The sequence below is a fragment of the Anser cygnoides genome, chromosome 6 (genome assembly GCF_040182565.1).
Source record: "Anser cygnoides isolate HZ-2024a breed goose chromosome 6, Taihu_goose_T2T_genome, whole genome shotgun sequence".
In the NCBI taxonomy this organism is placed as follows: domain Eukaryota; kingdom Metazoa; phylum Chordata; class Aves; order Anseriformes; family Anatidae; genus Anser; species Anser cygnoides.
The window spans coordinates 31,613,214-31,685,302 of NC_089878.1; the positions used below are offsets into that span (position 1 = coordinate 31,613,214).

The window sequence follows — 72,089 nt, forward strand, 5'->3', positions numbered from 1 at the left end:
AGCTGAACTCGTGATGGTGACAGAGATATGTCATGACCTAGGCCCTCATTCCTTTTCATATGAAAGAGCTTGAATAGCCCAAGGCCAACAGAGGAGTGCTGAAGGCAGTGTGTAATGAAGACACCCTGCTCCCCAGTAAATCTGTCATTGGTATAAATGTGAGTGGTGTAAAACAGACACACATGAGCCAAGGTGCTCTAGAGAGAAGGAAAAAAAAAAAGAAAAAAAAAAAGAAGAAGAAGCAAAACGAAAGAACAAATCAATGAATAAAATCCTGCTGCAGTCACATGTGAAAACTTTCTGGATATTCAGACCTGCATTGTCATGCAAATTAAGTTTGAAGGATAGTTTCTTGTTTGTGTCATGCCTGTCTTTTCCCAGCAGAGTGTATCCTACCCACCAGGAGATCTTAAACCAAAATAGGGACAGGTATTTTGCAGATAAGAAAGCAGCAGGTGTTATATGTGCTTTTGCCCTTGGAAAGCCACATCCTGTATGGATGTGCTCAGAGGAGGTGCCAAGAGCCCTGTGTCTGCCCTGGCATTGAAGGGTGACATTCAGAGTGCCTGCTCCCTTTGTGCACTTGGGGAGGAGACCAGAGACTGGGCTGTGAAGATAACCTTTTCACCATGCAGGAATCTTCAGACTGCTCATATCACAACAAGTGATGCTGAGAGATGCAATGAAAAAGGGACTCTCTTTGTAAATCACTCCTCTCTGTATTTCGATGGTACACAGCTTGTACTTTCAGGCTCCACCACAAAAGAGCAGGAACTCCAAGTTTGACCTTTCCTAGGCACTGACCTTATCCCAGGCAATGACTAAAAGCAGTCATATATATACATAAATCTTTAGTTTATTTTGCTAGAGACAAGACTTATGATTGAACTGTGACCGCTTTGGTCAATTATTAGAGACATGAAACAGCTAAAACTGATAAGCAGAGGTCTCAAAACACGTTAAACTGGATACAAATAGATGACCCATTACAGAAGAGATACTTAGTCAATGCTAAGAAATGTAAGCATAACGCTGTATTGGGCATCAGAAAAGCCACTTGCACAAACAGTGTTCAAGTTTGCGAAAGAGATTATATTGTGAGTCATGACTTCTTCACCATGCGCATTTCCTGGTATCTAATAAGGGAGGTTGGCAGCTTGTCATTGCTTAGCTATTAGGGAAAAACAAGCATCAGACAAAAAGTATTAAAAAATAAACCTTGCTGGAGGTTCATCAAAGGAACCTCTGTCTTAAAAAGGTCACTGAGGTAATTTCAGGCCTTCAGTCATCCCAGTCCATCACGGTTCCTTAGCAAAGGTGTCAAGCTTCCTCCTTTATTTAGAAAGTCTCTTCATACCTTATTGCCTTTGGGCTTCTACTTTGCAAACTCTTTCTGTTGTCTGTCCCCAAAGCAAGCTAGCTTCCACTTTAAATGGGTGGGGACACTGCCATTTTGAGTTACTCTCTTTCCTCTTTCATTAATTGCTTCTGGAAGTCTTGGCCTAAGTGACTAGCCTGCATCTGTGGCAAAACTCGGAGTCCCACGAGTCCTATCCAAATGCCTGCCCTATAAAATCATCCTTCCTCTATGAAGGTCAGCAAATCCCTTTCCTGTGCTCCAGAAATGATGGGGTATTCCATTAGCCTTTGTGCTGCCCAGCAACCCAGGTCCATCAGAAAAAGAAGGGGAAAAAAAAAAAAAAAAGAAAAAAAAAAAAGATAATTCTGAATCTAGTTCAGACATGAAGATGCAGTGCCTGCATCAGCCATATCAGCGACTCAGTCAGCTCACTCATGAATGTTATCTGACTTCCCTGTTAAGGCACCGTTCACTCTCCAGCCTGCATACATTCATCCATTTATGATTTTTCCCATCTTTGGGAAACATCCAGGTTTCCCTTGCAGAGCAAAGGGAAAGCACAGCCCAGAGGCAAAAGAGAAATGACGTACCTCACTCTACACCCTTTCCAGGATGCAAAGACCTCAAAGGCCTCTAGCTGCTGGAAACATGCAGAGGGAATTACACCTCTTGTCACCTTGGGTCAGGGAACAGCAAGCATGTGATTCTTCCAGAGATTACTGGAAATTGCGCCCAGTGGTGTTGAACACAAGGAAAGAGCACAAATCTCTGAGCCCGGAGTTGTGGCATTAAAGCTGAGGGATTTGATGTGTGAAGAAAGGAACAGTCATCCACAAACATATCCCAGACAATGCAAATCCGATATCTTAAGTGTCCCTAACCCAGGGCAGGAAAAAAGAAGCATTTCTCTTTTTAGTATAAAAAGCAGAGCTCTCTGTCACTCAGAGGAACTAACCCATTTCCAGTATATGAGGATCTGGCTTGATTTTGAGTATATGATCCAGACTCCTGGATTGAAGTCTGTTGTACTGTATCATTCCTGTCTCACAGGGAGCATCCAGAAACTATTAGAGCTATATGACAGAGGGGAGCAACACAAGGGCAGAGGAAAAGCAGAGCAGGTGTGGGCAGGTGAACTGGATCACAGGAGAAGTAAGAGCCCCCAGGGCTTTGGATGGAGAATCACAATTCGTGCAATATTTATTTGGATTCATCAGATTCCTGCAGGGTAGATGATGGAGAGTTTGGCAGGAAAAATAAATAAATAAATACAAAAGTCTTTCTTGAAGGGCTATATGAGCTATATCACCTCTTTAAATATCCAGATATATATCCAGTATCAAACATATCTCTTGGATGATGACAACTGTTGACCCAGCTCTGGAGCAAATGGCAAAGTCTCTCAGGTTCCTTTGGAGTCAGAGTATGACAGTGGACTCGTTTCTCTATAGGTGTGAAACACATGGCAGTCTTATGCTCCTGCTGGACTTTTCCACTGCCTAACTTTGCCCTCACCCTTTGCTTCCTTTCCATCTCAGCTATATAAGTGGGAGATGTTTCAAAACACAAGACAGGTCGATGTCTTGTGTGTACCTCAGATTTTCTTCCCAAAAAAGCTCAGATGAAATAAACCCACCTCCCAAGAATGAAGTTCTAAGAAGGCAAAAAAGGCCAAACATTTCTTAGACATCTTTGATGGGTCTCTCTATGGGGAGACTAAAAAAATGCTAATGGTAGATAATCTTCTGATCTGTACACCTGGATCTTCTTACTAATCAAAAGTGCTACATCACACCTTTAAAAACTTGAAGAACCTGGCTAGATATGTGCATACGTAAATATAAGTGATAAGTATACCAATTTTATCTATGTCTTTTTTTCATTTTCAGTAAATGCCTCTGCAATTCGTTGCAGGTGGCATGCAGTATCTCAGACATGTCCCTTGTCCCTGGGCAGAAATAGCACATGCAGCCTGAGGCTGGAAAGGCAGGCTGTCTGATTCAGTGCATGTCAGCCTCTAAGGATAAATCTAGACCTAAGGGACTTGCAAGCATTCCAAGAAAAGGTTTATCAAAGGGTTGGGATTTTAAGTTATTTGCCCCATTTCCAGACTGTCAGTCTCACCAATGAGATGTCCCTTCTCTCCCAGGGCTCAGGAGCATAATTATTACAAAAGCTCAAATTATCGTGTGTCAATAAAGCCATGATGATGAACCACATGAGCACTGCTAGGATCAGAGAAATTAGGTCTGGAATGGACCTCAGGAGGTCACTACAGCCAACATTCTTCAGTCTGTGGTCCATGGTCTGGTAGGCATCAGGCAGTAGCCCAGATACTTTGCAACAACTTAATTTGCCAGTATATGCACTCATTTCCACATGTGGGAGCAAGCAAGGAAATGGAGGGGGGGACGGGGAGGCAGGGGGGGTGGATAATGACGACAGTAACACAGTTTGGTTTGCAGTAGGCTGGAAATACAATCTATTGTAGAAACACTGTACTAGATTAACTGTGGTTCCTCCTAGATCAGAAAGGTGAAGTCATCCTTGGAAGAATTGGGAGAGGGTAAGCAGGGGCTGAGGAACACCAGTTGAGTCCGATCCCCTGTCCTAAGGCAGGATTCAGCTCTATTAAAGCATTTCTGCCAAGTACTTTTCTAACGTCTTCTTAAAAATCTCTAATAACACAGATTCCACCCCTTCCTGAGGCAATGTATTCCAGTATTTAACTATTGCAACCCTGAAAAGTGTTTCCTAATGTCTAATCTGACTTCTTCTCAGTGCAATTTAATCCCACTACTTCTTGTAGAATCCACTGGAGACCCAGAAGGCAATTTCTTCCCTTTCTTAGCTCCAGGCAGGACAGCATAAAACATGTTAGAATATACCTCACTAAAAGTGTACAGTATGCAGTGTAGAGAAGCTCAGACTGCTTAGCCCAGGGAAAGCTGTACTGATGCTGGGAACTCAAAAAACATGCTCCTTTTCATCAGCAAAGAGAATATACTAGGTTCACAATAACGAGGGGTAAACTGCAAGTCCAAAGGCATCCTTGTCTTATCCACAACAATCTTCCTTGGGGGGGGGGGGGGGGGGGGGGGGAGGGAAGAAAGAAAAAAAAAAAAGAAAAAAACCAACTTGTTCCCAAACCAGTCCTTATTAAAACAAACAAACAAAAACAGAAAACAAGGTGTCCGCAGGAGGATCCCACTGTCTCTAGAGTTCTCTTATTCCTCTTTTGCTGTGCCAAGGAATCGGAAGGACCAATTAAAAAAAAAAAAAAGTGTTAAGAAAGGAATCTTTGTGAGCAGCTGTTAAATGAAGGTTTAGGGCTTTTATTTATTTATTTTTCTATGGGGGAACATTGATGGGAAGAGAGAACAACAAAGAATTGCTTTTGGAGTAGCCCAAAAGCTCCCTGCTGACAGGTCAGTCCCACCCTCCCCTCCCTAGCACACAAGGACCCTTTTCAAAGAGAATCACCTGGCCCATAAATCCCAATTTATGGTAATTTAAGAAAACAAATGACCAACTCCAGCCTTTGAGAGTGTTTAGGAATGGCAGGATTAAGCAGGGAGATTAAAACTGAAAGGCCTCTCCTTGCCACTCTACTTGCAGGTGGGATTTCCTCCAGTCCTCTCAGTTTTGCAGTTTCACTATCCCGAGCTTTTAAGAGGTTAAATTGGAACAGCTCAGGCATTTGAAAACACTATGTAGGCTGGGGGAAGGGCAAGAGGAAATTAAGTGACTTCTTTCTTTTCACCTTCCTTTCTCCAGTTATCTGTAGCTAGCCCTCAGAGCACCTATATTTAGACTAGGCTATATAAAGAGGCACAGATGCACACTTAACCCAGGAACATTTCCCATTTTCTATAAAATTGACTCATTTTTAGTTTCTGTGCTTCTTTCTTCAGTGATCTGGGATCTGGCCAAGGACAAAAAAAAAAGAAAAAAAAAAAGGGCTTTTTAGGGCCACTTACTGAATAGAGATCTTGCCTGAGACTTAATTACAAATGTGGTGTTCCAATTTAGATAGACAATGATGCTGGATTCAGAAGGGAGATGGTTCAGAAGTCAGGGCCAAACACTTCGGCTTTCTGTGGCAGAGGAACAGAAAGTATGGGGACATTACATCCCCTTCAGCCCAAACAGACTGAGATGCAGCAGTCCTGGGCCAGCATGTCTCCTGCTAAAAAGCATATTCTCCTTTTCATATATAGGGGAAAGTTTCACTGGAGGGCAAGCTGGATTATTTTACCCCTACACTTCTTTATGGGAGGCCATATTTATTTTTTTTCATGGGGTCCAAAACCCTCTCCTTCTTTCCAGTTTTCGTTTGTTTCTGGCCCCGTTTATCTTCATGTGTTTTGGTATGAAGCATTTTTGTTTCAACTTAAATAGCTCTTTCCCCTTTCTGGCATCTTACTCTCTCCAACCTCAGCGTAGTCATGGAAAGTTAAGCCATTCTTTCCTGACCCCTGTTTTCCTAGAAAAAGCAAGCAGAGTTCCCTGTTTTCTCTTATGAAACAGGGTCTTTATGCCCTTTTTCTTCTAGGGCCCAACTATTTTATTCCTATGCTAACCTCATGTTTAATGTGTACAGAAACAGGCTGCAGGTGTGGTCATAAAACAGAAGCTCTGGCTACAGGTACCCCCTCAAGGCCATAGCACCCAGGCTGAGATTTGGTGGGTGGATGACTTGGCAGAGAGTCCTGTGGGGTAAAAGCTCAGAAGGGGCTTCTCCTGGCTATGCCTGACGTGTTTTATATGGGTCTACACCAAAGAACAGCACCCTAAGATTGTCAACATGCACCCTTTCAGGCTTATCTCCACACCTCTTCCGAGCCTCCATGATGTAGGCAGGGAGTTCGTGTCTCACCTCTTCATGTTAACAGCAAGATGGCTCCCCCAGCAAGGAAACCATAGGTCTGGGTGCTTCTGAGTGCTTCTGTGACTAGGGCAGTGAAGGAAAAGGGTGGACTTCTCTGAGCTGAGAAACATAGAAAGTGGTGATGATGCATTGTGGTGTTTTCACACTGATGAGTAGCTAAGCTCCACCACACTGCACTCACTCCCCCTCCTCAGAGGAACAGGAAGAGAAAATATGGTGAAAAAAGGCTCATGTGTTGAGATAAGGACAGGGAGGTCACTCACTAGTTAACACCAGCATAGGGAGATTAAAGTAATTTATTGCCTATTAAAAACAGAGTGGAGCAGTGAGAACTAAAAGCAAACTAAAAACACCTTCCCCCCCACTTCTAACTCTTTCCCCAGAGCAGCACAGGGGAGCGGGGAATGGGGGCTGTGGTCAGTCCCTAATGTTTTGTCTCTGCTGCTCCTTCATCCTCTCTCTCTGCCCCAGCTCCATGTGGGGTCCCTCCCACAGGATGCCGTCCTTCCTGAACTGATCCTGGCCTTCCCACAGGCAGCAGCTCTTCAAGAACTGCTCCCACACGGCTCCATACCACAGGGTCCATCCCTCAGGAGCAAACTGCTCCAGCACAGGTCCCCCACGGGCGGCAGCTCCCCCCAGACCCCCTGCTCCTGCGTGGGCTCCTCTCCACGGGCTGCAGCTCCGGCCCGGGGCCTGCTCCTGCGGGGGCTCTCCATGGGCCGCAGCCTCCTCCAGGCCACATCCACCTGCTCCACCGGGGGCTCCTCCACGGGCTGCAGCGTGGAGATCTGCTCCGTGTGGGACCCATGGGCTGCAGGGGGACAGCCTGCTCCACCAGGGGCCTCTCCACAGGCCGCAGGGGGAACTGCTGCTGCGTGCCTGGAGCACCTCCTGCCCTCCTGCTGCACTCACCTTGGTGCCTGCAGGGCTCCTTCTCATTCCTCTCTCCCAACTGCTGTTGCGCAGTAGTTTTTTTTTCCCCTTTCTTAAATCTGTTCTGACAGAGGCACAACCAACTTCACTTACTGGGTCAGCTCTGGCCAGCGGAAGGTCCTTTTTGGAGCCAGCTGGAGCTGGCTCTGATCTGACACGGGGCAGCTGCTGGGTTCTGCTCACAGAGGCCACCCCTGCAGCCCTCCTGCTACCAAAACCTTGCCACGTAAACCCAATACAGCAGGATGGAAAGTGCAGTCCAGCCAAGGCTGAGCTTGGCCATAGGAGCAACCTGACATCATTTCCATTGCGTTCTCATCATCATTTCCAAATACAATTCTCTTTTTCTTGGGGGAGAGGAAGCATTAGATGCATACTACTTTCATTTAACACCTGAAATTTCTCTGTTTTTCTGAAACTGGAGAGATGAGGGGAAAGGTGTTTGCTTGCTTGCACATTTTATTACACTCTTTTCTTTATTTTCTTTATTAATTTTTCTTCTCCTTTCTTTCTTTCTTCCCCCAAAAGACGATTTCATTTTTCCTGAGGGAAATATCTCTTTCCCTACCCACTTCACTTCCTAAGCAGCTCTGTTTGACCTGTGTTTTCTGAGGCACTGGTAGGGATTTCAGATGCCCAACTTAGCCTGCCTCAATTGAGTTTCTTTTCCAGAAGACAAATATACAGCATTTCTTGAAAACGGGTTCCTGTGTTCTCTATCTCAAGATGTCCCATATTAATTCTTCCATAATAGAATGAGCCAAAAACTCCAGTAACTTCAGAGAATGTTGGTCATTATCTTTGCATAGTGAAGACAGCAATCTGAGGTTTGAAACAAACAAAAAAGTCATTCTTTTTTAAGGAGAAAAAAAGAAAAGAAAAAAAAAAAGAAAGAAAGAAAGAAAGAAATTGTGAGAGATGCCAGCATATTTATTCCTAAACAAAACTTCTCTAGCACAACCCTGGGCTTCCCAACAAGCAGTTTTGCGAGTGAACTTTATAGTATGACATCAGTGAACAGATGGCAGGCAAAGCTGTTGGCAGGGTGATGAGAAAGCTGGCCATTTATAATGGAAAATGTCCTGATAAAAAGGAATGCGCTTATTTTATTCCACGGTAATGTTTATAAAATTCCTTTCCTGAGGCTTCTTCGAGGATCTTTTCATCATTATTGTATTATTATTAATAATAAAGCATATAAAGGGAAAAATGCACATAGCAAATGACATTTTAAGTGCCCCAGAAAGGTTTTCAGCACGGGTAGGGTTGATTACATTGTGATGATTTGTTACAAGCATTACAGTTACAATCCACAATGGTGTGGACATTTCTCCCAACAGGGTTAATTGTATAATAATACTCAATAACTGGCAGGCCTTCACCTTTCAAGGGAGGACATTAGAGTGTGAAAGCATGCACTGATGTTGCCAAAGTTCTGTACCTTGAGAATCTCTGAATGCTGATGTGCCTCAAATCTTTCAAAGGCAGACTTTCAGCTGGATGCAGTTCAGGGTGGGTCCATTATGTAAGTGGTAGGGAACAAAACTGTTGTTTTGTTTGATTGTTTGTTTTTTAAATGGTGCTGTTGAGGAGTAGTTTGGAAAGACAAATCCAGGTGTTGCAAGAACTGTTTGCTAATCTAACTAAAATTCATCCTAATAATATTTTCTGGAAAATTCCAGGGATGAGGCAGGACAAAAAAACAAGCAGGAAGAGATTCCTCTAATGGCTAAGCACTGGACATTTTGCACTAGAACAGAACAGGAGGAAGCACAAGGATAAGTTGCCTTTTCCACCAGAGAGGGCTCAAACCCTCATCTCCCTGCAGTGAAGGCAATATCCCAGCAGGATTCATCAGGCCAGACATCCCTCAGGGAGCTGGGTGCACCACAAGTCATCCCTGAACCAGGCAGTGCCAGCATTTCTCAGCTTGGTCCTAATCAGACACGTCCTTGAGCAAATGGAAGACATTAACCGTAGACGCCAGGAGGTATGATGTCTATGGTTTTGTTAACCATAGACATCAGGAGGTATGACATCTATGGTTATGGGAAAACATACTCTTCTGGGCCCAGGCACTGCAGCAGAATCACCAGCAGCTATCTCCTATCTCCCAGAGGAGATATCCTCCTGGAAGCTATCTCCTAGACATGGGGTTCTTCAGTCTGGGTTACCCTATCTTGGGTGGGACTCCTCAACCCACTGCATTGCGAAGTCACAGCGTGGAGAAGGAAGACCTTTACTCCCACTCCTCCTTTTTCCCCCTGTTTCCCTTAATTCTGTGAGCTTAAAACCAACTATGCCTTGATGAATGTAAAACTTTTTACAAAATAATTTGACTTTGATAGGGCAGGATGAAGACGTGTGGTTTGGATTAGTCCCAGAACTTTCCCTTCATACAGAGCCCCACTGAACCAAGACAGAAAAAAAAAGTGACGAGACTTAAGATAGTTTAAAAGCAAATAAAGCAGAGGAACAATTCATAATAACTGAAAGATTATTATCAGATAGTCCTTATCAGCCCTTATCTCCTAGCTGTTTACAAAAGCAGCTTATATCAGCATTGCCATTGTACAGACATTAAAACTGAGGTTGAGGGAGGTGAAAGAATTGACCTATGTTTGCCTAGCCAGACAGTGATAGAGCTAGGAAGAAATGCTAACTGTTCAGTCTTTACCTGATGCACTTTATCCATCACAATGAAAATGTGAAAAAATGGAATTTGTCCCAGCACAGAAGGCAGAAGGCAAAATGTTTTATATCTTTCAGAATAAAAACACCTGGGTAGCCAGACTGCCTTTCCAATCTATTTAGCAATAAAGGACAGAGGGGGCAGCTTTGATCCCATGGTATCCACTCACGACCAACAGGCAGTGACCTCCTGGTGTGTTACAGCAACATAGCTAAACAAACAGCTTGCTGTTCCAGCACCCCTCTGGGCAGATTCCTTGGTGGGGACAATCTATTTCCAGCATTTCCATATCCGGATCTGGAAGTCATTACATCCACCTATTCCTACGCTGAGCCACCATGAGTATATCTGAAGTCTCTATCTCATCCTGAACATCATGCCAGAGACCAGCTGTGCTGGAGAGAACTTGTTTTCTCATACAGTCCAAGACTAAAACTTCTTAGACACAGAAGACTGGTTAGTCTGGGTTAACCTTGACTGGATGCTGAATTCACAATAAACTCCAGGGCCATGCCTGAAATCCAGCATACCATCTTGCATTACTTCCTGTTTCCTCATTTTCTTGGTTCTGGGTGTCCTTAATTTACCTGAAGATACATTAAGAATGTATCTCTTATCTTTTGGGCAAAATCTCAACTTAGAAGGCCATGGGAGCTGTAAACTATACCTCAGCAAATTGCCTTAAGCTCTCCAGCTCACTGTGGTTTGATAGCCTGCCTAGTGGACCATTCTTAGCTCTTAAATTAATTTGCAAAATATACTTTTTGTTTTCTTTTTTATTTTTATTTTTTAAGTTTCCTTCCATCTGCAGCATATTCTGTTCCATCTTCCCTGTATAGCTCTGTTGCCCTGGAACAATAATTGTAACAACAACAATAAAAACTAACAGCAACAACAGTGTGTTTAATTTCAGGCTCCACTGTGGTCACTTCCCTGCTGAACATAGTAGGGAGACACGGACACAGGCACTGGGTTCCGTCTCTCTCCTACCGAGGATCCAATATCCTGTCCTCAGCTCATACATTTCAGATCTGCCACTGCTTCTGCCAAGAAAGCTTCATTTTACAGGAGGAGAATGAGAAAAAATAAGAAAGGAAGAAGATGAGAAAGAAGATTTTTAAAGGGCAGCCAAGATAATTCCTTCTGGATGTTTTGATCTTTTTAAATAACTTTTTTCTTGAAAAAAAACTATATTCTGGTGGCCCTCTGCAGGAGAGTGCCTACTGGAACAAAATCCCATCACCACGGGAAGGAAGAAGGTGCAAGATAATATTATTCTTTTTTGACTCTAAGGACAAAAGAATTGTTGGATGAGAAAATGCTGCTAGGAACAAGAGATTAATCCTTTTCCAGGTTTATTGCAATGTTATTGTTTTCCCTCAGATACAGGCAGATGTATAGGAGATGACTTCCCACAACAAAAACAGGTTCTGGTGAGACGAATCACAGCTGGATCCAGAACCAACCACTGAAAAACACTGTCCCAGAAATTTCCTGATGCTTTTATCCCCATTGCTGGGAGTCATGTTGTCAATTCAGAGCACTGCAGGGACTTTGCCTCTGTCCTCCACTTGCTCAGATCCACCTCCAAAGATCCCACGTCCATGCCTAAAACCTTCTTTGTGCATTGTCCAGATCCAGTTAGTGGCTCTTTAGCAGCACAGTCATCTTCTCCTGCCTCCTTTTGCTGAGATGGGTGTGAAGCTTTAGTGCTCAGTAAACAAAGTTTACACCATAAATATATGGAAGGCCGACCAAGGCCACATCTGTCCTTTAGCTCACTGACGTGTTTCTAGCCTGTGCCCTCCTTGCTTGTATTCACGTTAGGGTGCTACTCTGGTATGCAAAGAGGTAGCTTTGAGGTACATCATCCTGAGATCCAAATGAAAGTCATAAAGTGTCTTTAACACCAGGACTTCACTGAATAATTCCAGGTTTACAACAGAGCTAATACAAGAATTGTGCCATTTTATTCATTTCTGTTTCCTGAATTTGACAGTGCTTTCAGTTCGTGTTCCCTAGTTTGTATCCTACTAAAACTTCAGACTTCTAAGCTCTGTGTTTCTGTATAGTTGTGTTATTTTCTCCACTCTGGTGGGGACATTTCTGTAAAGGTCTGAGTTGGCTCATTACCATTTTCCTAGTTCTGTTTTGTTTCCAAAGTATATGGTTTTATGCTGCATTTTGGATTTTGCAAAATTCAAAAAAAAAAAACCCAAAAACCTCCTCTTTCATGTTTGGTGGTTCTCTAGAATAGAGGTAGGCCTTATACCCATTTTTCCACCTGAAGTGATTACACTGAGATTTTAGGTCCTACGGCTGGCCTGGATTTGACCTCCATTGCAATGACAACCTACAAGCAGGATGGAATGAAATACCAGTTACAAAACACCCTGGTTTTTTAACTTTGCTGAACAAGGAAAGTAAAGTTCTGTTTAATAAAGGGTGCAGCTGGAATTCTGCAGCAGTCTCCATATCCAAAGACTCTCAGCCCTGGTTACCAAATGGTTATGTTTAAAAGATCCCTATTGTTATTGATCAAATATCTTGATCATTTTGAGACTGCGTTATTTATTGGCAGAAGATTTAAGAATGTTAAAAATCAGGAAATTAATTTCAAAAGTCCATCTTTATTGAAGCAGCAGCTAAAGAACTTGTATTCTGAACAGCAGCTCCTGAGACTGAAAAAGAAGCAGAACTGTCATTTTGATCACGTTACTGTGACAGCTGAGCCAGTAACCAGAAATTCAGAAATTAGTGTAAAATGATGCCACTCAACTATGAAATTCAACTGTTCTGCTGTTGACATTTTCTTGCCATTTTGATCTGAAAAGAAACAAAATGCCTTTAGTCATTTAGACTGTACTTCAAACAGTCCTATTTTCATTTCAGTGGTGTTGATGCATGTACTTGTAATATTCTCCATGCATGTTTCTTGTCAATAACATTAAGAGGAAAAAAAAAACCCTATTTATAGATTTCCCCTATTAAAAAACATTGCACAAAAAATGAGTTGTTTGGTTAGAATGATAATACAAATGGCTCCACTCTCCAGCTAAGTTTCAGCCCCTAAAATTTAGAAGCCTAACTCTATGAAGTTACACCTAGGAATTATATTATCACCTAACAATAATATCTTGCTTTGTGCTTCTTAGCATACAGCCAACCCTGGCTGGCAATGTCTGGCATACCCTTATTTAAGCAGAGCATAGGAACAGCTCAGAGATGCTTAAGTCCCCAAGATTCAGGCCAGATGAAAGGTTCTGATATGAGACTGTTCTAGCCTTAGGAACCCACATAACACAGACATTGTCTGAGTTTGGAAAGCATTCGCATACCTTGCATAGTAGATTAACTTCTTGTCTCTTTCAACAGTAATCTCCATACTATTGTGTAATTCTTAGGCTAGGTGAGCAGGCTGTACACCAGAACTTTATATGGACAGTTTTTGACCACTGGCCCAGACTGAGTTTGTTATTTGTAGATGTGCATTCAGAAGCCTATCAACAAGATTTAGCATGAGATCTGATGCTCTGCCTTATTGGAGCATACAGTGGATCACCCATCAAATCAAACAAAAAGTAATTTTTTTTTTTTTGCAGTTTGTGGAGTGTAGAAAAACTATTATCATTTTCCTAACAGCAGTTATCTCCTTCTGCGTTGAAAAACACAAGGGTTCAATGTGAGAGTGGAAAATTTCTTAGTGCAAATAAAAGCATGATCTGTCACATCTCACTTCCCATAATTTTCCTTCAACTGCTTCTCCTTAGAACTAATTTGTTTTCCCAAGCTCCAGTAGTAAGATGACTTCATTAGACTTGCATTTAGGCCTTGCATGATTCACCAAGGTGTTCTTCATATGTCCACATCAAAGCCACACTGAAGAAGAGAGAGATCCCTGCTTCTCCAGGAAGTACGTTTTTGCCCTCTTCCACCAAATTAGTGCTAGCAGAAAGGTAAAGGGGAAGGCACTAACGTACTTGGCCATGCTGTTCTGTGATACATGAGTGTTTCTAAACCCTTCTTAGAGGGTTTTCCTCCTTAATTACAGCACAGCTCATGCCAGCACTAGAAAGCTCATGTGGATGAAATGAAGACAGGACCCTTTTCAATCCTAACATACCAATTTTGCTAGCACAGCCAATCCAGACAGCATTTTATGTAGTCTATGAGTTCTTAGTAGGTTTTAGAAGATCAGACCCCAAAAGGCAAATCCACCACTAAAGAGAGAGCCCCAGCTGGCAGTGAAATGCAGCAAAGTCCTGAGGCTCATGAATCCTCCCAGCAGGGTTCTTCATCCCAGCTGGATGCTCTAGATCCTGCCTCTCTATCCCACTGTTCCTTTTCTACCTTCTGGGTTCTATCTATAATAATAGCTTCAAGCAACACAGTCTTCATTTGCAAGGGGGATTCTTCTTTCCATTTCTTCTTCTATAATTGCATAATTCCCAATTTTATACTAGATTCTACAACAAGTGTGGTAACGCCTTTATTGAAGCCCACCAGGTCTCAGATCCCTGTCACTTCCAAACAATTATTTTCATCCCCACATATGCCTTTCTAGGCTATTAGCATAACAGAGCAGAGATTGGCAATTCGGGAACCCCAAAAGAAAGGCTTGCAAAGGAATAGCAAGTGTAAGACCTGGACTTCACATCATTTCCTATTATCAGTTCATAAGGTAAAGCTTGGCCAAAATCCAGTCTTTTCCCCTTTAAATGAATAGGAATAAAATGGGTAGTCTGTTCCATTGTTCTTGCTAATACTTCAAGTGTTCCTCCATCCCTCAAACAGCTTTGATGTCATCTAGCTCCACTTGAAGGGGAAAGAATGCGTGATTGGGAATAATTAACAAGCTAAAAATGACTTTGTCAGAACATTTGTGTTATTGAATTACTTGCAGCTACCAGTTTTAAAGAGCTAAGGCAGTGGTTGGGTACAAATAGAGCCCTTTAAAGGGAAAAAAATATATATACTCTTTTGGTAACACAAATTTGCACTTAAGAGGTGCAGGTTAATCTCCTCATTCTGCCTTAAAATTCTCATATAACCTCTGGCACATCACTTAGTCCACCTACACTTCAGCCCCTCACAAATGATCCCCAGCTCCACCCCCAGCCTCATGACTTGTCTCATTATAGCATAAGCAAATATTAACATTACAACAGAGCCATCTCTTATCCTGCATTCCTACCTCACCCAGCATAAAAGAGTCCTGGATTTTGTCAATGCCTCTGGGAACTACTTTAATAGAAATAATATTCAAGTCAGAAATCTCTCTTCTCCCCCCCCCCCCCCCTTATGTAGAGCATTGTTATTTTGAGGAGATGCAATAATAAAACTGCCAGCCTTTATAACAAGGACTGTGAGCAATCAATGCAGAAAAAAAAAAAGTCAGCCAACATATGGCTCTTTCTTCTGCCACTACAAAGCAGAAATAAAGACATTTCTGTTGTCCCTCTACAAGTGATTTAGTAACTCAGATAGCTTAGTCTCCTGTTTCATAGGGAAAATCAGCACATGTTATATAGAAGACTGCTTTAAAACTATCCTTTGGTACCAAATAACAGAAGAGAAAAAGTTCTGGCCTTAATAAATTGCATTTCATGCCTGGATTTCGAAGCATTTGAGCTATCTCACCCCTGCAACTAAGATAGCTGTTCCATCAGCTGTGCCAGGATCAAGCCTGAGGCTCTTGTAGATTTAACCTCTTCAAGCCACAGTGAAGAACTGAAGATTAGATTTAAATACCCAGTTTACCCTCAGCTCTACATTAGATTTATGCTCCACAGAATTAACCTAGCTATTCTGTACCTGAGCAGCTTTACAGAGGATAGCCATGTATAAGGTCAGGCATAACCTATGTGAATTTAGGCTTGATAGCAAAAGAATAGATGCTGAGAGAGGAAAAAAATAAAAAAAATCCTAGCTTATTACCCAGCCCTTTGTCTAGTAGCACTAGGCTCTAGGGCCCCCATTTTCTTTTCAGCCCCTAAAAGCTCCCTACTCCCTACCTCATCCCTTTTAAATCAAAGCTGGACCTGGCAACATCTGTAGGTCATTAATGTTATCTTCAGTGTCTGTGGCTCATTGCTCTTATATAAACCCTCAGCTTAGGCTGGCTTGCAGCTTATAGGATGCTTTACTAAGGAAAAAGATTGGGAGCACTTGGGGGAGGGGGGAATGAAGAAATGGAAGCCCCTCACTTGGGGAAAAGGTAGGAAAAATATTTTTCATTTCTGTAGAGCTGTTGCTAGTGGTCTGCTGTAGCAAAATGGTGGCTCTGTGTGAGAACAGAAGAAAAAGAAATGCCTCCTGTAGGCAAATTTTGTCTCTTATTTGCTGTGCTGCTGCTTTAGTGTCTATGCTGTATGAATCTGAAGGGGGTCACAGAAATATCAGGTTATTAATAAGATGCTGCTAACTTATTAGTGAGAATACTGTTTCAGACTAGTTCTTGTTTCTTCTCTAACCTGTTTTATCTTAAAGAGATTTCTTTTTTTGTATTGATCCACCCTCTGCTGGTTGTGCATCCCTCTGCTTTGAGTTGAGGGGCAGTGTGCAGAGCACACAAAGTAGAGGTGCTGTAAAAGTTAAAGCCCATGAGGTGGTGATGAAGAAACTTCTGGGTGCAGTGGGTGAGGAAGGTTAAGCTGCCTCTGACAACTATTGTAGACCAGCCTGGTATGCAGGAAAGCTTCCTCACTGTGTTGAGCTCTCCAAAGGAAATAGCAGGTTTTCTGAACTGAGAGGCACCCAAAGCAAGGCATCATGACTCAGCACCCTCACTTCTGTGTCCCTGTAGAGAACTTTAGATTCTGAACACAGCTCATGCTACAAAATGAGCTTCCTCTAAGACTGTTAAATCCTGCAGGGAAAACACTTGTGTTATGGTCACCTGTGTTGTATTTATTCTGATGAAAAAATGAAGGAATGTAATGCCTTCCTAAGAAGTTAATCCATTGCCTGTGACCCTGTGGTCTGCTTCAGAAGCTATGGTTAAAAGCTCTGCCTTTAACCACATCCTCTGTGTGATGTGTGTTTAGTTTGTGCTGCTCTTTGTTTCTTTCTGTTCTGATTGTGGAGAGAATAAAAGGTGAGAGGGGAAGCATTGGGAAGTGTGGCTAAGGAAGGGAAAACACAATATCTCAGCCAGACCACCCGGTTGTCACCAACTTGGAAGGTGTCGTAATGTAAATATAAGATACTGTCACTGTGCAGGCTAAAAAGGCATTGGAAAGTCAACTGGGTGTAGGGAGAAAACAATCCTGATGGTTAAGTGTTAGATGGGATCTGAAAACTTTGAAGGCCAGACATTGTAGCAGAATATATAAACATGAATTTCTAAATAACATCTGACAAGTGCTGATGTCCCAGTTTGAACCCTTAATGCTAGCTGAGGAAGCAGCACAAGATGTTTGCTATGCACCCCCTGACCAGCATACATGCACCCCCCTCCTGCTGCCTGTGTATGGTTGTTCTCTTTACTTCAGTTTAGATTTCTTCTTTGAACTTTAGTTCTCATTATTTTTGGACTTGTCACTTTGTTTGGAAAGATTTATTTCCACTGTTCCTTCTGTTCTTTCCTTGCCTCTTCTCCTCTGGATGCTTTTTTGGCAAAGACCATTGCTATTTTTTATGACTTTGTGTACTGTTTCAAAACAGTAAAATGTTTTTGAAGCAAGATGATCCTGTGTTGCTACGTTCATGCAGTAGCTCCTCCACCTCTGCTCCTTTTTAAAGGGTTTGTGCTATAATACCTCTGTTTTTCAGTGGTCATTAAGAAAACAAGTGACTCTGACTAGTAGAACTAAAAAAACTACTCTTCTGCATGGATACCTTGATGTTATTGAGCTATCTGACTTTCCTCCATGAGGGCAAGCCAGGTATCTTTCAGATCACATGAAGGCTTTCAGATGCAAGTAAAATGGACTAGTTCTGATACTTCTGTCACAATGTTGAAACTGGCTGAAATTCCCAATGGAGGGGGAGACAGCTGGATTGCTGAATTGTCATTTCCTTTGGATGCTAGGCCTAAGACCAAAATGTTTGTCCCTGTGTATTTTGGATCATGTACCATGTCCTAGTGACAACTGAACTGATTTTATTTGCAAGTTGGATGCTGATCTAAATCTAATTTTAGTAGTGTAAATCATGCAAGTTTATAAATATATGCACAAATAGATCTGATTGGCTGAAATGGTTTTCCTTTAATGTTCTGGGGTGAGGCTCCCCTATGTATGGTCAGCAGGGGAAGAGCTGGCAGAGATGCACTGTTGTTTAAATTTAAAAGCCTCTACAAGCAGCTTTGAAAGCTCTTTGCTTTATTCAATACGGTAAATGATAGCTATAGATCTTGGATATCCAGGGTACTTGAAGAAACTGTCCATGGGTACTTGACCAGTATAGCCTGAGTGTTCTATATTGGGTGGTGCACAAAGCCCATGCAGTTCTATGCTATGTTTATATTAGCAATTAACAACAACAAAAAAAAATCTGCTTTCTAAACACTTGTGCTTCTCAAATATTTGTTTTCCCCAATTAATTTCTAAAAAGCCTTTCTCACTTTCCTGACGATGTTTTTTTTTTTTTTGTTTTTTTTTTTTTTGGTGGAACTCTTTGAGGCACTGAGGTAGTAACACAATTTTTGGCCATAGTAAGGGTTTAAACACCTTTCCAGATAAGGAAGGTGAGACTCAAGATTACTGAAATTGGGAGAAGTTATGGGATGTGCTTTTCCATGCCAGAGAAGCTTTGAGAAGTTCCACTATGTTTTATGTTAGGGACATTGTGTCTGCCAGGAGTACACACTTATACTAAATACAAGAGATCTGTGCCTGGTGAACCCTCTGCTGACTTTGAGCCTCAGTTTTCCCACCATAAGAAGAGCAAGACCTTAATCTGTATTACAATGCCCTTTATTGACACCAGTTCTTCATAGCTCATCTAGTGCTTTAAGCACTTTGCAGGTAGTGTTCTTCCTGTTGACTTGCACATTTATAAGGTTTAAAAGGAACTTTGGTGCTCCATCCCTGGTATCCAAAATACGTCTGCTAAATGTCCTCCATGGAGTCCAAATCCAGATCAAAGGACTATGAAGTGGTGGTGACTTTCAGTTTGGCAATAAACACCCTTGTCAATAGATCTAGGTACAGCCTGACCAGTGGACTGGCAGCATACTGGAAATACACAGCTACAGCTTTCCAGAGATGTAGAAATGAAGGATGAATGTGACTCTTAGGGGAGGATTTAAACAGTATTGTCCAGGAGAGCAAATCCCTCATCTGGACCTGTAGTGGATGTCAGTAAAAGACAGCTGAATGTTAAATTTAGAACCAGGAAAGACCTTAGGTCATCACATGTAGTTCTCTGCTGAGAGCATTATTCATGTCTGGGAATTTCCAGCTCTTCCAAATGTAACTGCTTCTTGCATCTTTTTTTCTTCTGCTAGATAAGTTTACAAGGGCCTTATTCATCTGTTATTTTAAAGTAACTTTTTCACATTTTCCACCTGACACACTCCTAGGTGCTGGTTTATCCCTATACTTTTCTCTGAGCAAGTGTTTCACTTTGGCTGAAATACTTCCTTTCTGCTCGTGATGAATGGCTTCAGTCTAGCACTAAGTAAGCTTAACTTCACTTTTAGTAAGCTGTCTCCTGCACCTGCTTCATCATTCTTGAACAGGGCTAGCCATAATTAGGCTAGGTGTAACAAGTATACAGGTTAAGAAGGGGAGAGTGTAGACAATTCAGGAAAAAATGGTGGATTCATCTGCTTTGTGTGGAAGGGGATATCCCAAAATCAGAGCAACTCTGACAACATTTGTAGTGCTGTTGCAATTTGAACCAGACCCACATCTGCAAAAATATTTTCTGCAGCAGCCACTAGAGGGGTAATAAAGATTTTTTTTTTTAAATCCAGTCATTGGTAGAATGAATGGATATTGTCAAAAGAATCCCTTATATCCTGTATTAAAAATAAGCATGTCTCACTTCAGCTTCTGCAAGACACAAATGCTCCAATCATTTCCCTTTCCTTTTTGGAGCTCAGAGCAGACTTTTGAGGGCAACAAAAGCCCAAATTCTAGTGAGACCTGTGGAATGCAGCTCACAGTGGGTTTTATACAGAGGGTCTTCAGGCAGCCAGGAATTTCCTCTGAAAAGTGAAAAACTCTTCTCTGAAGAAATAAAATAAGGTGAAGGTGGAGGTGTTGGGGTTTGGAGTGGGCTGTGTTAATGGTCTATAGGGACAAAAGCTGTGAAAGGAGAGGAATTGCTGTCCATTACTGCTGTTAAGGAATTCTCCTGTTACTACTTAGCTGTGGAGTTTGCAGTTCAGTCAGGTCAAATCTAAGGGAATGGTTCTACTCCTTGCACCAGAAAGGACTACCTCTGACTTTGGGGAAATTTGGTGGGGCTCAGACTGAATGCTGTGACTGCCTGTGCTGGAAGGTGAGCAACTTCAGACAAGGCAGAGGCACCATTTGCTGTGGCATGCTCAAAGGATTCTAATGTGCCATGGAGGGCTATAGAGGAATGTGTCTGGCTTGACCAACAATGAGCATCTTCACTGTATGACCTAAAGCTTTGGGGCCTAACCCCCCTGCAGGAATTCCCATTTCAAGAACTTCAGAGATCAGGTTCATGGTGTTGTCCAAGGCTTCTGCTCCAGAGGAGTACCTCTGGTCTTGAAGGAATGCCTTGACTTGTATCTAGTTTTTATGATCAGAGGTAACTTACCATACAAATTGTCCTGAGCAGTTTGGCTTTCTCCTTTCTATGTATCCCAAAAGGGAGGAAGGGGAAAATTGAGATGGCTCTGTTTGGAACCCAACATCATCAGTCCCAGGTCTTCTAACTGGTATGCACTTCCTGTGAATTTGCAGCATGGAAGTTGGCATGTTAAAGTACTTAATATGAGCCCTAATTACACCAATATAGTAGGATAGTGGGCAATTTGTAAAATGTGTTTTTCAAGGCTGCTATGCATCAAGGATGCTTTGGAGAGACAAAAGAAGGTTCCCTGGGAAAACACCTCTTCTTGAGCATCAACCTGCGGGTTACTCTGTACTGCATTTTGGGCTCTGTAGATGTTTCCCCATGTTATCTTCAGTTGCATGTTTGCCTTCCTGCCCAGCCAGTGTTCAGGCTAGCATCTGCCACTCATCTAGGTACTGCTTTAGATGCCCTGTGTTAGCTCTAATTGGCTGCAGGGTGAAGGGAATCCTGTCCACTGACTTATGTTTGGTGGAACTTGTTTCAATTCTGTTTGATTTTGCTTAGCTCTATTAAAGCTGATCCCAGAGGGCCCTGTCCATTGCATCAGCTTGCTGCTTGCTTGCTCTCTGCTTCCACGCTTTTGCTTGCTTGCAGGCAGTCACCCAAGAGCAAAGTCAAATAAACTAGGCTACCAGAAGGCCAGCCAGAGGCTGTTCTTGCAAAAGAAGCTTCACCCATCTTACCCAGAAAAGGGTGGGGAAAAAGACAAATTCTCCATTAAACTGCTGGCAACAGGGCACCATGAATACTCCCAACTCCCTTATGAAAACAAACTAAAAATCATTTGTGGTGGGTGGGGAGACCTGTTATAGATGTAAAGGTTTTGTTTCTAGTTTCAATCTAGATGTCAGCGTCCAGTGTTTCAGGGCTATGTAGCAGCCAAAGCAGGAGGTTTTTTTGTTTGTTTTTAAAGGTAACAGAAAAGCAGCAAAATGAAGCTTCCATGAATTAAGGAAAGCCAGATGTAAAAATGTCCTGCTCAAGCGTGGTTCAATGTTTTTAACGAATTCTCACAACCTTCATATAATGATCACAAATTGTCTTAATTGTATTTCTCTAATGTGAAGGAGCCTACTCCTCTTCTGGTCTGTGTAGGTATTAACAGGAGAATAGATGGAGCAAAGAAGAGACTGTCTACCTGCCATCTAGTGCCATAGTGGTCCCCAGCAGCCTGTGCAGGAACTCCCTGCTCAGCTGTCTTGCAAATCAGAAGCATGCAGAATGCGTCTGTGAAGCAAGGGGATCAGAGCACGTTTATTGTATGCTGAACTGCCTGAAAACATTAGCTGCCAAACACTGGCAAATCTTCTATTGAGTCTGTGGTTTTTTTGAAGTTTACAACTTGACCACATTTATATAGGTTTTTGTTTTTATGTTGACGGTGCAAGTGCCATCTTTGAGAGTAGGGCAATTGTTCTGTCAAATTTTACATTCCTATTCTAAGCAAAGGCATTTTCAAAGTTTTTCAATGGGACTGTTACTTCTTTTTTCACTTGGGCAAAAGGATGCCTTTTTCACTTTGGAACTGTTCTAACTGAAACTTCAAAGGAAATTATTCTGAAGCAGATGATGTATAATGGAAAATTTCAGGTTGAGCCATTTTAGTGGGGTAGCTTTAAAACCAATGGTAAAGCAGAGGCCTCTTTGCAAGAGGAAAAGAAGTTGGATGCCATCTGCATTGTCTGCATGTTCAGAAACATGAGTTGGTAAGGCTTTCCAGGCAGCTGCATTCAAATATTCTCCCTTTCTTTGTGGGAGCAGCACCAATTTCACCCCAAATCTGAACTTGTGTGCAAAGTTGAGAGCTCAAGGACCCTGAGTTTCTTAAGGCTTCATGAGCACATTTAAATGAAGACAGTCTTGCTGCTGCCTGCAAATGCAGAAAAAAAAAAAACAAAAGGGTCTTGTCTTCGTATTCCACTCCTGGGAGGGACCAAAGGATGTTAAGATGAGAAGACCCAGAGACTCTTTCCAGCTTGGCTGCGGCTTGGTGACTGCTGGCAAGTCCCATGAAAACAGCCTGAGCGTGCCCCATCAGCAGCTCACAGCTCTGCTCTGCCCTGTCATCTCTGTTTGGGAAACTCTGGTGGCTTTGCTTCCTCAGCAACATTAAAAGCTCCACAGAGACTGTAACTTCAATGGCTCCAGCCAACAACCCTCCAGCGCTCCTCTGGGTTCCCGAACACATGGCTGATTGAGGCAGAAAATGAAACTGAGCTTTCCTACATGTATATGAAAACGGAAGGACGTGCATTTGAGGCAAGCCGGAGATGTTTTTGCCTTTTATTGCCTCTGACTGCTTGAATCAAACCCTTTAGACTAACATTATTCTTTCCAATATATTTGAATATGCTACTGCCGTGAGTCATTTGTGACAACGGGCGCTCATGAGGGCCACGTGCATGAGAGCCCTTTGCTGACTGGCTCCCCGTGGCCCGGCCCGAAGAAAGAGCCATGATTTTCTTTGTCTTTATTCTCATGGAAACAGAAAGTGGATTTGAGGTGAAACATCTGGTTTGTTTTGGGGAAATGTTATTTATCTTTTCTTTTTCCCTTGGCTTTTTAATGTTTTATTCTGTTTTCTAAACTCTTCCCCCTTTCTGGAATAAGGGCCTTATTTGAAGCCCGTTGGATTCTTCCATCAATGCCAGCAAGGCTTTGGATTGGGCCCTAAATACAGATATGGATTTCTTTCCATGCTTTTGTATCTGTCCTCTTGTGATCCCCAGTGCAAATGCCTTCTGCATTTGCTGCAGAGTTTGGCATACCCCCACATGCTACATTTGAAGGTGTTTCCTGTTTCATTGTTAATGTGTTCCCTTTATGCCAACAGCCTCATAAGTATTATACAGACAATCTGGGGAGCTGGGAAGGGAGGTGAAGTCTTTTCCCTGGTAGACAAAGACAAAATCATGGTGGACTGAGGTATGAGACCTACAGTGATTCCAACACATTGCAGCAATGCCAGGGACATTTCAGTTGCATGCAGGAAATAAAAATGAGCCTGTATTTTATTAAAATCCCTACCAGACCATTAAGAGCTCAAAGTATGTGAGAAATTCTCTTCCAAGTCTGCATGTGATCTACTGCTTGAATGAGTTCCCAGAGGAAGTGCTAATGGTCCAAGTGACCAGGACACCAGTGTTACAGACTGAGCTTCTTCCTTCCTAAACAGCAGGCCTTGGACAGAAGTTTTAGGGTTTAATACCAGCACTACTGGCTGACAGTCTCTGGCACACAATGTGCCTACAGACCTAGGACTGAATAAATTTTTCTTTTGCTGCATACAATGACATCCTACATGTATTAGCAGAAATAAATCGTACGCATCTTATTCAGAAAGGCTTCCTACCTCCATTAACTCCATGGCAAGATGCTGGTTCTATTCAGACACTAGCCTCCAGCCAAATTTGGTTTAAATTGGCATTTAACCAGTTTAATGGATGGTCTTATACACTTATCACTGACCATATATGTAATTCTTTAGGAAAGATGGTGTAATATACAAGGGTTTCACTGGATGTGTCTGGAACCCAATGTTGCTAAGCTTGTTTTGCATCTTACTCAAGTTTTCCATCAGTCCCTATGCCCCCATGTTCTAACACCTCACTTACTGTGGCTGCTTTGAGGCAGGGTCTGCAGCTGAGCTGTTCACCTCTTCTCTCTCTCCTTTCCTTCTGAATTTATGGAACTGCAGAGCAGTCAGTGTTAAAGACTTGCTACTTACTACTTGACTTTAATTATGCTGTTTCTTTCACTACCTAAGAATTGAGCTTAGGCTGAAACCTAGCATTTACACAAATTACTGTTACCACAGGTGAAGTGAAAACAGTAAGTTTTCTGTGTTTTCCCATCGGTCTGGTTCTCATTGTCTCTATGTGAACACCTAAGCAATGTGTCCATACAGTTTTTCTCTCCTCCCTACCTTTAAAACAGACCTGTGGGAAATCTACTCTAATTTAGTAGAACTGGCTGTCAATATCAGACATGGTTTCTAAATCAGTTGTTAAAATTCACTTCCAGGTGGCTATGCTCTCTGCTATTTCAGTCATGTGAGTTCAGTCATGTGGTCTCCCTTCATACTTAAGAGTAGCTCTGAAGCCTTGAGCTCCATTCCACCAGCTCCAGCTTTTAGCCTTGTTCTAATATCCCACCCTCTCCATGTGAGCCAGTAGATCCTCTGCTGACATTGGAGATACACCTAGATTCTCCTCACCCATCTGTGCAGTGCCTCCTTTTTTCTTTTTGTACCCAAGGAACCTTTTACCTGTGCTAGTTTTCTTTCAGAAGTCCAGCTGACATGGCTCCTCTGGAGGTTCGTGTGTAATCAGAACAGTCCCATGTAGCCTTTAAAGAAATTTGTTGATCTTAATTATTCTTTGTTCTGCATATGCATTCCTGAAAACAGCAGTGGGCCAAATAGTAGGACTTGTAGCTTTTGCTACTGTTCTCCTTTATTGCCAGGCTACTGGTGTACAAAGAAACAAAATGATGAACTTCAAAGCAAATTAATCTGGTGGGAATAAATACTTGCAGAGTATTCTGTTGACTTGACTGTCACCATAACAGATGCGTGGAGAAAATTTCTAAAGCACATGGAAATCTAGCCATCATGTCTATGTGGAAAGATCAAATACATTTTCACATCGCTCCTTGGTTTATTCACTAATTTCTTTGTGTAGACTGCAGTTTCCCCACCTTTCTTGGTTTTGACCCAGGTAGAGCAGATTAACTTGAGCCCTGCATTGTGAAATCTCATAAACCGCTGCGGAAGGTTATCAACAGAAAGCAATGGATGGAGCTGCTTTGCAAGATGCAATGAGAGGAAAGCCCTTTCCATCGGCAATGCTACTTGGTTGCTGGGGGCCAAGGCACTGTACCCATACAGCCCCTGAGGTGGAACATTTTCAGGAGTACTTATGAGAATCTGTTTTTAGGAAATTTGCAATTTCCATCTTGTTGCTGTTAACCATGACACGTATTTTAAACAACATCTTGGCTTTCAGCCTCTCTGCTTTTGTTTCCTACATTCATAGGATCCTTATAGGAGGAACTGGGTGGTCATCCAGCTAGAAATACCAACGTGCTCTCACACCATCTGGCTGTTGCCTCAGAGCCTCCTGAGCATATTGCCCAGAAGTGACCTCCAGAATGCTTATGTGCTAGTAGGGATTAAATGTTCAGACAAAGCGTGTCAGCAACAGACAAGACTGTACTGTATGAAACTGTTCTCCAAGGACATTCTTCCACTTGTCCCTTGAACAAGATCTGAAACAACATCTGGATGAGGATTTGTCACATGACTTTAAATATGCTGACATTTTACTTCAGTGACATGTTCTGATGCCCTTTCAAAAAAGTACCTACCAAATGAGGATTTAATTTAGATTTAAGATTGCATTTGTCTATTAATAAAGTACTATGTAATAACTCAAACCACATTTATTGAGGCTGTTGTGATTATGTAACAGGCTATTATGTTTCTAATAATTAGCTGGCACTATTCAATTGCATATTAATTAAAGAAGTTGCCTAGTTTACTTAAGAGTCAGGAGTTCCGAATGTGGTTTTGTTGTCACCTCATGCTCAGGAGGTGAGATTTATATTAGCTGACAGTTGCCCACGTTTTTGCCTTGTCTTTTTTCTTGACATGTAGTGATCATCCTGAAAAGGGGAGACCAGGTAATCTAGAGATCAGGGATTCAGGAACAGGGAGCTGAGGGGACTAGCCCAAGTTAACACAGCAGGAAGTCTGAGATGGACCAACATGGCTCTCCTGAACTTACTTCTCTCACTTCTCTCATTTTTAACTTCTCTCATTTTAAGTAGCCTGGAACTGCAGGTGGAAATCCTCCCCTAATGCTATTTTGTGGCCCAGGAGACTCTCCTAACCACTTGGTTAGCATACCCCTGTGGTGTGAGAGTCTGTCTTTCAAAAAAAAAAAAAAATCCAAAAACCTTGAAAGATTTTTCCATCATAAGGTGGAAAGGGAACACTTATGAAATCTCAGTTATGTGGGATGGGAAAATTGTTTTTCTCTTCACTCTAGAGCAGATTGATAAAAGACTCATGATAGCAATTGAATGCTGGGGAGATTTTTGATCTGTGCAGCTGTGCATAATCCTTATTATTTTTACAAGTCACTGGAGGCATTTGATAGGGTCAACATGGTAAGAAATCTGGACCTGAAAGTGAAACAAAGCCTCTGTCAGAGGGGCCAGCTTTTAATTGGAAACTAAATTTAATTTTAGAGGAAGAGGAAAATACCACACTTCTAATGAGATCCAGGGCACTTCAGAGAGCAGTCTGCAAAGAATATTTAAATAGAAAAGTCCTGTTCAGAAAGACCTGTAGTAAATGACTTCTTGATATTTTAGGTGGATAAATACACTTGATCTCATGCTTCACAAATGAGAAATCATATATGAAACATGCTAATGACTTAAAGTAAGACTTTTAGACTAATCCTAACTTTGACCAGAAGTTGAAGGTGTTTTTTTGAGCTGTTAAAGGAAATTAAGGAAATTGATTTTCTTTTTTTTAATGTTTGGAAGGGGATTTTTATGTGAATGTGGGAATCAAGGACCAAACTTCATTGTAAGTGAAAACTTCCAGTTTTCAAGAGTTACTTTTAATTTAAAGACAAATTGGAGGTGAAGTTGAATTCTGCACCTTGAAGTTGTTCAGGTTGTGCAAGACAGTGCAAATGCAAGTACTTATAAACTTTGAGCAGTGATAGTGATACTTTTTGTAAGTAGTCTGACCAAATGATATGAAAACTTGAACTCAGATTTTTGACCATTAAATAGTCATTTGAGGAGGAATTAGTTTCTGCACTTCATGCTTTGCCACAGCCAGAGGATGAGATGAGTGGAGGAAAGGATTGTGGGTTCCTTTCCCTATCTCTTCCAGCATCTACAGCCCCTGGGACAATTCTGCGAGATGAGGGGGGGATGCAATGACCCCAAATGGACCAAGGTTAGGTTTTACACTCTCAAGGCCAAGGAGAAGCAGAGAAAAGGGGTTTTCCTATTTCACCAAGTTTACTTACATCCTTTAAAGCTGATTTTTTTTTTGGAAGATGGAGGAGGATATTATGATGCTCCTTCCTCCCTCAGTGTCTTTTATTCTTAACCAGTGATTTTAACCTGTTTGCTCAACATAGCAGAGTCTTGAAGTTGGGCACCTCATTAGAAAAATGATGGCACGTGGAAGGTTGCAGGCTTCTCTGAAGTGTTCTTGTGTGGTAAATCAATTAAGTCAGAGCTAAAGAGATCCTTAACCAAGTATAAGAGGGAAAATTGGGTGAGGAAAAGAAGAAAAAAAAAAAACTCACTTTTTCTTGGGGTGTAAATGCAAGGCTGAATAAAATAACCAAATCTGATGAAATCAGATATTTCAAGCCAGAGACCAGATCTCTAGGAAATAAGGGTAGTACATGTCTCTATACCATACATCAGACCCTACAAATTTTTTATTTATTTTTTTAAGCTGGAGTGTCCTTGAGTCTGATCTGAGGGGGTTATCTCCATGTGAAGGAGCATGGTACAACCACAAACACTTAACAGAATTGTAGTTGCTTTTTTTGCAGCAGGGCTGACTTTCTCCCAGCTTTGGGTGTAGAGGGAGAAGGTTAAATCTGGGGGAGGAGAGAAAAGGAAATAAATGATACATGAAGAAACCATTTTTTTTTTGCCTTCCTTCCATCATGTATCAGAGGATAATGAAATTTTTCAACTGATTAGATGCCCCATTGGTCGGAAAACTTGGAAGCAATCACGCAATTATATCACAAAACCTCAGTCATGTACATTCAGCCAAGTAGAGAAACCAAACTATTAGCAAAAATAAAGAGAAGAAAAGAGAGAGAGAGAAGGGAAAAAAAAGACTATTTATATTGCAATACTGGTCCTGAAAAATGGAAAGAAAAAAACACAATGGAAAAATTTCTGCAAACAATTAAAGGAGGAGGAGAAAAACTCAGGATGGGGCTAGTGTTGCAGGATAAATATAGAATTTATAGCATAGTAAGAGCTGTTTTTGGTGGGTTTTAATTGAAACTACATTGGTTACCCCTGTGCTGCTGAGCCCAAGTGCTACACTCCGTGAGAAAAAGAGGGACTGGGTGATTTTCCTAGGAAGGGACTGATGCATCTCTGAACAAAACAATGATTGGCAATGCTCATTGTGAGCATTTGGGGCACTTCTGTAAACAGGGGTATGGACTTGTGCTTTGCTCCACGCCACAGTGTCTGGGCTCCTGACAGACCGTGTTCAGCCCCCATCTGTTCCAGAAGCCAGCAGACACAGAAGTAGTTTTGCTAAATGAAGCCACTTGCTTGAACTAATATTTTTCGTTCCTTTTTCTAATAGGAGGGTTTCTCACATCTCTTGGTGACAGAGTGGAGGAAATATTGTTTCTGCGTACCCCTAAACCATCCAGATAAAGGCTTGGAAGCACAATGTTTTCGTTGGTAGGAAGATGGAGCAATTTAGGTGTGAAATCTAGTCCCACTGAAGCCTTAGTGGCTTCTTTTTGATCTTGGAGGTTAGGGCTTGACCACTGAGTTAGCAGCCTCTCTAGGCTCAGGATCACCTGCAAGTGAAGACAGGTCAGTTATCTGTACAATATATTCTATAATGAGCTGAGGACCACAACAGCTTCCTAGAATCCAGGATCTTGGCATAACTTATTAGAGAGCGATGGAGCAAATCAGATGCAGATCTGAGAGGCAGATAAAGTCCAAGTTACATTTTTAGTTTTCTTTGCCCCCTTTAAATGGACTTCAAATGAATTTTAACTCCTATTCCACTGAGCGACAAGTAGGAAGTGGTAGCCAGGATGAAGTGGAGCAGAGGAGTTAAATAGTAGCATATTACTGGCATACATGAATAGTGTAAAAAAGAAAGCAATAACAACAGAATACACTGATGTGATCCAGAGCATAAACTGAGTCTGAGCTAGCCATTTACCTAATTGCTTTGCCTTGTCCCAATTTTGATTGTGACAACTGGCCTCTTCCCAGAGAGGGACTCCATCCCACCCTTTCTTTTTGGAGTTGAGATGCTCTAGTTTTGGTGTCTTAGTACCTCGCTATTATTGGAAGCAAAGTATCCTTTCCATTCCCTTGGCATCACAGATGTGAAATTCACTAAACTAGAAATATTTCTATTATTTTTTTCCAAGACAAAAAGAAAATATTTGGCAATTCCATGCTTGTTTGGTGCTGAGGCTTGATTTTGTTCCCCAGAAAAGTGGGAGCTGTTCTTTGGACTCTGCAAAACCTCCTGGGGTGAGGGGAAATTGGTGGCTCTTTGGGAGCTTCCTGGAATGTGAAATGCTGTTTAACACTGGCTTTGTCTTCAGATGCTTGGGATCTCTGGAGTCTCAAAGGCCCAGGGAGTGCCAGTGTAGGATGGAGGATTAGATGGGGTTAAAAAGGGGAATTTATTAGGAGCAACTTTAGAGCAGAAACTGCAAAGGAACGGCTACATTCTTTGCCTTATTCTTTACATAAATTCTAAGAGACGGTGGAAAACAGTTACAGGGCTGGATCCAGGCCAGAGTCAAGGTTATGTTTTTGTTTTGCTTTCCACAAAACACTCAATGTCCCAATTTTCTGTTCTCTTGGGGAGGTGGGGGTTCAGCAAAGAGCTCTTCATTCATCCACTAGCTCAGTGCTCACTGTCCTACTGAGCCTCCTACAAATCTTAGGTGCCAGCAGGAGCAGAGCTTTTTCATGAGAATTATCTGACCTGGTTTCTGGATGCTTGTAGGCCAAATCTGTCCCATGATGTGGAGCATCAATGCTGATCTCTAATCTGCTCAGGCTGAAGAACTGTGACTATTGCCAGACAATTGATCTTACGATTGATTGGTAGAGAGCAAGGCGCACAGTGGGAATAATTAAGTGAAAAGCTGATCTCAAGTACTCTAACTGCAAGATGCAGTGATGGCAATAGCCTTCAAGACTGAACAAGTTTTTCAGAGAAAGCAAAATGCCAGTGCTTTTCCCATATTTTGAATGCCCTGTCATTAACCTGTGCAACACTGTGAGGCCGACTTCAAAATGATCTGTTGCAAAAAAAGGGAAAATATAATTATCTGGACTTTCAGCACAATACAATTCTGTGGTGGAAAGTGGACACCTTTCTTGAATACCTCCTATATACCATGAAAATACCAGAAGGCTTCCAGGTTTGACAGGAATTTTTACATACAAAATTGCATCCTTTTTTATAGGAAAGGGAAGGAAGGTTTCTTTTTTGTCCACCTCTTGTTGTGTTGAACTCACCCTGTATTTCCTGTAGGCTGGTCATTGGCTTTGTCCCCCTAAGATATGAAGCTTGAGCAAAATTCTATCCAGGGAGCTCATGAAAATCAGTGAAGTGTATTCTTTACTTGCATCATAAACTGAGAATAAACTTTGGCCTCCTCTTTCTTGGTCTAGAAGAGTTTCGCCCCTGTGCAGAGATCTGTGTGCCATTCTAAAGAAAAAATATAGGCTTCGTTATTGCCTTTTTCAAAATGGCAAGTATCCCTCAAAATTTGGTATTTTCACATTTCATCCAGAATAATCCTCCTTTAAAGGAGGCCATCCTTCAATTCCTAGAAAAAGGTATGTAACATAAAGGGCTGGAAGGACAGCAGTCTGATTCTGCCAGTGTAAGTGCCTATGACTTCACCCCTTTTTCCTCAGCATCTTCTAAGCTCTGATTGATATCATCCAAAACCCAGGCTGGCAAATGAAGAGTCCTGTGAGAGAACTGGTAATCTTTATTGTCATATTTTACTAATCTCTCAATAGTTCAATTCTGTTGGCATTATTTAAATAGTTGATTTAAGTTTGAGGGCAGAACAGTTCCTGAGGCTTTAAAAGTCCTTTAAGTTCACTGGCAGAAAAGGAACCTCCCAAGGGTAAATCATCCACAGTTAGTAATTTGTGCCCATTGTTGTATCTCTGAAAGTCTTCAGAGGGTTCATCTGAAATCAAGGTTATTTCATATAAGTCCAGATTTGACAATGGAACAGATTAGTTTGGGGACTTCAAACTGATAATAAGCAGGATGGGGACTAGTCCTTGAGCTTGTTTGAATTCTCTGGAGTCTTTTTGGTGATCAAAATGGTCAATTCTGCAATATGGAAACAGATCTGTTGAGAGAAAAAACTATGCCTACAAAAAAAGAACAAAAACCCCACAGCACTGCACACAATGTTTGTTTTTTTTCTTTACGTATCCCAAATCTAGCTATGAAACCAGTCTGAACTGAAAATTTTGCCCAAGAAGCCTGTACTACTAATCATTTGCAGCATAAAGCTAAAAAAAGGTTGTAGAGGAGTCCAAACTCTGCTCTGTTACAGACTTCAGTGGTTCTTTCATCCATTTACATTGCTTTTGGTGGGATCACTGCAGCACAACTGAGAACACTTCCTTTGACCTATACAATTTATATTAAAAAAAAAAATGGTTATAAAACCAAACTGAGCACAATTCCACTTTTAAGAATTAAATCCTTCAATTACCCATGTACAAATCCTCAGTAAAGGTTTTGGCTTTACTGCTCAAGCCTTTATAACCCACAGAGGAGAGCCTGCACATAAAAAAAAAAAAAACATGAAAATTAATGAATGTGGACTTGCAGCAGTGAGAAAGTTGGAATTCCTGCTCTTTGGGAACTTCCAGCGTGTCAAAGCTTATTATTCTAAGCTGAAGCAAGTACTTCCAAAGTAATAAATTTGCACAAAAACTGAAATTTCTTTTAATTCCTGCTCAGAATTGCCAATATTTTCATTGTTCTTAAGTAGAAATGGGAATGGAGAATTACCTATATTGAAATGTTTCCTTTTGTTTATTGGGTTTGCCAAACATGCTCAATTTGCCTGAAATACAGTTAATACCGATCTTCACTTTTTGTGAGGGTCCGTCTTCTGGCTTTGTAGATAAAAGGACAGAACCCCCAGATTTTCATAATGGTTAAACTTTTCTGTCCAAGCTACATTTTCCATACAGCACTAGAATCACATGAGTATCCAGCGCAGCATATAATTCAGTCCACACTAAATGCATGTTATTTCTTGGGAGCTGCAGTCCCCTAAATGACCACGGGCCTATAGCAGGGAACAGAGCTGTGAATTATAAGTCCCACAAAGCAATGCACAAACAAGGAAATGAAATTGAACGTCATGGTGAATTAAGACAAAAAAATATATATTTTTTATTTAAAAGAAATGAAAACCGAGCCTTTCTGAACTTGGATTGCATTTCATTTAGGTTGCAACACTTCATTTTGCATCATCTCTATTGTTATTTTGAAAATCCTTCACTTTGGGAAATTATTTTGGTGGACACTGCTATTCCCACTGGAAACCTGAAACAGTGGAAATCTCTTGACCACTTCTGTTTTGGTAGGTACCTTCCCTGCTCTGGCAAGGACAAGTACAACCCAGCAATTCTGGTGAATCAACATAGGTGAAAAGGAGCCAGAGGAAATTAGCTGCTATAGCCATCTTCACCAGTAAAAGTATTTAGGGCTGTTAGATTCTTAACACATCTACAATGACTTCTCTTTCTCACCCTCTCACCTGCCAGCCTTGTGCCTCTTCTGCTGACAAATAACTGTTATCCTAACCTTCTCTCACTCCACAGCACGTTATTAAGAGTTGCACTGACATAAGGGGGCATGCTCTCGTATAAAGGGGGAAGGCGCTGAAACCAAAGAGATTTCTGAGAAACAACATAGCTTCCCAGTATACTCGCTCTGTTGTAATGAGCTGCATTTCCAGTAGACATATTGCTATTTTACCCAGAATTTAAACTTCCTGTTGCAGCTCAGTGAAGATCCTGGGGCGAGATTCTCGGCTGGTACAAAACAGAGTAGCTCCTGCTGGTCACACTGTTTGAAATTAGGTAAGAGTACCCCCTTCCAAGGCATTCATTGCAGTTATGCATCGTACCGTCAAAGCATCTGATGTTGTCTTGAACACCAACCATAAGCTTCCTGTCCTGATCCAGCCCACAAAGTCAAGAGCTCAGGAAGTAAATAAAACGGACTGCATAAATGCATTTTGTAGGCCACGGGGAAGAAAAAAAGTGTTCACGGAGCACATTTCATTTTCCATTGGTGCTTCTGGCAACCTCCTTCTTCTACACATCATCATCATTGGAGAGACAAAACCCAGGCTCCCTCTTGCATACACAAGAAAGGGAGACTTCCCCTGTGCTCCGCTGCACTGTGAGCTGTAAATTTTTGAAGAGCTCTGCTATAATCTTTTACAGTCTGCAATCCCACCCTTCAGCTTAATGAAATGGAATGGTACAAATGCTCTCTGGACATTTCACTGCTGACAGTTACCCAAAGTTTGCTTCAGCTGTTACAATAAGGGTATTTTATTGTCTTTTCTTTTTTTCTCTTGTACAATTTCATGACTAACTGTGTGTAAAATGGAAGGAATTCGACTATCCTTTCTTCATCCAGTTGGACACAAACTGGACTGGTTCCTTTAACTCACTTTTCAGCTGGCAGGAGCTTGCTTTCTGTTTTCTTTTAAATGTCAGAAAAGGTTAAATAGACTCTTCAAATCTGCAATAGATTTTGAAGACCTCTGGGGGTATAACCTTCATGAGAGAAACAGTTTATATTAGTTCAAACAACGAATTTGAGCTCAAAACCTGGAAGGCAAGAAAAACAAACCTAAAATGTGTCTCATGTAAAATTGGGGGGGGATTGGTTGTTTTGTTTTGTTTTGTTTTAAAACTGATCTGATATAAGGAAAGAGGAGTGTTTGACTCTATAGCTTTCTTGATTTTTATATATATTTTTTTTTGATTTATATTCAGTTACAGCTTGGAAATACATGCAAGACATGCAGATCAAGGAGGTAGATATCAGCAAGTGATTCCCATCATTTTCCAGTGTTTGCTTAATATTCTGCTTTAATGCAGGATTTTCAAAGGGACTGAGACCCTAGCTAGCCTGTCACATCTCTGCCCACTTGAAACAGAAAGCAAATGCAAACACTGGGTCTAAAAAGCTTAAAGGAAAGTTGGCAAGGACTTCAGCTTTCACAACTTGCTGAAAAATTCAGCATTCCTCATACCAGCGAAACTAGCTACCATCCCAACTCGGAGTTTGTTTGGCAGATATAATCTTTAATTTGGGAGGAGGGCAGGAGAGGAGAGTGTAGAGAAGTGCTTGGATCCATATAGCTGCCTATCTCAAGTTGCTTTTGCCTTGGAATCTGTAAGATGGTACCTTGTAAAGGACTGAATGAGGATATGCATAGGTTTTGAACAGTGCTGAGCATTACGTGACTAAGGCCTTAGCTTTCAAACTCCAACATAGTCCAAGCTACCATACAAATACACTAATATCAAATGCCTACAGATTGAAAAATAGCTTGCCTTTTATTACTGCCAGCTACATGCAAGGATCTTACAAATACAGGGTGACCACGTTTTTAAGCTTGTTTGAATGCATCTTCTTCTCTTTTCCACTGACAATATTGTCCATAAGGAAAACAGAAAATTTTGTCTGGTAATGTGGAACATCCCAAGCCATTCTGTGGGATGCCAGTCAAATACTCAGAAGTCTTGTCTTTTAGATATAAAGATAAGACACTATTTATGAGCAGGAGTGCTTTGAAAATGCATCCATGCTGCTTCCAGGTCACAACTGGACTATCACACAGTGCTGAGCTCAAGTGCCCAAATGCAGCTGGTCACCTCTCTGCTCCTCAGTGGGGACCTCATTCCCACGAGTCCCACATTTCAGTTGCTCCATGCTTGCTCCTGCCTGTGCTGTCCTTAAAGAAGAGAAGCCCACGCTGAGCTCCCAACAGGCGTTTGGGTAGAGAGCAGTGGAGGGGAGTGAGGAAGCATCTGAGCAGACGGAGATCATGTTACAGCAGCGCTAAGCCCCTCACCTCAGCACTGTTTCTGGTGCCAGGATCCTTTCCCAGTGCTTCCTTGCCTTAAGAAAAATGTGAAAAGTGGTTTAATTGGCCTCGGGCCTGTTATCACTTATGACAGCAGTGATCAGAAACAGGGTCCATTAACAGCCCTAGTATTTAACGCATGTATTCACTTACGAGTAGAAGGCTCCCTGTCTGTATGATTAATGTCATCTCAACATGTTCTATTAACAAAAAATATGAAGCACTTTGATTTTTTTCTCCTATGTGACTGACAACATAAACACATTGTCAAAAGCATTGAACAGATGGTTAGGTGCTTAGGAAAGTCTGCTACATTTAAAGTCACTGGCCTTCAGTGAGTACTTAAACCACCACGGGCAGTAACTGAACGAAGGCTGTCCTTCATTTCCTCAGAGAGAGATAGAGTGAAACATGGTGACACCTTGCAGCTTTCATACAGAAGTAATTCTGCATTCCCATGATAGTCTCTAGTAGCAAGGCAGCCTCTTATCTGAAGCTGATGGTCTAACATCAGTAGAGAATGGCACAAGGAACAGAGATGGTTATCTGGTGTGGTATGGCAGCATGCAGAGAACAGAGCTCTACTACATACAGGAAGGATTCTTGCAGAGTGCCAGTATTTGCTCTTGAATCATGTAGAGCAGCCTTCTCGATTGGACTTTGCTGGAAAGGATGCTCTGCTTGTGTCTCCCTTTTGTCTACACAATAAGCTTTAAGTGATCACCTGCCACTATCCTTGGGGCTGTCTGTCTTGGCAATCAAAATGCTCTTTCTCATCATTTCCTAGAGATCATCACAGCTTCACCCTCCCCAGTGTCTTGTTTCACTTTTGGGTCTTTCACCAGCTTGAGTAATGAGCGTTGATCATCAGCTTCACTCCCACAACATGAATGAATTATTTGTGCAGAGATCTCTTAGCATGATGACAAATCTGCAGGGGCCTTTGTCTTCCTTTCTGCTACCTGAGGGAGGTCCAGTTCTTCTTGTTCACAGGTTCCTATGGCATAGATTGCCTTGTGCTCTCTTCAGCAGCTGGTATGGTTGTCATTATATACAGGGCTAAAATCTGGTAGAATTAGCATTATATTCAGCGCTATAAACAGAAAAGGAATAAAATACTGGAAGGAACCTGCAACCTCCCTTTTCCCTCTTCTTTTCTTTACCGTGTAAACCAAACTATCCTCATTTCTCAAGCTCTACAGTCACTTTATGAATTCACGCATCTAAAAGGCAGTTTTCTCAGTTTCTTCTGAACGATTTCCTGCAAATATTCTTGTCAGTTTCTCAACTGTCAGATTTTTAATTATAATTATTTTTTAATCTTGAATAAGAAATGTCTGAGATCTTTCAGTGCTAATCCATTACCATTATTTGATTTACCGATCCTTTTTTTTTTTTTTTTTTTTACAGTGAACCTTTCACTCCTAGTGAGAAAATGTGATAGCCTTTCATAGAGTAACTTGAATGCTGTAGCATCTTTTCAGGTCCAGGCACTGTCTTAATGTCTCTCTTCCTTGGAACTCACTTCTGATGAACCAACAGAACCTATTTCAACCTTTCTGTTTGCCCTCATAGGGCTATTAATTCACCAAATTGGTATCAGTGCTACAAAAAAAAAAAAGTGGTATGTAAAATAGCTTGATTAAAGAATCGTGGAAGAAATATCCTAAAAGCAAACCATTTTGGACAAAGGTCTCATCAAACAACCTTGGTGTCTTTCTGTAGAGTACCCTACTGTTTAAGTCTGACTCCAAGGAATGAGATAAGTCAGCAGGAAAACTAGTACTGTTCCCACTTACTTGATCTCTCACTGCCATCCAACATCCTCTGTTAGAACAAGGTGGCAAAGATTTGTGATTTAATATTTGATATTTGACACAGCTGAGAGCCAGGCATGGCCATGGAGAATTTGGTGTGGGCCCTCCAAACACATGGGTATTGATGTAAAAAAAAACTTCCCCATCACAGGAAAGCAGTTGCGTCCTCAGTGAGAAGACAGAAATCCTTTAAAATATTAAGCAAAACTTCTAAGTATGGTTTCTGAAAATGACAATCACAATCTAGTTACTGTATAGCAGTGTTAATTAAACACGGCTCATTAGAGAGCTCATTAGAGATGTTATATGTTTGGATTACTGTCATTAGTTTTACTGAATTGTTAGTGCTCCGTATTTTGATTTAAAATAAATGAGTATTGAACAATATATGCAGAAGGAACAAATTAAAAATTGACTGACGGATCTCAAAATTTCAATCCATGGGAAAAGACTGAATGACTGCATTTTTAGTGCTGCTCTTCTAGGATGAGGCTCATTTCGGATATGTAATTTCATCACTGATTTGGTAATAGATGTAAAATCCTTGCTGATGAAGGATACTGGGTGACAAAAACATAGCTATAGCAATGATTTATAGTGAAAGCAATCACTTGGTAAATTCAAATGAAAATATTTCAGTAAAAGTTTCTGCCTTAGGGAAAGCCAGTAAGTACATCATGCCTACAGAAAGGCTATCCATCGGTACAAATGTTTTAGCTTAAGATAGAATTTAGAAAAAGGCTGTTCATTCTGGTTATGAAAACAAGTTAAACAGGGTGGTTGAGGTCATAGGGTATGTTGAAAGAGAAGTAATATGGTAACAGATGATATTACCTCTTCAGATGACATTTACTGAAGCCAGCTTGTTACATCCAGTTCTGAATCCACACCTGAGAAAGGACACGAAAAACAAGACTGCAGAATGAAACCACATGATTATTTTAGGTCTGGAGAAATCCCTGCACCATGGGAGAGTTAAAGAAATCAATCTGTTTAACTAATCATGAAGGCAACTGGGGAGATGAGAGGTGACTTGATTACTCTATAATTACCTTCCCAAGGAAAAAATAGCAGTTGCTAAAGAGGTCTTTAATTCAGCAGAGAAATGCAGAACAAGAATCAGTAGCTTGGAGTTGACTTAAAAGTTGGCATATTATTTAATAGTGAGGGGGAAGGGAGAAGAATAGGCTAATTGGAGTAATCTGCCTCCAGAAACAGTGAACTCTCTCTCATGCCTTGTCTTCTCCAAATAAGACTTGAGTATCTTTCTAGAAAACACAGTTTCACTGAGCAGTGCTAATGGGTTTTACTAGATAGTGACTGGGAGAAAAAACTGTACCTTGTATTCATGAAATATATAGGCAGTCAAATCAGATAGCTCTAATGGTCTGGCCTAGATTCAGAGAATTTAAAACTAAGAACTGCCTGGTACTGAACAGGACTATGTGAGATGTTTTAGTTTCACAGTAGTACAGTAACCTTCTGAACAAATTATATTTGACCTCTGCATCCTGGTTGTGTTTAATTCTCTTGGGAAAAATGCCAGGGTATTGATTGACTTACTGGTAGTTGAATAGGCTAAGACAAATCTTACAAAGTGATCTAGCACGAATAATGCTTATTTATGTGATTTATTTATTTATTTATTTATTTCCTTATTTCTTTCTTTTCTTATTTCCTTATTTCCCGGTGGAAAACAATCTGAAATGAAAAGCTCAGCTGATTCTGTTGTAACAGTCTTAGTGGGGCTCTGACATACTGGATTGCAGATATTGCTTGATGCAAACTGAAGCTTTAATGACAGTAGTTAATAATGTCTTTATCTGCTGCTAATAAATCCAGTCTCTTATAGAAATTACTTTTGTTGTTGTTCTATCTTCCTGTTTTTGTGACTGTGTGCTGAGCTGAGGAAAGCCAGGAGCAAATAATTGGCTATTTCAATATTATCTATCCAGACCATACTCTTTTGTCTATCTTTGTTTTTCAGCTAAATTTTTGGCTATAAATGTCTCGGATTTATCTTGCGTGGAAAAAAAAATGTAGAAAGTGAATGGCCTTCTCCATACTCTTGCAGTATCGTGTTAGCCTGGCCCATGCTTTGTTGCTTTCCACAGATACCCCTCTTTCTCAACATGCTACTGTCTTTAGAGAAGCCACATATTAGATGCACTTAGCCTAAATATTGAAAATGTTTTTACATTCTCCGAAAGTTCTTGGTGCTCCTTACAAGATATGTGTGCACATCTCATCCCTAAAATCCACAAAGCGTTATTCATGACCTACTACTTTCCAAGGCATATGGGAGAAATAAAATGACTGGTTTAACTGATGTTGTTCCTTCCTAATCCATTCAGAACATTTTGAATTTGAGAGAGGAGTTGTTTTCTTGAGCAATTTAGTTTTTTCTGGTTGTTTTCCAAAAGCTAGGCAATTTTGGATAATCATCCATTTTCCAAACACACCAGTGCATGGTCAGACTGTGACCCGTCTCTCTGGAATAACTTGCAGGATGCGTTCTACTATTTTATCCAGCAGATGTGACACTGAGACATGTCTTCCATTTGCACTTGTTTATGCACTGTGATACACAGATAGAACTAGACAACCAAATCTCTTTGTTTTAACTAGTCATAACAGTCATGAATGGATGGCTGGGCTACTAAGCACTTCCTACTTCTGAAGGGTTGGAGCTAAGAACACTTTTAATACAAAAGGAAAACAGTTTGTGATTTTTGAAAGTCTCATAGCTTACAGCCAAGGAGCATACTCCTGAACATCTGATTCCTTTTGTGACTGTCTAAACTTGTGATTCAGAGATGGACAAGATGAAGCCTGTTGATCCCTTCCTGTGTGATATTCATCCTGTCAAAGTTGTTTGAAAGTAGAGTACATTCTATATACACTAGGAATTTACTCAACTCATGCATCTTTCGCTGTTGACAATACTATCCCCACCCAGCTCTTAAAATTAAATGATCTTTTGGACAAGTGTTGTAGATCTTGGCATTCTTCTAAACAGACCATGTCCATTTTTTGGCCAACTTCTTGTAATTATCATTGGCTCTTTTGTTTTTGTTTGGTACTTTAGATTTCTGGACAATTTCCACAGTAATACAGAGAACATTTTTAGATTTATTTCTCTAGAAGGGTCAATGAGCCAAGGTAAAATAGGTGTAGTTGGTTTGTAAAGCAGTTGAGAGATTTTGGCCTGGAAAGAGGCTGAGAAAGACTGAAAACACCACAGAAGCCTGCAGCATCAGGTTTAAAAAATAAGAGCAGCCCGTTGCACTAGTAAAGAATTTGGTGCCATGCTTTAAAAGGTAAAATCAAAGAATTCTGTGTGCCATATAAAGTTGAAAGGGAAGCAGTATCCAAAAGGGTTGGGTGACCAGTTTTGAAACACTGTTTGAATAAGATGGATGGATTGGAGCTTGCCATACTTGGTTTGAGGCCAGGAATAATCTTTTCAAAGCTAGAAGTGCTTTTGATCTCTGCCTACTCCTCCTCATCGCTGTGAATCTCCAGGGATACAACCCTACCGTGCAATACAAGGGAAAGAAAATGTGCTTCAGAGGAGGGAGAGGAAAAAGGAGAAGGAAGCCAAAGAAATAGTATCTGAGAACAACACCGCTGCCTGTAATGACACTGACCCGCTGGTGCCAGTGGAAGAGTTTTGTAATATTTTTCCAGGTCTGCTCTTGTTTTTGATACTGGACTGTGGAGCTGGCTTGGTGATTGTGTACCACCCTCCACCCACTTCCAAGGATTTTGAGAATTGTTTCAGTTCGTATGGACCTGTGACTTGGAAGTAGACACAAAATGTTTTATGGGCCAAAAGTCCCATCGGGCAAAACTGAGTCAAACTGATGGAAGAATTGGCTCCATAGACACATTGAGGAGTGGGGTCTTTTTGTCACTATCATTATCTCAGCTAGGAGGTAGCTGTCTTGGAGGTGTAATGCAATGGGTTTGTAGAGTGCAACAGTCCCAGTGAGTGATTTGGGAAGAAACAAAGGGGAATAATCCATAAAATGATTACAATAGAGGACTCAAGAGGCACATGGTATTGTTTATAATGGAATTTATGCAGCTTAGTTGGAATGACATCTCAACTCTAGTTTTAAAAAAATAAGCATCTTGTCTTTCAAGGACCACATTAGACCTCTTTGCTGCACAGTGCTTCTGAAACCACCTTAGATTTAATTTTGGATCAGACTTAACTTGGAGAGGAGGCTGTGTCCATGGGATTACTGAGGCCACATCTCCAAGGCAGACCTCTGCGTGGAGGTCTGTTGTAGCCTGCAAAAGCGAGGAAATTAGAAGGCCTTTCTGGGAGCATACAGTCATATCTGGACACCTCTTTTCTACAATTCACTTGCCACTAAGACTGAGACAGAATCATGGCCTCCTGTTGGGTGGCATATCTTATGATGCATGGGAGATTTTAATAAGCTTTTTCTGTGAGTAATATAATCTCCTGGGACTGTGGATACAGGCTCAAGCCATGGAATAAATGTGGCTTTTTAGGCTTACAGTTGTCCTGAGCAACATTCTCCACTCAAAACCCCACCCTGCGCTTGCTGGCGGGAGAGTATAAACAGTCAGTTGGAAACTTCCTCTGGTTTCTTCCCATCCAATTCAGAAATTCCCAGTGTGGAGGTACCAAACAGCACCTCTGGCTGTGGCCACCACACAAATCACTTCTGAAAGGCACTGTGGCCATGGCTGCAAGGAAGCCTGCAGACCACTTGGGTCCCTGAAGCCCCAGGAGGGAGCCAGCACCTCAGGGGCTCTGGTGCCGAGCGAATTGCATAGATACAGATTATCTGACTGAGGTGGGTCTCTGCTTTCTGAATCGTTGAAGGGCCAGCCATGCCCCAGTCAGACTTCACATTCACATCTTGTGCCATTTGCAAGGCTATGCTGTTTTGTTCAGCACCCTGCTTTGCACACATGCTTACTCATGCTGTATAAATGAATTACCCAGTGTTCCTTCTCTGCTCCTCTGCACACATCTAGCCTCAGCTCCGGTCAATTCACCTTCACCTGCTGATTGTCACAACATTATTAATTCTTCAGAAATGCTATACTCTACTGTTTGTCTTTCTTTTGTGTCCAGAAAAATATGCTAATCTTCTCTGGAAAAAAAAAAAAAGAGAGAGAAGAGAAAGGGAAAGGAAAGAAAGGGGAGGAAGGAAGGAGAAAGAAAGAAAAAGAGAGAAAGAAAAAGAAAAGGGGAAGGGAAAGAGAAGAATCAATGTGTTGATTCTTTAAGGGGAAGAAAGTATTTCTTGAAGGGAAGGGGGGGGAGGGGGGAGAGAGAAAAGATTAAAGAAACCTTGTATTTGCCCTTGAAGCCTTTTCTTTTAAAGGTTTTATTAATTTGCTGACAATGTTAATTTACCAGCATCTCCATCAACACCCCACCCGCTCCACAGATCCTTTAGCCAACTTTTAAAACCAAACTGAATTCTAGAGAAAACTCACAAGATGTATGGGAAAAAAAAAATCAGCTTGTCAAACTTTATACTGATCAGTGGTGGTACAAAACAAAATGTCAAAAAGCAATCTTCCCTCTTACTTTTCTTGTCAAAAAACACACCCTCTTGCCCTGCTCCCACCACCACCACCACTCGCACCTTAAAAATAAATGCAATAAAAAGCAAAAGAAAATAAACCCCTTTTGGACCGGTTTGGAGAATGAAAGCTTTGAAAGTAAAACAATTCCATAAAATGATCCAACAGCAATTCAAAATAAGCTGGTCACACAGAATAAGTTGGGTTACAGCATTTGGAAAAACCACTGCATACGTTCCTACCCAAGGTCTGGTAAAGGGCAGCCGCAAATTGTCTGATCACAAAGAAGGAATTTCCCCCTCATTGGTTTGTGGCAAGTGTACGTGAGGCTACGAGTGATGTTCAAATGAGACAATCTGAGCACAGGCTCTACTAAGTGATCCTGTTGCAGTCTCTAGATTCAGTAGCAGTGAAAATGGAGTATGGAGAAAGAAGGAGACAGTACTATAACTCAAGTGAGACAGGAGCCAGTGTAGACAGAAGATGCTCAGGGCCAGCACTGAGCAGGAGGAAAGTCCTAACAGATGTTTTCAAGTATCCTGATAATGTCAGATAGGAACAGGATGATCAGATGTTAGCATGGAGATGTTTCCCATCCCCTACTGCTCTGAAGAACAAAGTCAGTGGAAGAATTCATGGGAATTAACATTCTCCTTTTTGTGAAACCACTTGGGCTCAGTTATGGAAGGCACAGGGTATCTTCAATCCTCACTAACAATGCATCCTGTCAAGGGAAGCTCAGTAGCAAGCAGGAGATCCTCAGGTTCTTGCTGAAGTCACTGATATTGGCAGCATTCATTCTTTCAGGTTCGTTCTCCAGGTGTAAAACAGTAAGAGAATTCTCCCTGCTATCTTACACATCTATGTGCAACCCTTAAAGCATTCGTGAGCTTGGGTAAGATCAACCTATAAAGCAGAAATGGAATTAAGTGAAGCAAAAGCTGTGGAGCAGCATCATATGCATTGCATTTGGAATCCTCCACTGTTTTGACTGCTAAATGGGAGGTGCTGTGATTAATCTGTGATTATGTGACTCACCATAATTATGTCGTGTTGAAATTGAATTTATTGAAGCATGAATCATTTCACCCAAAGTGGAACTTAATTGCTGTAGTGCAGTAGAAGCCATTTCAAGGAGAGGTCGTTATGTTGGGTGAAACCTTCACCTCCATTCAAACAACAAAAAGATTTTGCATTGTGTCTTACAAGATGGTGAAATTTGTCTCTGAAATGGGAAGAGAATTCGTCAACCCTTAAAGTCCTGTTTGAAGAGCTGGGAAATGTTCTGCCAACGTGATGGTGAAAAGCTGCTTTAGGCTGAGAAGGTACGTAAATATCGATTTGAGTCTGCGAGGCTGCCATTGCTATTTGAATGCTGTATCATTCCCCTCAGCCACAGACCTCCCACTGCTTCACTGTTATTTCTGGGCACATGCTCGCCAGGGCTGGTGTATGCCCACAATAAACCTGTAATTTCATCAGTAAGAGTAGACTAGAGAAATACAGCAAAGATGAGCCTGGTACTCCTGCTTTGGACGACACATGCAGGAGGTTGGAGTATGTGGTAGTCCTGTGGCGTGTCTCTCAACCAGCAGCCCTGTATAACACAGAGAAACCTAAGGTCAACTTGGATTTTTTCCCCCATTTTTAAGGAAGAGATCCACAGTTTGTATTCAGTTGTTTGGATTTTTGGATGGAGAAGGCTTTTTTCAAATGCTAATTTTTATGGGTAGACTTTTTGTTCCTTTTATTTTTTTTTTTTTTTTTTTTTTTTTTTACCAGAAAGCCACATTTAATGAAACAGTCTTTGTATTCAGTTTTATTCAGTTTAGGAGGAAAAAAAATACATTTTCTCCTCTGATGTAAAATGGACCTTTTTCCTAAGCAGATTTTAGTATAATTATTGCTAGCATACATGAAGAAGGATAAACAATGGCTCTCTGGGGTAAGAATTTTTTTTACAGTTGTTAAATTTCCTGCTCTATTTTTAAAATTCCTGCTGCTGCTGTTGTCTATAGCACAGCAGTAGCAAAGACCCACAATAGCAGTTAAGGTTGAAATGGGGATGAAAATTGCTATTGAAAACAAAACCAAAGCTAGGAAATACTTTGCAGTCCATAATGGCCAACCAGACAGAAGAATTATATAGGGCAAAAAATGGGGAAAATTTGCTCCTAGATTTCCCACTACATGTCTATTCAGAGATTTGTCACTAGCTTCTGGAAAAAAATGAAAGAATCCTTCTTCATATCACTCGACCTCACTGCTCTATGTTGGTACTATTGTTTCCCCCCAACTATATTTAGTCAATGGGAAAGTGATGAAGGAGTCCCATCTGGTACATCAGAGGATGCCTTTTTGTTGGGATCACATCTGGTTTACGTTCACACTGAGTCTTGGAAGGGCGATGTGGAGCCAGGGTATTTGCTTGGCTATTACAAAATTGTTACTTATTTCTAGCAAGGCACTCTTGAAAGCAAATATTCAGTGCAAAAGAGCTGGGCTTTACAGACATTGAAAGGGAAAGAGATTGGGGGGGGGGGGAGAGAGAGAGAGAGAGAGAGGGACTCTGAATGTGTCTGTCATATGTGATGAATTAGTTATCAAAAAGGTTTCCCGTTCAAGAGGAGAGGCTGTGTAAGGTATTAGCATCAGTCCTTTTCTTCAGAAACTGCCTCTCTAGAGAGGGCTTTCATTGACCCTGTCCAACAACTTTCCAGTTTTCAGTTTGTTACTGGAAACACTGGTTCTTGTGTTGGTCATACACAATCCTTTCATTTTTTCAAAGACGGCCTGTTGACATCTATGACAATCATTTTATCCCCAGAGTTCCTGCAATCTGGAGATTTGTCCCATCATGGTTTCTGGCAGAGACTTTTCTTTCGTCTACTCTTGGGTTTTTTTGGAGAGAGGGAGACACTTCAAGTTTTTTCATTGCCAAAAATAGGTTTTCAGGATACAGTATATGGCACTTTAGGCATGCAGAGATGACAGGAGAAAATCTTTTGTCTAGAATTCCAACTTCAAACCATTGTCAACTACTATCTGTATTTTCTGAGGTCCATCCATTCACAGCCAGAACGGTACAAAATACTTTTGAAATTAATCTCAAGCATGATGCTAGATCAGTCCTCTTCCCACCATCGTGTTCATTTCTGGTTTGACATTGCTGCATGCCTTATGTTTCAGGGAAGGTGTGCAATCAGCCATGCTCCAGGAGGACACATGATTTCAGATCTAGGGCTCAGAAACCAGTCTCTGCATTCCCCTGTCCACTGAGTGGCACACAGTCCCTGCGCGAATGGATAGCCATGGCTTGGAAGAGGACACAATAGGTATGAGCCCCCAAGACTGGGATGAGCACCTGTTTTTTATCTTAGCACAACATTCGATTTTTTTTTCTGGTTCTCTGCACCTGCCAGGTGAAGTTTAGAGCTGCAGACAGGCTGTATAGATGCACAGGCAGTAGAAGTGCTAGCAGCATTGTGGGCCGAAGAGTAAGAGAGGCAAAGATGGTAGTAAAGGAGGACTTCTAGAGTCCTTGTACTACTTCATCCCCAAGCAGATCTGTGGATGTCTGACCTTTACATAGTAGGAGGAATGGAGAAAACAATGACATTTCAGGATCAAGATAGCAAATCACTTTTCATATAATGATCTGGCATTTCTCAGAGACTTTTTGGCCCTTCTTGGGGGCACAGTCAGGCACTGTAGCTGCTGAGCAAGCTTACTATTGTGGAGGAGGGCTTCTGCAGCTCTTTCCAGGCTGTGCAAAACATGAGGCAAATCTTTTTTGAATAATTCTATTCTTCGTGTTTGGATGACTTTTTAGTTTTAAATATCTTAGAGTTATATAACTTCTTATATATTTCTATCTATCCATTTATCTATTTGTCCATCTGTATTTGTTGAGAAACATACAAACCTTACCATAAATGTTTTGCTGTTATTATCCTGCTTTCCCTTCTCCTTTTTTACCACATCAACAAAAAACATTTTAGAAAGCCCTCAGGAAAAGTCCCTCCAGAAGACATTTCAAGAAAGAAAAAGCAAGTTTATTTTCTTTTTAACCCTCCCATTATTTTTCTGAAAGTTGCTACTCTCCTCCCCATCACCCCTGCAGATGTCTCCACCAAATCAAAACTTTTACTCTAGAGTGGCTTCCTCAGGAAACTGAGTTTAATGTGATCATGTTGTTTATGTGTCAGCCCATACAACCTCCAGCTAGCAGCTTTGTAACCTGACAGGCAGGGGAGAACGCCTAAAAATATTGTGCCTATCATATTTCATCAAAATAAGCAAGTGGAGAAAGGAGAGAGACTCTCTTGCTTGGGGATCACACCTTTTATTGAGCACTGGAGAATCCATGCAAGCGAGAGCTTTTGGAAACGAGCTTTCATTTCTTCCTCTGCTTATGGAACTACTTTGTCTGTGGGCTGTCACTGCTCTCCCTAATTACAGTCCCTTCCCCTGGGCTGTATCGCTTTTTCAGCAAGTGTGAAATATTGCCTTGGAATCCATCGTCTCACGATTCACCTTGGGTCTGGCCTGGAGGATTGTGCAATTTCTGCGGTCTGCTCCAGTGCAAACAGGAAAAAGAATCCGAGCCTCAGTTTTTACAATGTGCAGCTTGCGTGCAGGAAACGCATCGACTCAGCAGCATCTCTGGGACATTTATTGCTCTCTGCTCTCTCGCCAGCAAGGCCTGGGCCATTAGTTCTGCTGGCGGACAGCTCTGAGCCATTGGCGTTCGTTGGGCCTCTGGTGGCCCATCATCCTGCTGGAGGTCAGCTGGAACAGGGCTGGAGGAGTCTGCAGGCGCTGCTTGGGAAATAGGGGATGGCTTCTTCCTCTTCCAGAGAGGCAATGTGAACAAGTGAGATGCTCCTGCTTCTCCTTCACATCATCCTGACCTGCTCCGAGTTACAAGCTCAGTCCGTTCATTTGTTTTTGATGGCAGCCCGCAGTCAAGTGCTAATGGCACAGCTAGCTGCACTCTAGTGAAGATCAAATGTGAATCCATCCTTACTCAAGGGACCTGCTTTCCTCACCCACCTGCTACATTTTCCACCCAGCTCAGCTGCAGCTTTCTGCTTTGGTCTTGCACCTTCTGGGGATGAAGTTTCCTGCTGTGGACAGAGATGGAGCCTTGGCGCACTGGGTTGAAGTCTTCAGCTTTTTAATTAAGGCACTTACACTCAGATGGGATGAATCCCCATCCTGTCCGCAGTTGTGTTTTTCATAGTCATTGATACTATACAAATCAATCCTACAGCTCACTAGTGAGCAGTTCATGCCAGGTAAAACATGCAAGCTTTAAAAAAGTCTTTCTCCCACACTTTTCTTGCTGTCCAAATCCAGCAAGGAATAGCTTCTTTTTCTGAATTAGTTTCCATTGACATGTTTTCTCAGTTAACTTTACTCAGAAAAAGGAAATGGCTTAGTCCTTGCTATTTTCTGAAGGCAAGGAATTTGCCCAGTAATCTGACCCACCATGCAGATGTGCAATGATGGGACATCTGGTGGGACACATGGAGATGCAGCACTGATATTTTGGGATTCCCCCTTCTGGCTTTCTAGACTCCATCCTCTGGCACTGAGTTGCTGAGCTGGGTCACTCCTTCTCAATAAGTCCCTTTCTCCTTCTCTAGATGTTGGCTTCTCTACATTTTATTAACTGCATTGAGGTTACTAGCCTACAGGAGAATATATAGCCTGGGACCACAATTCCCAGAAGGCAATGCATTGGTGAAGCATGACAGGAAGTCTTGGTAGGACCTCAGAGGAAGGGATCCTATGTAGGCCATCTCAGGGATGAAGTGCTTTCACTGTTTACATTTTAAATGTCAAAGCAGGATATTTTGACATTTACAAATAATAATAAAAAAATAGCTTTTGACATTTCCACAGAATAAGAATTATGGATTTTTTTTCTTTAACCTCATGTTTTGGAACCTAAAGCAAATTTGAAAATGTCAGACTTTCCCAAGGGTTGGAGATTCAGAATTTTTTCTCAGCTGTAGTTGTGATGCTTGGGATTACCTCTGGTAACCAAGGGATCCACAGCCCGAACAGTGCAATGCTCTGCAGGCTCAGGCAGAAAAGAAGAATTTCCTCTCTTTGTTCTGTATTTTGAAAGACCTCGTTTTTAAATCCATTCCTTCATTATCAGATATAGTTCTGCAAACTAGGCAATTCTATCTCATAGCTTTCTTCTTTACTACAGAGCAGTCCTACTGCTTAACCCTGCCTAAAATCAGGAGCGTAAAATTCTTAAGGAGAAAAAAAAAAAAAAAAAGAGTGAGAGAGAGAGAGCTTAGTGCTCCAGTTGGGACCAGCTGATATGATATTTCTCCTTCTACAGTTCAGACTGAGGTTGTGTCTACCCTGTGACCACCCCTGGTTGGCACACAAAGATCTGAATTCTGAAAGATGGACAACATTTTTCCTGGATATTTCATATCCCACCTCACTAAAGAAGCAGTTTTTGACCCCAGCTTCTATCCCGTCATCAGAAAGTGTGTGACACCTAGGAAAAATTGAAAAGCAATGAGAATTGGCAGACTATTAAACAGAAACCAAACATGAGAGACACGAGTCATTATTCAGAGAATCTGCTAATATATTCATGTGTCAAGTTTTTATTAAACAAGATTTGGATTTGATACCGCAGGCCCAAGGGAGCTTCTATCTGACAAAACTTTCTGCTTTTCAAGAAAAGGAGAGTAGATGGGGGAGTAGAAAATGTTGCTGGGACAACTTTAAAGAGAGGCTGTGAATATGTTTCCTTGCACTAGCAGGCCGGAACGCTAAGTTGATTTCCTTTGGACTTGGTGTAGTGTAAGGAAAACGTGTCTGAGACTTGTGATCCTGACCTGTGGGGGACTGTTCAAGTTCAGCCATGCGCCACTGCAAACAGGCTGTCCTCTGAGATGTGCCACATCAAGGTCTAACGCACTCAGTTATGGCATTAGCCTTGAACAGGAAATCTGACAGGCTGCGCAGGCCCACACCAAAAAGCTCTTGATCCTGAGGCCTGGTCTGTCTGGTGATGTTGACCAGTGACAGCTGCTCTGAGATAAGCGCAAGAAACCTCATGAGCAAAAGCCACAGGTTATGGGGAGACTTTTGATAGTCAGAATGGTTTGCATCCCACAGCTGTAGGATGTGTTTCATTTTTGTTTTAAGATTCACTGTTGCAATGCCAGATGCTTAAGCTCTTACTGAAGATGACAAAACGTTGGTTAACAACCATGGCTCTGTGCCGGTGAGATACACAGACTCAAGTTCTACAGATAGCCTAAGAAAAGCCAGTAGAGCATATATATATCCTAAAGAAAAAGTGAGTAAGGTGACACAGTCTGACAGGAATCATCAGAAAGGTCAATGAAGGCACAAGGGTTACCACCATCTACCCTTAGGGAATAACAATGGCTGCAAACAAGAATCTGACATGATCTTGCTGACTACTTGATAATTTACTAGTGCTGGCTCCAGACCACATTCCTCGCAGGGTGTAAGTAAGCAGGAAAGGATATCGCATGTTGTTGAACTTCAGTAGACTGTCAGACGCTCCGGGAACAGCTTTGCCTACACAGAGGCATGCAGAATGGTTCACCTGAATTAACTAGTGGGTTGAATTTAAAGCTGGTGGTTAAACTGCACTGAACCCCTGGATAGACTGTCTCATTTGGAATTAATGTGGCTTCCATCTGGTTTACCTTAATTCACTTTGGAACTGAAGTTAGTGACTTAAATCTTAGAAGAAAAAAAGAAAAAAGAAAGAAAAAAAAAAAAGTGCCTGTAAGATGGTAGTTTAATGACCTTGGGAACAAATGGACTTGTCAAAGTTATTTCGAGTTAAATAATCTGGGGAAAAAAAAAAAAAGCTAATACAGATTCATTTTTTCTTGAATGTCTCTTTGCAAATAAATCTGTTCAGATAATGGTTTTCTCATTCTGTGAAACTTTCTGAGACTTCAAAAATTTTTTCATGTCCCACCACAGGATAAACCCAAACCCTTTTGTAGTGGTTTTTGTTCATTTAGTTGAGATTTTTGGGGTTTTCTCTCTCTCTTCCCTCCCTCCCTCCGAACAAACAAACAAAAACAGTCTCTCCTCTCTGGAAAAGAGTCAGCTGACTAAAATAGCAAAGAGATCAGCTGGGGAGGGAACCATTACCCCTGCAAAGTCAACACAGGCTTAAGATGATCTTTCAACTGTTTATAATTATGAATGAGGTGGTAAGACCCCAAAATATCATCCTCCTAGTCTGAGACTTGGTCACGCTCATTCCAAGACATATATCCTCTATATCAACAACTGTTCTGAACTGAAAGCATCTAGATTTGTTCAGAAATTCCATCATCAACATGAGAAACCTGCCCTTATTGAATGTTTGGGTTTGTTTTAGTTTACAGTAATGCTTTCTTGCAAAAAGATGTGGGGGAAGAAGGTTGGAACAGCAACATTTTCTAATGACAACATATTTAGTCAACAATCCTGGCTGTCTGCAAGATACCCTTTCCTGCACTGTGACCTTTGTATGTTTCTACTGGCTACCTCAAGGGCTGCACTTACATGTCTGCTTTTTTTGGTCCCTCTTGTTGCACAGCCTAAACAATCCCACTCTCTGGGAGATTTAGAAATGAATTTATCCATCATCCAGATTGAGTCAAGGGGCTATCCTGTCACACGCTTCAAATGACCTGGACCTAAAGCAGGAATGTAACAAGAGTAAGGAAACCCAAGATAATGGACTGTGATGTCAAGTGAGTCTAGACAAAGTGAAGTCTAGATATCTGAATCCTTAGGCTTGTTAGAGATTGTTAGGTTTAGGATTTAAATAATCTCATTCCTAATTTGCCACTGATTTCTGCAGGACTGATGCACCCAGAAACGTTTGGGAGATTCTTTTTCTGATAGCTAGGTTGTCCCTGTTAAGGCCCATATAGCCAAAATAAATTAATGCTGAGTTTTTAGCATGAAGTTTAGACCATAAAAGAAGAGAACTCATATGGAGTCCAGCAATCAAACTTATTTCACAAACTACAGTCATGAAGGAAAAGAAGATATGAGCATTTGAATTCAGAATTTGGATCTGAGAGCAACAGTAGTAAAAGGAACATATCCATTAAAATTCATGGCAACTCATACCAGCTGCTGATGTATCCTGGTGAATGAAGTTGTAGAAATTCATCTTCTCTTCCCAATGTGCATAACGAAGCAAGGATGTAAGCAAACATGTCTGAGAAGTAGCTTCTCAGTAAAAATCACCAAGGAAAGCAGCTTGCTAAAACCACCTGGCTTGCAAAGCCAATAGCTTGAAGTCAGATGAAGACAGACAGCATCACCTCCACAGGTCCATGATTTTGGGTTATTTCAATTGTTGTATTGAAGGAGTCTTACTGCATCCTCACTACTGTGAACTGGTGGGTCTTTGTTGATGGGATTGAGAAATAACTAATCACTGCTCTGAAACTAGTTTGGTGACAGCTACAAATGGTCCTAGCAAAGGAAATCAGTCAGAAATTTGATCAGCTCACACTTCTGCCTGTTTTGAGAAAGGTAACGCCTTGTATCCAGCAACATCCCAACACTGTTGACTAGAGCCCTGACTTTTGTGGGAGAGATGATATTTGCAGAACAACAGGGATTTAATGAGGCACCTTCACGCTGTTGCTCTAATAGAGTCCAGCTGCAGCTTCCCCAAGGAGTAACACCTGTGTGGTGTATCTTTACATAGTACACCTTGGTACTTTGGGATAAAGCCTTTTCTGTGTTCTGAGCTCTGAGAATATGGGCCCCAGAAGACCAAGAAAGCTATGCAAATGTGGCTTAACCAAAAGGCACCTATATCCGTGGTGAGAGGTTCACCCCGCCAGGTCTTTTCAGGGAAGCAAACACATGTTATGTCACATTGTACCATGTCCTCACTCAGTTATCCTCTACATTAGCCTATGACTCCATCCAGCTGTGTGTTTTTCCATGAATTTTTCACTGGAAAAGGAGTCTTTGGGTCACTGAAATTAAAACTAGAATAGTGCATGAGAGCGCCTGTACTTGGGGGAGACCCATAAACTCCCAGCAGGGGTTGAGAATGGGGGAACTTGTTTGGATAGCTGGGGCAATTGCTTATTCAATGCATTCCTCTGTGTCCATGGCCAGTTTACAGTATTCTTTAAGACCTTTGGTAAACTTGATGAGGAAGCAGGAATAGAAACAAGACTGGAATTCCCAAGTAGGTTGGGGAGGGTAAAATTTCAATCTGCCTGCATTATTGGAGAACACGTGAAGGAACAGGTCAACATTCATGAGACAGAACTAGCAAGTTATGAGCTAAATTAATATGCATTTTTTTTGAGAGAGAGAATGAGAGAGAGAGAGAGAGAGAGAAAGAGAAGAAAGAAGAGAGAAAGAAAAAGAAAGAGAACGAAGGAAGAGGAAGGAAGGAAAAGGAAGGAAGGAAGGAAAAGGAAGGAAGGAAAAGGAAGGAAGGAAGGAGAGAGAAGAAAAAGGAAAGAAAGGAAGGAAGGAAGAAAGGAAGGAAGGAAGAAAGAGAAAGAAAGGAAAGAAAGGAAGAAAGAAAGAAAAAGAAAGAAAGAAAGAAAGAAAGAGAAAGAAAGAGAGAGAGAGAAAGAGAGAAAGGGAGAAAGAAAGAAAAAGAAAGATTCAGAGCCAAACTTTGAGGAAAGACCACAGAGAATTAACCTTGCAAGTCTTGCTAGTAGGAGTCTGGAGACCCTTCCATATGTACTCTCATCTTCTCCCCCCGGTCTGTGCTGAAAACCTACCCTCTGAGGGTTATCTGAATGCTGCTAACAGGAAGGCGGCTAAACATTTGTCTTGCAGCAAGGACAGAAAGAAAAATGAACCAGGGTTTTTCTTCTCCTTCCCATAAAACTTGAGCACTTATATTCAGAGTGAATACAGACAGCCCTGGGACCTGTATAAAGGAGTAGCAACTGGCTGTAAGCACCATAACTTAGAGCACATCCCACACTAAAATGGGGATAGCTTGGGAATAACAAAAATAGACTAATAAAATGGGCCTGGTCTAGCAAATTCCCAACACCCAGCCCGGGGAGATGTGAAAAGTAAAGGGAATTAATTGAAGATGATGGAATGAGATCTCTGTGGCCAGATGAGGGAAAGAAAATGTAAGGGGAGAATGGGAGTGCATAAAAGCATTTGATGTCTTCCAGTAAATCTTGCAACATTTGCTCATCAGGAGCAGTTCAGTTCTACACAGACTGCTGTTGTCTGTAACTTGCCCCTTTCTCTTGATGCTTCTTCCTAGGGATGCTCGCTGAATGAGCGCTTTTGTTTTCCATTGGCTTACGCTCAGGGAGGAAAGAGGACATATCCTCATTGTATTCAGTTATTGTGGTGGGGAAGGAAAGCAAGAGGAGCGTTTGAATCTGTGAGGCAAAAGTAGCACATTTCAAATGTTCTGACTGGCTCAGATGAGACCTCTCCTGGGTGTAAAATATTTGCGCAGGCTTACTTTACATCTCAGGTGTTTGCCAGTTCCCTGTACAACTCTTTGTGTGCCTCTTCAAGCACAACAGAGTGACCTTTGAAGCGCAGTCATGAATCTTAGCTCTCTGCAATTTGAGCCCGTGGAAACTGAAACCCACGGGAGTCCATAGTGCAAACCATTGCACATACAGCTTGAGGGCATCAGATCCAAACTTCTCTGAATTTCTAGCAGAAAGGTTTGGATGTAAGGCTGTGGGAGAGTGACTATACCTTATGAAGATCATGTACATAAAGATCTCAAAGACATTGATATCAAGTGGATGATTATTCATTCTCCCAATATGTCACTGAATTTGGAAAGAGTCAGATTTCCCAGATTCTGTGGAAATTTTGCTATAAATCTAAGAAAAGGTGCTCAGATTCTGCCTAACCAAAATTTCTGCCTGGCGGATTTTCCAAAACAGTTCTTAATTTTTTTCTTACTGTTCAATGAGTATTTGGTTTCTGGTTTTTGCTTTGCTCTGAATGTGTATTAATCTGAAAAGCTTAAATACTATGTTCCTTGCTAGGTATTACCTCTAATAACTGCACAGTCCTACAAAGGAGGCTATCTGTGCCTGTTGAGTGTGTTCCCAACACTGTTTTCCCAGCATTGTTTATAGCTTCTTTTCTTTAACAGAAACAAACAAACAAACAAACAAAAAGCCATTTGTTTAATAAGAGAAACAAAGAGAATTCCTCAAACTCCGTTATTTGCTAAATAAGAGCAATTAAAGGTATGACCATATAGTTTGCTTGTTCCCTGTCCCTTCATAAATAAAAATACTTCAAACCAGGTTCTTACAGGAGAGTTACAATATAGACTTTTGCACCCTGCAGTCAGAGACGATGCAAACAAGTTTGATCTCTCAGGCTATCATCACCTCCCACTAAAATGATTTCCAATTTACTCAAAGGCAATGCTAGCTGGAAAGACAAAAAGAGAAGAGTTTATTTTTGTCTTTTGCTTTTTTTTTTTTTTCCTTATTTAAGCTTTTTCAAAGAATAAATCTTCATTTTGGGGGTGGAAATTCCTCCTGGCACTTGATTCAGAGGACATAAAGGGGAAAGAAATACGCCCTGTCTATTTTTATTTTTAAATAATTAATGTGGTTTAATTGGTCACTTCACAGGAATGCTTCGGCCTGTTTGGTGCTGATGGAATTGTGGTGAGGTTAAAGAAAAGAGGAGGTTCAGCGTGTACACAAACTGTCCAGTTTATGAGGCATCTGGTGCTGGTATGAAAAATAAAATATGGCTATCATGCATGATGTGCCTCAGCTTTACTGATGTGAATCCAGGCACTATAAACCAGACATGCGAATTGTCCTGAAAGCTACTTAAGCACGATTTGGTGAGCCCAAAGTCGATGAAGAAAACCATGACCTTGTGAAAGCAGGAGACAGGTGAATCTCCCGTTGTCATTTTTCAGCTTTTTGAGAAAGGGCTGGTGTTGGGGATTTCATTGGACACGATATTGTGTAAACATGTGAAAATGCAACTTTTTCTGTCACACGTAGCTTGAGAATAGCATCAAAAGTGACAGCCATAAAGTCATTGAAGACTGAGGGAAAACACGCGAAAGGTGTACCTAGCACAGCCAGGTTGCAAGGTGGTGGGTCTGACAGACTGGTGTCCAGATGTGAGACATGAGCCGTCTTCTCATGGGGGTGTCATGCAGCTGTGCACCATTAGACTTGCCTGTGAATGCGTGCCCAAAGCCAGGAACACTTATACCCCAGAAGCAGAGTCTGGTAGTTGAACACCTCCAGATGGATCATTTCACTAAATTCCTTCCAGTTGAGACTTGACCTAGGCCAGGTTTTAAGCACTTTCTTGCGTAAGCACAGTTTGCAAGCACAAATGTGTGTTTTGGGCATACCGTGTTGGATGCACATGCTCTCTGCTTGAACACATGGGATTTTTCAGGGCAAGACCTTTTAATTGCTCTATTTCCTTCTAATGGGTCTGTGACTCTGCAAGTAGCATTTGCATCTGTCCTGCAAACTCTCAGCTAGAGTCCTGTTCTGAAACAATGTGCTTATAGATGAGCTAGAGTCTCTTCTCAGACAATAAGCCAACAAGTCCTACAATACAAGTATATTTTAGACTGTGCCAAGTGTATTTTAGACTGTGTACCATTCCACATCAAAAGATGACTGATGCCTTCACAGTCTGTGAGGTGATCTACTGAGCTGGAAGACAGAAATAGATGCAATCTGAAGCTTGTCCACAAGGAAGCCAAGTATTTGTAATGGATGACATTGTCTTTCTGGTTGCTCTCTGGTCTGCTGAATGAGAGCTGTGTAGATGTAGCCAAAACAGGATGGGGGACAATCCCAAACTGAAAGCTGCCTACGCCCAGTGTGAATTAGAAGTTATCTAAGATATCAATACAGGGTATCTGCAGCCCCATTAGCACCAAGAAAAGCTGAAACAGACCTCAAACCATCATCTGTCTGTCCAAATGAAAACCTGAGTCTATGAACTTGCAGAGTGCTCTTCAAAGTTGTTTCAGGCTGTTACTCCTGATCTCAGCATCTTTTTCTTTATTTGGTCTTTTCCTTTATAATATCAGCAATAAAATCTAGTCACAGCAGTATCCTTTCATCCAGCTAGGATATCCTGAAAGGCTTATGCAGTTGAAGTAGGTAATAAATTGAAGTGATATTCAAAGGTAATTTTTCATCAGAAATATCTTTTTTCCTCACCTTTGTGTCTCACATTTTTGCCATCAGTATTTCCCAGCTTTGCTGTAATCATGAGTGACTTACTTAAATTCTTTATTGTTGGGTAGATGTGTGGATCTGGCTTGAAAAAGTTCCTATTTTTCGGGCGAGGCCAAGAAGATACATAAAATTCTGCAATGGTGCTTTTGGGTTCTCAGGTAAAAGCTGTTAGTCCTCAACTTTCTAATTCCCCAGTTTGTTTGTATTTTAGAGGGGCCAAAGGTAAAGAACCAAGCCAGTAAACAAAAATAGCCAACAGAGACAACCTTCCCAGCAATATTCCTGGAGATGAATCGCATCCAACTCTCTAGTCCTCCAGCCTGTGTCTAAAACTACATAAGGCTCAAACCACAGTTGTCAGCTTTACTCTGCTGCAATGACAGCTCCGGGTTTTCATGTGGCGTCGTATTTCTGGTAGATGATTCCTGGAGAGTAGACCTGAGCTCCTGCAAGAAATTACTGGATTGTGTGCTTGCCATGTTGTAGAGATGGCTGTCTCCATGGGAGTGATCCGTGACCAGACGTGCACCTGTGCCCAGACTCCCCAGTTGGTAGCCGGTTGTCTCCTTGTTTCAGAAGACGATAGCTGGATGCCTCCATGCAGATCACACTCTATGCCTATAAACCAAGAGCCATTTACCTCAATTTAAAGGCAGGTGTTACTGACTTTCTGGCACGGCTTGTGCACACGCAGAGTCCCACGTGGCTGGCACCTTGCCCAGCTGCTGCTGACCGGCCGTGAAACGTGAGCCGTGTGGGCTCTCCAGCACTGCCTTCACCCACAGGCGATCCCAGCCAGCCACGTGCTCGGGATAAGCCTCTCTTCTCATAATTCCGAGGGTAACAGGCCCTTGCAACAAAGGTGCTCGAAACCTGGCTTGTGTCTTTCTCTGAAGGGCTAGGAAGGCAAATAGCCGTGCTGGCTCAGCCGACAACTGGTAGCTCTGCTACATGAATACAGCCCAAAAGCACCATTTTGCAGAACAGTTTTCATCCATGGGATCCTTTCAGGACTGCGTTGGAGTTTGGCTGTTTTGATGTATATCCTATGAACAGAGCCCATCCCTGTTCCAAAAAATTGCCTGCTTTTATGCTGTGGTACAAAAGGATTGTTTTCTTCCTGCAGCCTGATTCAATTTTAAACCCAATTTTTATAGCTCCTATCTGTATAGACTTCCAGTAAGACTATTCTCATCTGAGCAAAAATTGGTTTGAGGAAGTCTTACCACAAACCCTTAAATACTTTGATATGACAGTATCCATTGCACTGACAAAGTCAAGGTTAAAAATAGAGTTTACAGGCTTAAGTTTGGCATTCAAGTTGACTGCAATATTGCAAAACGATTTAAAGTCAGCAAAATAATGTTTAACATGTCCCGGATCCCAGATCTCCTTGGAGGAACAGGAGAAAAAGAAGCAAAAAAGCTAAACAACCACAATATCAGGTCAGATGGTAATTTACTGCTGCCAAGCCTCCTCCATACAAAATCATTGCAGATGCTTCTTGGTCAGTGGCAGTCTAAACAAGCAGTGAAACATTTACAGCTGTAAGCCTGCATGCCTCTTTCCCTTCTGGAAGGGTAGGTGCATGGTTCCAGAGAGGACCCTGATCAAGTGAGGATCCTGTGGCAGGATCAGGGCAGTTCTGGAGCTAAAAGAAAGATTTTGATAAGGAGACTCATGAGTGGTTTATGTGTTCCTGCAAGGGAGGGTTAGAAGATTTTGTTGCCAAATCACTGATCCTTTTTGCACTGTTGTGTATGGAGGATGTAAGGGACTCACATTAGCTACACAGAAGGAAAAGGAACATTTTGTTTCCCATGACACATAGTACTAATTCTATCTCTTTTTACCCATTTTTTTCTCCTGGTACTTTGGGGCTGAGGTTTAGCTAGAGACAGGATGTGAGGCAAACATCCCAGTACTGATGGAGGTAGTGAGAATATCGTCTGGAGCGCAGCAGGTATGAGCACTCATAACCTCAAGATTAAACCCATTCCTAGATTTGGCTTTGGGAGGGATTTTTTTTTTTTTTTTCCATTGCTCGGGTCTGGTGTAGATTAATTTGGAGAGATCTTGCTTTTCTTTGTAAAGTAGGATTATAATTTGTTCTTTAGGACTCCCACCATGACAAACTCCTTCCAAAAGTGAAGGAACCGGGAGAACAGTCTGTGCTAGCTCTCACCCAGAGTGCATGACTGTCCTTGTACCCTTTTAGCATTTTATAACAGGTCCCAAGCTTCAAAAGGGTGCATAAGAATGGTGATGGGAGACAAGAAGCAGTTCTGAGTATGTTTTTTGACTACAGGTTTATACATGTAGACTTGAAACTATCAAAATGGGGTTTATTTTCTGCCACCCAATGTACTTTTTTCTGTCCATAGTGTGTTGTAGTTTGGAATGATTTGCATTGCACCATCACTGAAAAACCTCAGCAAAAAATCAGTGTGATGATGTGCTAGAAACTCAGTGACTTTATTACAGGCTGACTGATTTGCAAGGCTCCCCAGTGCCTCCTATTATAACGCATGCTGCTTTCAGTTGTTTATGGTTTTGCCAAAGCTGAATGTTTGGGTTCAGGTTGTCTATGCTGGATATATGCCTTCAAGCTGAATTGTTTTTTGTTGTTCATTTTCCACCCTCCAAACACCTTTCTCATCTGTCTTGACCTGACAAATATCTAAAGTCATACAGTCACCATTTTCCAGGCCTGGGTTTAAGCAATACTGAGGAGAGTCTGTCAATAAGCAATGACCCACAGAAGGAATGAAAGCACTAGGAAAAGGTCGGGAAGTTCTTGGAGAAGCCAAGAATTGCAACTACATTTCCCAAGCCTACAGACTGTGTTTTAACTCTCAGATTATTCTCCTTGTCTCCTACTGATAAGACAAGTCTCGAGTTCAGAGAAGTCAGAAGCTTTGGATCAGTTCGGTTTGGGAATCTTTATTCTACAAATAGTTTTCCTTGCGCACCTTGTGTCAGATATGTCTCGTTCTACAGTATCTCTGAACACTAGTCCTGTTCCTATTTGCAGCCCTACAGGCATCTGTGGTAACTACAGACTCTGCTGAATTTCCCAGAGATGAAGCCAGGTCCTGTCCAAACAAGAAGTAATGAAGCCCCTTCCACGGGAAAGATGACTTGGTAGCAGGTAGGGGGGCAAAAATAGAAAAAATGAAGGTGGGGTGAGGATAGGAGAGCAGAGCCAACATGCAGCACCTGGCTTTTCCATGAAGAGATCCAAGATATCTGTCAGTGCTGCCCAGTGGTAATCAGTCTGGGTCAGGAAAGTCAGTGATAGATCCCACAGTTGGCCCTGCTTTCTACTTCTCCCAGCTCTGTGGATGGCCAGCTTGGTCCTGGCCTCATCATTACTGAAGGAGTCATCGTTTGACTCCCTGGGAACGGACAGAGGAAGAAAGCACTGCCAGAAACTCAGTGTAAGGTCCCAGGGAGCTTCACAGGACCTACAAAATCCTTGGGATACAGCTACAGCCTCAGCTACCTCTACATGGGGAGGGTTTTGGTCATGGCAAACCAGCTGCTGGAGAGAGATCCTGAAACCTTGGGGGTTTCAGGAGAGAACACTGTGATGTGTGAGGAAAATGCTGCCAGCTGAAAGGTTTTTTCAATGGGAAAGTTGAGTGAAGCTGGTTGCTTCCTTTCCCAAACCAACAATAAACACACCAGGTGCAGTTTACCCTAGAAATCTGCAAGAGCTCACCATCCTTTGAAACCAAAGCTGATGGCAGCACAGACTTGCAAAAAATAATTTGGAATATTTTTGGTGGGACAAAATAGTATTAAACAAGTTATGTGAGGTTCAAAAAGAGGTGATATCATTATCTCTCTCTCATGGTGACCACACATGACCACAGTGTCATGGACCTAGACAGTGCTCCTAGGGAAAGGTTCGGCCCAGTTCACCCTGGTGTAGTTCACCCTGACTCAGGGTAGTAGTCAGAGACAGACACATCTCTGTGACATGCTCTGGCTCCAGAACACTACACTTCTGTGAAATTTCCTTATTTTGAAAATACACCAATGAACTCTAGTTCAAATTTTAAGTAATACATAAATCACAGCAGATTTTGGCTTAAAATACAATGCCTTAAAAAAAAAAAAAAATATGTATGTGTTCACTAATCCAGCCAAGAACTGTAATAAACTGTCAACATCAGTCTTGTTCACTTCATTTTGGGGTCTTGCTAGTCCTCACACAAATGTTCTTCAGCTATGATCTCCAGGCTGGTGGTCTGTGGAGATTTTTCTGTTCCTGTGGTTCTGTTTTCTCTATCTGAATCTGATAAACCTCATTAAAAGAAGCCAATACCCCATGGGATGGAATGTCAGGCCTGAAATATTGTGCTCTGAATTGACCCCACACCAGCCAGCTCCATGTGGCAAGAAGCGCAGTCATTTTAGTGCATTGCTGAGCCCAGCTAATAAGAGATTGTGAGAAGTATGCTATATTAGTTGTCACTCAGCACCTTGTGATTGCATTTCCATGGCTGTTGGACTAGTTTGCAATGTGGGCAAAAAATGTCCTGCCTGCTTGCAAAAGCCTGTGTGGAGCTATGTGCATGTATGTTTAATCGCACAAATGAATTCTGTAGCTGACATGAAAATCCTTGCCCAGCATACAGGAAGGATATATGAAGCAGTATCATCCTTGCTGTCCTTTGAAAAGAAATTTGAACATGGGAAATTTTCCTGAGAGAAGGCAGGGACAAATCATGGTATTGCAGTTACACAATGACATAAAACAGCAGGAGAGCCGTAAAGATTTATGGACGGGGTCCTCTGTTCCCAGGTAAAGGAAAACAAGTACTTCCATAAGAAGAGAAGGAGGCAGGCAAAAAGTGTAATTCTTGCTGTAAAATCTCTTAAATTAAAAGTGCAATATAAAGACAGCCCTTACGGCAGCTCAGCTTAGTTTTCACAGTCCCATACCTTGTTTGTTTGGTTTTGCTTCTTTTACTAAGATGCTATTCTCTCCTGAACCATCCATGCCCTAATCACCCCTGTGTCGTGGTGTTTGCTGTCTTAATCAGTAGTTGCCATGCCACATATTTGTGCCTGCTTCCTGCACCCTGTGCCAACTCTGCCTTGGTTTTTCTGCAGCAGGGTTTCAGCCTTCACTCAGCTACACCAGCTTTTGCCAGTACAACTTGTCATCAGCTCTAAGGTCAGTTCCTCTCTGACATCCCATTCACACGTCATCAGGCAGCCATGGGCTCTGTGCTAAATCCAACCCTACAAAAGAGAGGGCTTAGCAGCGCTATAAAAATTAAAGAGGTGCCTTTGTCTGTGTTCGTCACCTCCCAGGTGACACTCTATTGAGACCAGCGGTTCCTGGTCTGAGGCTTGTGCCCGTCGTGAGCACTACGTGGCAGGCAGATCTAGTCCAGGAGACAATCAACATGGAGCAGCAAGTCCACACTGGCAGCTGCTGTTGCAAAAGACAACTTCTGTTGTTGGTGGTGGTTTGTTTTTTGTGTGTGTGTGTGTTTTTTTCTTTTCTTTTCTTACAGAAGGCTGTGTCCATCCCGTGATGTTTCATCTACCAGTTCCTAATGGTCTTGGAAGCATTTTCAGACAGGTTCAGCTGACTGCCGAAGAAGACACCAAAGCAGTTTCCCCCATCAAGGTTTGACTCCATCCCAGCAGACATGATGTGCTGCCCATAGGTTTGTTTGCCGTTCCCAGTGACAAGGGACTGTGACCACCCCCAGACCAATCTCTGACTTGCAACAGTCTAAGAGGAGGTGGTGATAGTGAATAAAGATAAGCACAAGTTTTGGTCACTGCCATCAGACTCTAGGATGTATTTTATTGGCTGAGGGGTTCTACGGTGATGTTTTCTTCCTGCTCATTCCTTTGGGAAAATTTCTAAATAGGCATTCAGATGAACACATAGCACTGAAGGATTTCAAGTACTTTGAGACAGCAAATAGATTTTACCTACAGAACACTCTTCTTAGGGTAGAGGAACACTCATTTCACCATGCAGATAGGAAACCCAGGACTGTCACACTGAGATTTTGGATACAGTTTAGGAGCTAAACTGAGATCCCTCAAGGCGTTGGTCTTCCATCACCCCAGGACCCACTATCCACATGTTTTTCCTGGTTAGCTGTGAGGTGCCCAACCCTTGCTGCCATACACACAGGTCTGGCAGGCTGTGAATTCCTAGCAGCATCACCTTGCAGGTCTGGCTGAAACAAGCACCAGGAGCCCATGGAGAGCCTGTGGGAGCAACAGAGCCACTGTTCCTTTTTCCTCCTCTTTCCTCCAGCCCCAGGTAACACCCGGGCTCCTGCAGGGCCCTTCAGCTCAAGCCATGAAGAATTCCTGTCTCCTCTCCTGCGTGTTTGTGACATCTGTTACCAGGGGTGGGAATAGTTCCCTCTGGCACCAACAAATGTCTTTTGTTATAATATCATTGTGCTCCTTACAGCTTAATTAAACCTCAGATGTGACATCAGCCCTAGAGAGATGAGGCTTCATTTCTCAGAGCTAAAGGATAGAGACTTTGGCTATGTGCCACTCTGAAAGCAGCGTGTGCTCCTGGCCATGCTGTCAGTCTGCACAGATGACCTCCTGCCAGCTGGGGAGGGCTCACCAAGCCCTGTATTCAAATGCTGTGCATGTTTTTGTCATGCAGGCCCATGCATCCAAGAAGGACCTCTCCAGCTGAGCTTGCAGGGTGGAAATGAGCAGTTCTGAGTTTCTGAGAGGCCCAGAGATCACATCTAGTGATGCTTTGTACCACAAGCAGTTTATGGGCTCTTGACCAAGTCACCTTAATCTCATCTGGAAGATAAGGAGCAAATATATTCCTCATTTCCAGGGTTGTTTGGAAATGGCATATACCTGTAAAACTGTGGCTTTGAATACTGCTGTAGTCTGAACAAAATATAGGGCCCCAGAACATGAAGTAAATGTGCCCTGGTTAATCAATCCTCTCTTCCATTCTCCACAGAATGGGGTGGCCTTTTACTGCTGGCCTACAAACACCAGTCCTCCTTAATGCAAGGGGGCTGTTGCTCCTGTATGTAGTTGTCTGTCACTGCTGGGCTCTCTGTGGGAGTGTGGCTGTGAACGTGCTGAAAAGCCAGCTTGTACTCAGGAAGCACAGGAATGCCTGCAGAATAAATAACAATGTAAATTAGACAGGACTGGAGCTCACCAGCCTCAGCAGGAGTTATCCCCTTGTCCAAACATCCAGCCAGCAGCTGATGAGCTTCCTTGTGTGCTCAGCAGTGCTCCTGCCAAGCTGAAAAGATTAAGAAGGAAAACTTGCCCCAGCTGAACAAATAGCTCAAAGGTCTGCCTGAGGCTCAGTAGATGACTGGGGCAGCACAGTTAGGCATTAGTTTCTGTAGCCTGAGAGACAAATTCAACTGCCATCACACCCAGCAACCACTGCCACAATACCCTGCAGGACCTGCAACACACCTGAAATTGTGCCCCCTGGAAATGGTCTTCACACAGCAGTCAAGAGTTCAATACTTCAATTGTGGGTCCAAAGACACAAGTTGGTTGGACCAGATGATCTTGGAGGTCTTTTCCAACCGTAATGTTTCTATGAAATTCAGGTACCTTCCACTCTCAGTCATGCTGTCCTTTTAACCACAGAAAGAGGTACCTGGGGAACCAAATGCCTCCTGCCCTCCTTCTCCTTGCCCAAGCACACAACTAATTTGCAAAATAGACATCATGTCTTCCAGAAACGTTGACAGTCCTGCATGTTTCATCACTGCTGCTGAGCCCAGGAGTCAAGTTCTTCTTGGTTTATCTCCCCTACGATGGTTGATGGCTCAGCAGAGACTGCAAATCTATGGCTTCCAGCTAGTGAAGCACCACTCAAAAACATCTTCTAATTTACAGCCAAACATTTATGCAAACACTGTAAATCCAGAAATGATCCACAGGGACTAGTGTAATCATACATTAAGAATAACACAGCATTATGAAACACTCATGACAGGTTCAACCCCACCTGCTTTAAATCACCTTTAATGGCTTTGGCCCCATCTCAGTCCCCAACTGAAATTAAACCTGCTGTCACACTACTTTTTCTGACATGCCTGCTGCACCTGAAGTCATCACCAGAGACTGACAGCAGGGAAGAGAGGGGGTTGGAGACCCCAGTGAATGTTATCATCACATGGGGAACTTTTAATAGGTTTTCCATCATAGCCGTAAACTGAATGATCCACAAACTTTTATGATGATCACCCTATGGTGTCCCAAAGGATAGAAAATAAAACACATTTTTATTACGCCTCTTGAAAGATATAACCACTCATTTTTTCTCTGAAGGAACCCCACAGATGCATGACTTAACAACTACTTTGCTTTCTGAATGTAAAATAGTCTTTTGGGTGGTCAAACTGAAAGTAACTCTCACAGCTTAACACCAGGACACCCCAAAACAATGCAGACATGTTTTGTCACCGCCTAGACCCTCCAATGTCTGTTTTGGGGTATCCTGGAGTTAAGCTATGACTTTAAGAAAAGTTGGAGTGATCATTCCTGTTATCCCTGAGAAAGGAATGAGAAATGTGTAGCTTTTTCCTTTCTGACAGCATTTGTCACATTTACCTGCTTTCCTCTGCAACTCTGCTTTCACCAGAAATTGCTTGCACTGCTATGCCACTTATGTGGCTATCTGCACCCACTCAGTGCAGATGGAGATTAAAATTAGATATAGCTATAATTCCTCTGAAAGCACTGTGTCTGGAGGGATAGTCAGTGTTTTCTATTGAACAAGTAGATACCACTGATTTTTTGTTCAGTACCAACCCCTTGGGAATGGTACATGACAGGAAACCAGTGAAAGTAGTATTGGGTCTCTAGGAAGCCTTTTTGTGCTGCCCTCAAAGGAGGGAGAGAAATCTGAAGTCTGGAGGGGAAAACTCCTAATACGAGACAGAAGGTGACTCAGCCGACCTTTTCAGGTGCAGGTTTGGGAAAAGGAAACAAACAAAAGTCTAAGTTCTGTAAAGCATTTCATGAATCTGGATTCAGACTGTCATCTCTAAGATGTTTAAAACCTAGGTTCCCGTGTTATGAGTATTATCCAACAGGGATCCCTATCTAGACTGTGGAGTGACATTAACATTTCAAAATTTGGTCTATTTTAGGTATGTATCCCTTAGGAAACACCCCTCTTTTACTCGCTAATACATTTACGGAGTGTTTGTAGTGACTGTTCCTGATGTGAGCACCCAGAACAAGAGGAGGGTTAATTTGGACACTTAACCATGTCATCCTATCCCCAGCCTTGAGGAGTTTCCATCAGAGTGTCTACAACCCATCTTAACAGTCTTGCTGAAATCAGTGGCCTAATGTGAGAAAAAAAAAATAAAAACATTATCCATAGACACCGGGGGATTTACAGTTGCAGAATGCAGAAAGCAGGACAGTGGTTATGCAGCTGAATTATATAGCACCCAAGGACAGGAGCTGATTTAAAGTGACCTATAAATATCCAAGCACTTGTCACAGAGGGTGGCTTAAATGTGTCGCCTCTGACTCCTTCAACAAATCATATGAATAGGGAGGTCACACAAACAAAAGTAAATGAAAAAAGTAAATGAAAAAGTGTTTTATCAGTCAGATACTGTGAAAAGGCCTCTGACATGGCAGAAAGTTGAAACTACAAAGTTTGAAAATATTAACTTGGCAAAAAGAGAAAAAAATGGTGCTTTTCTCCCACTGTGCAGTTCTGTTTCTTTGTCCTGGCATCAAGCCACAAACTGCATAAATCCTTGGAAGTGCCTCCTAGTACACACGTGGCTTCAGGATTGAGAATGGTGTCAGTGTATCTTAAATGACAAGTGTCCATTTGCCTGCTCTAAATGGTACAGCAGAGAAGTGTCAGCTACAGGAATGGACTACGGGAGGGAATGACTCCGCAGCAGTAACCTGTGCTCAGCAGCTCCCTGTGTGAAGGTTGTTGAAGTGCACGTGCCTTGCCTGTATCACTTCTCGCAGATACCTGTCAAATTTGTCCTTACAAACCTTCAGCAATGGAGACACCCCAGCTTATCAGGCAGGCAGTTCAGAGCTTCGCTGTCTTTTCTATTTTCCCATTGCAAAGCTGATATTTTCCTTGCCTGATTAAGCCTGCAGTTTCTCTTCTTGCTCTCCACAGACCCCAAGAGCCATTTATCATCTTCGTCTATATGCATTCCTCTTTAAAACATGAAGACAGAGAGTGTGTTGAACACCATAATGTTTTCAGTCTTTCCTTTAGAGTTTTCCAGAACTTTGATCAACTGCTTCTTTTTCCTCTGGATCTCACTAGAGGTTTTGTCCTCTTTATGAAGTGTGATGTCTATAAAAATACACGGTACTTCAGCTAAGACTTATTGATGGTGAGTCAGAAATTATTGTTTTAGACACCTTGCAAGGTGATGTTCCTCTTTATGTGTCCATTTTTCATAGCATTCTGAAGTCTTGTCTCCCATTTGGTTGGAATCCCCAAACTCACACTGGGAAATACAAAACCTTTGCTTTGCTATTTATTCCCCATCTTATGTATTCCCTGTCTGAGCCACTGCATATCCCTTCATAAGCAGAAAACTATGCCCATCTTTGAGGAAACAAATCATGTTTATTTCAGCCCACTGCTCCAACTGGGAAAAACCTCTGCAAATTCCTGTCCCAGTCTCTGATATTCTGTCCCAGTATCTCATTTCTGATAGAGTTTTCAGATCCTTAAGGTTCAGACTAAACTCACTTTTAACATTTAACCTTTTGACCATTGGAAGAGATGTTTGAATGTCATGCTCTATTCAACAGCTGTCTTCCCGTAGATTTAAAAAGCATGGCACATTCCCATCACTAAACATGTCCTTGATTTCTGTGGGATTCATGTGATACTAAGTTTGTCCGTATCAGTCCCTTATCATTAAGAAAATAATAATTTAAAAGATTCTCTGTGTTTGTTATTGAACTGCACTGGACAATTTCTCTTCCTATTCTTAATAGCAAATTGATATTTAAAGACAATTCTCCTACTTCCAGTATCTTGTGTTCAGTTACTATGGTCTGTAGATCAGACATATTGATTCCTAATAAATGCCTTACAAAAGTTCTCCTGGATGCTTACAAAGCAGAAATAAATTTGCCAGGCAAAGGTATCTGGCAGGAATCACTGGTTCCTGACCTCATTACTCATGCATCTGCATACAGCTGCCTCTCAGCCCCACCAAAAGCAAACCCCAGAGGCCTGGGAGATGATTGTGTGTACTTCAATGTGCCAAATTCCCAGTAGAATAGCACCCCACACACACCACATCAGAGTGCTTTACCCGTGCTTTGAAGGAATTACTTCCTTAAAATGCCTCTGGTTTAACGTGAAAGATGAGTTCACCCTTGTGGCCCTGTCCTGGCCCTCATTCTCTGCTGAGGCTGCCATTTTATAAACAAACTGATGTCTTCTAAAGGCTATGAGGACTGCAAAAACTTCTCTGATTGCCCTCCACTTCATGTCCACATGCACTCACTCACCCACAGAGCCAGGTTCTGCCACATTCCGTCTTAAGGTACTTCTAAACCAAACTATTTGGGGTCCACTGACTTCCTGAGCCAAGATATTATTTTTTATTAAAGCCCAATGATAGATTTCACTCCTGGAGATTCATCTAGATATTTTTTGAACCCCAATAAATTTTCCAGAACCACAGTAATGTGTAGCAAAATGTTCCATAGCTGAACTGCAAAATGTGTGATAAACATCTCCTCTTCCTTTTGTCCTGCCACTTATTTAGTTTCTTCTGATGTCCTCTGGCTCTTGAATGGGACAAGACAGCAGAAAATCAGTCCCTATCCATCCTTTCAAAGGTATTCATAAATCTGCACCTCTTTTCCAAGGATCTCATTAGCTCCCTACAGATAGGCAAATTGCTCCCTTCCTCCTTCTTGCATCACAACAATTTCTGTGATGAACGCATGTACTCCAGAAATGGACTGAGAGCCATCTGCCTCATTATGTGTCTTCAGATGGTCACTTCAGTCCATGTGTGCTGGATTTGGACTATCTCCTTTGATCAGTAAACTGTTAAACACCTGTAGAAGAATGTCACTGCCAAGCATCAGTTGTTACCCATTGCGACCAGTTACCACGTCTCTCCTCAGTAGGAGAAACTGCCTTCTCTTTTTCCATGGCAAACGTGCAGTGATACATTTTAGCTTATTCTGAGGTGTTAAATTAAATTATTCTGCATTTGCCCAGGGATGAATTGACTCAGCATTTAGGTTAAGCATTTGCTGTAAGGTTTGCATCCAGACAATTACCTCAGCTTAGCTGATGCTTAGTAACTTGTTAAGCCACAGTATCTTAATTACAAGTCTGAGACCTAAGGCTTTCATAAAGCAGACTGGAATTTTAAGATAACTTTGGCTTCTATTTTGGAAGGTTGGAATAAATTCCAGGGCAAAACTATTCTAAAACAAACCCTGCATTACAGTCTCACATGTAGTCAGAGGGGTTTTGTATATAAAACAGGATTTGCAGTCATTTTTTTCTCTAATCCAAACTGTCCGCCGAATACAGAAATAAAATGAAAAATTACCCTTGGCATAGCTAATTGCAATTAGAGACTTTTGAAAATTCAAGCGCTCATTCCCCACTTTAAATACAATTCAGCAAAGTGTTTAAGCTCTGACTTGAATGAGATGACTTAAGTGATTACAGTTAACCATGTGCTGAAGCATTTTGCTGAACCAAGACCTAAGGGGGAGAAAAATGTCTTAAAACTATGGCAATTCTTCAGCTGAAACAACACAGAAAACCCTTGCTCTGGGTAACAAAACTGTAGTTCTTAGGCATTTTTGATCTCAAGAAACAAAAGCTTGCTTTATTGTGGCCTGTTCTGCAAACTATGTCTAGTCTGGCCCTTTGCAAGCTGCAAAATATCTTGTTGGAGCAAATGTCTCCCCTCCGGAGTTAAGAGATAGCATATTACCTTTGATGGCTCTACCAAAACTGGCAACAATTTAACCCAGATATTTTGCAGTTTGGTTTAACATGTTCCTAAAAGTGGGTGCACAGCAAGAAACCTGAAATTATTTTTTGTCCTTTGCTTAATAGGATCATTCCTAACAGCAGCATAATCAGCATAACTTCATCACTTGCTCTAGATTGACATGGTGTGATTTAGAGTGTCTATTGGCTCAGTAAAACTCAGATTACATAGACACAAAAGTGACTCACATTATCACCAAGATATATTCCTGTACGTTGCCACTGAACTTGTTAATATTTTGTACTTAAACACTGCACAAATATGTGGAATTAGCCTTTAATTTGTTCAAATCAGTCCTTGTGGCTCAGGCATGATGTTTTGTTGGGGTAACATCAGAGAATATGTTTGTTCTTCCCCAACCATTTACCACACATAACATGTACATCCATGATTTTTATGACCTAACAAATTCTTCTCTCACTCATTTACCATGGTAAATGGCATTCATTTACCATGGTAAATGGGACTGTAATACCAAGGAAAGCAACTGGGAAGACTGCAGTACAAATTCAGACCTTGTAAATATTCCAGCCATTCATGTTAGGCATCAGCTGTGGTTGAGATGTGGGCATTCGGTTTTCTTGTTGTTGTTGTTATGCTAGACGATTGCTGTTTGAGATAATTACTGAAGCATGGCCTTGAGGGGAATGCCTTTATTCTGGATCTTGGAGAACACCCTTGCTAGTTTCTGTCCATTGGTTTAAGGGTAACACAGAGTCCTGCTTTTGAGAGAGAAATTGGTGAAGGGAACGTTTTCTTCTCAACCAAATCTTCTGTGCTTTTTGTGCTCTGTAGTAAGGGCAAATCTGGCTTCCACAATCGTTCTAGTCCAGTGTCTTTCTACTACAATCTCTTCATGGTCCTCTTATAAGCAATGAATTCATTTGGGGCGATAATCCATTTGAAGATAAAAATGAAACCCCAATAGCACATAAGGTGAGAGGCAAACCTCATGTAACCCGTGTCAAGCTCATTACTCTTTGTTGAGCTACCACATAACTAACAGCATGCTATCTAATCTTAACTTAGGCATCAACCGAAAGAAAACCCAGGCCGTTCCTAGATAAACTGTTCCAGTGTTAAAAAATGTGCAATTTATTTCTGCCCTCAATTTGTCACTCAGCTTTCAGCGCTTGGATTATGCTCACTAGATCCAAGTCTTGTATTAATAAAAGACTAGCAAACGAAGACAGAATAAACTCCAAGAAATCCTCTAGCTCATCTCCCTGCCCTAAGGTAAGACCCACTCACTCTGCCTGTGCTGATCCTAAGACCTTCTGCAGTGGTGACTGCACAACCTCCCAAGGCCCGTGAGCAAGATCTCTCCTTACTACATCAATCATAATCCTTCGGTGTGTTTTATGTGTTTCAGCTATTTTGGTGGTGTGGTGGCTCTTCATGGAGGAAGCCCTGCCTTGGATGGTGCAGCAGCACTGTGCTTTGTTGGGCATCTGTCTTGGGTGCCTAAAGTAGTGAGGTTCCTGCTTGATGGTTTCGGGGTGGTTGTTTCTTCACCTTCTCACAGAGATGCCTCTTCAAGAACCATACTTCTAATTGGCACCAGTAGATACCTACGTACAAAGTGTTTTGTAACCAGCAGCTTGTAACCCCCACTGCCAGCAAGTGGGTCTCTGGCTCCCGTGGGGATTCCAGTGGTTTTGCCCTGGGTATTGAACTCCAAAAACTGCTTCATTTTCACAGGAGCTGAAAATGCCTGGCACATCTAGCCCTTGCGCACGAGGTCTGGCAAATGCTGCAGATTATGAGGTTTCTCACTCTAAGGAAAACACTGCAATTAACAACACATTA

At 41.8% G+C, this 72,089-nt stretch overlaps 1 long non-coding RNA gene across 1 annotated transcript; it reads left to right on the forward strand.

Moving 5' to 3' along the window:
- Positions 1–15,397: 15,397 nt before the first annotated feature.
- Positions 15,398–56,704, forward strand: LOC106045901 (uncharacterized). Its single transcript, XR_001212984.3, has 4 exons — positions 15,398–16,096; positions 44,198–44,313; positions 46,178–46,323; positions 55,642–56,704. It is a non-coding gene; the product is annotated as an uncharacterized lncRNA (long non-coding RNA).
- Positions 56,705–72,089: the final 15,385 nt, after the last annotated feature.